The 59,744-nt window shown below is 41.3% G+C and overlaps 2 protein-coding genes across 3 annotated transcripts; one reads left to right on the top strand and one right to left on the bottom strand.

Moving 5' to 3' along the window:
• Window positions 1-521: 521 nt before the first annotated feature.
• Window positions 522-38,075, bottom strand: JSRP1 (junctional sarcoplasmic reticulum protein 1). 2 transcript variants are annotated; one of them, XM_053462462.1, is made up of 8 exons: window positions 37,907-38,075; window positions 23,147-23,319; window positions 16,817-16,939; window positions 15,076-15,116; window positions 13,844-13,997; window positions 9,563-9,721; window positions 8,910-8,986; window positions 522-1,343 (listed from the first exon to the last, which is right to left on the bottom strand). In XM_053462462.1, the coding sequence occupies exons 3-8, from the start codon at window positions 16,923-16,925 to the stop codon at window positions 711-713; spliced, it is 1,173 nt and encodes a 390-aa protein (XP_053318437.1). In that variant the 5' UTR covers window positions 16,926-16,939; window positions 23,147-23,319; window positions 37,907-38,075; the 3' UTR covers window positions 522-710. The 2 variants fall into 2 exon arrangements, with proteins under 2 accessions (XP_053318437.1, XP_053318446.1); XM_053462471.1 differs by having other exon boundaries at window positions 23,147-23,315.
• A 186-nt stretch (window positions 38,076-38,261) lies between these two features.
• Window positions 38,262-42,768, top strand: OAZ1 (ornithine decarboxylase antizyme 1). The gene is given in 6 exon segments (XM_053462482.1): window positions 38,262-38,525; window positions 40,860-40,917; window positions 40,919-41,005; window positions 41,277-41,449; window positions 41,734-41,819; window positions 42,354-42,768. Coding segments are annotated over 6 exon segments (651 nt in total). The 5' UTR covers window positions 38,262-38,409; the 3' UTR covers window positions 42,485-42,768.
• The last annotated feature ends 16,976 nt before the right edge of the window (window positions 42,769-59,744 follow it).

The raw sequence follows: 59,744 nt of genomic DNA, 5'->3' as shown, positions 1-59,744 counted from the left end.
TGGGGCCAAAGACAGCCATCACTTGTATCCAAGTTGCGTTGGATTAGCAGTTTATAGGTTAATATAGTTACTGTGGTTTGATGAACAATACTTTATTCTAAACAAATTCTTAACAATATAAAAAAAAAAATAAGTGCGCATCAAACATACATCATAAAAATTCTTTATGCAATGTTGGCTTGGGGGTAATAATCTAATTCAGCTCAATTGTCTGTTCTGTAGATTCTGCACAAAACTCTGAAAACATTTACAAACAGTTGAGCAGCTTGTGTATTCAACACTGACCAAAACATTTCTAAGAGAATGCTTTTGTTTGTAATATTTTGTACAGAATTTAATCTGTTTAAAAACTGAATTATTTGTGACAGTATTAATGTTATTCTATGTGCAATTAAACATCTTTTTTTCCCATACTAGTCATATTGGTGATTGCTGTGTGCCAAGTGGTGATAGGGACAGAGTTAAGTTATATACAAATTTCCAAGAATATGCAAAAGAAACAAAGTACTAGTATGACAGTATTTCATACTACCGGTATTTAATGAAGAGAGTAGAATAATCAAAGTGTTTCAGTAGCAAAATGTAATCCACTAAATCACAAATTGTTTATATATATATATATATATATATATATATATATATATATATATATATATATATATATATAGAATCACTTCAAACTGTTGTGAGATTTTTGTTTAAAATGTCTTTTACCCATGATGCTTGACATCATGCTGCTTCCTGTAGCCTCTCTCTTGTTGGTGTTCCTTAAACCTCTTTTTATCTTTCTCTTCTTTTCTCTCTTTGTCATGTTTGACATATTTGTTTGGTTCCTCTTTTCTTTTCTTATATTGCTTTTTGTCTTCCTGCTTCTTTGGATGTTCGTACTGCTTATCCTTATCCTTTTTCTTGTAACCCTTGTCTTTGTATGCTTTTTCTTGTAACTCTCGTGGGTGTTTGGATGTCTCCTTAGGTCGCTTCATAAATGGGAAGAGCACATTTTCTCGGGATGCACCTTCAGATGCCCTGCGGATTTTGATTGCCTTTGTTTCCATGTACTTGTTTTTGGGCTTCAACCCCCACTGATGAGATTGTTTTGGTTTGTCCTGACTTTCTTTTTTATCTTCAATTTTTGATTCTAAAGGTTCTTGTGTTTCAGAAACATCTACAGCTTCTGCTAGTTCATCTTCCGTTTCAGGTAATTCTGTTTCCTCTGGTTCTTTCAGTTCCTCTGGTTCTTCCAGTTCTTCTGGTTCTCCAGGTTCCTCTGGGTCTTCCATTACATCAGGTTCCTCTCCTGGAGATGTGCTAAACCAACCTTCAAAAAACCAAGGCTCAGGCTGCTAAGAAAAGGAAAGTAGTAAATATTAGTGGTAAATAAGTATCTTCTGGACATGGATACTATATATGCTGCTATGCTAGGATAAAATGTGTTGATACAAAATGAGTTTGAATTTTGATCATGGGAGTATCTGTGTAACTGCAGGGTGAAGTCAGGGGACAACAGTACACTCAGACCTGTGCATCCTTAAAAGGAGGAGGATATGATGGCATATCCCATTGCTTGGAAAAGAGGATAGCAGCATTGATTGGATGGCTGGGTGCAATCTCTTGGGTCAGGGCTAGGGCAGCCCCAACCAAACTACACTACTGATTATCTCTATGTAAAGGTGAAAGTTATAATGGATTTTTGTAGGCTGATGGGTATGTAGGTGTATGGGCAAGGAAAATTAATCCCTACAAAATAATTTTATTTTCCCTTTGTCATTTCAAAGCGAAGTGTTCAGAAAAAAACATAAAAATAATGAGATGAGGGATTACAAAAGAGCATCACTATTCAGTATCCTATTACACAAAGGACCTTGATGGCTGTATATCATGCATCGTTAAGGTACATTCATGTGGGTGCATTATCACTTATTGATTTATTTAGTACCATGATCTTCTGCAGCACTGTAAAACAGCAGGTTGCATTAAAATGTTCTACTCAACTGCAAAATCAACAGTTTAGTGACCACACTCCTTGATATTAATCACCTCATATGTCTCCTTTCACAGCTTCAATTACGTTCTTATACGAATACTGAATGCCTCTTGGGACGTAAACACTCAATGATCACTGCCCACGTGCAATTTTATAATCCCAGAGTTCTGGTATCTCCTGTTAGTTCTGATTGCATCCACACACATTTGTGGAAAGGCACACTCCAAAACTGTCATGCCAAAAACTGTTCACAATTTATTGTTTTCCTGATTAGACCATAGACCTTCAGTGGCCAGGATTCCCAGAACAACTCGCAGGCAATGGACACCATACATGGATGTCCTAGCCCATTGTGTGGACCAGGACATCCATGACTGAATCCTGTCACGCAAGATGGCATTGACCCATACCAGCTTCTTCAGACAGTGAGCAGATTTGTCCAACATGGACAGCAGAAAAGCATGTGGCAGCATCATATTGGCCTGCAAGTCATTTCCTTCTCCTCTCACCCCCCCCCAAAAAAAGTGACCATCAGAAACTGCCTATAATTAACAGGCCTAATGGTAGCAGCACGTCATGCAGTTCCCTGGGTTTTGGCCCATATGAGACTACAAAAGTTTTTACTAAAGATTTAGGACGGTACCCCTATTTTCCTAAAATATCAACAGTCCGGCATATGTTTTGAGCTCCCTAGTTAGGATTAAAAAAAAAAAAACATCCAGAGTCCATCTGGCCAGACCGGCTTCTGTACGCACTCGGAGGTTGTCACAGGTCATGGCAGGTTCCCGCAGCCACAAGGTAGTCCGCATCCTGGGCTAAATTTCAGGACACCGTGCATCCACCTACAGCTACAGTCATGTGAAAAAGAAAGTACACCCTCTTTGAATTCTATGATTTTGCATATCAGGACATGTCTAAAAATTAGGTAACTAAAACCTCAGATGAACACCATGTCATGATTTATTTAACAAAAATAAAGCCACAATGCAAAAGCAAAGTGTGAAAAACTAAGTACACTTTTTGATTCAATAGCTTGCAGAACCACCTTTAGCAGCATTACCTTGAAGTAATAGTTTTCTCTATGACCTTATCAGTTTCTCACAAAGAGGAATTTTGGCTCACTCTTCTATACAATGTTGCTTCAGTTCTTTGAGGTTTGTAGCCATTTGTTTATGCAAGGCTCTCTTAACCCCTTCAGCACCGGGACGTACCTGGTACTTCCTGGTTACTGGTCACCGGTAGACCGGGACGTACCAGGTACGTCTCCTCCAAAAAACGCCCCCACATCACCACGATCGCGGTGATCGTGGAGGCGCTGCTGCTGCTGTCTGCCCAGGAGTTCTGGGCAGACAGCACAGCCTCTCTAAACCCGCCCCCAAGCCTACGATCACTCCCACGGAGTGATTTTGTAGGCAGAAACAGCGATTGCAGAAAGATCTGCAATCGCGGTTTCAGCTGCCACAGGCAGCTTCAGGGAAAGGGGTGGGGGTGTTGAATGGGTCCCCACACAAGTGTGGGGGCCTGATCCAACACCCCCCTGCTGCCTGATCGCTCCATGAGAGCGTCAGTGCAGCGTTAACCCCTTCAATGCCGCGATCGCGGCATTGAAGGGGTTAATTTCCGTTTTGTAGGGGGCTCTGCTGCTGGTGGTCTGCCTGGAAACCCAGGCAGACCAGCAACAGCAAAAACGAGCCCCAGAAGTCCTCTGATCAGTCCTGTAGGACTGATCAGAGAGACTCCTCCCCTACAATCTCCAGTCTGTTGGAGATTGTGTCCCAGCTGCCAGAGGCAGCTTCAGGGACAGGGAGACGGGGTTCTTTGGTCTCCACATGAGTGTGGAGACCAGCCCCCCCACCCTCACCCTTCCTCAGTTAACCCCTACCCCCCCTCTTCCTCAATTAACCCCTTCAATGCTGCGATTGTGTATGACCCCCATCGCAGCATTGCAAGGGTTAATATTAGTCCCCACAAGCTTGTGGGGACTAAATACCAGTCAATGCTGTGCTTCAATGGAGCATCAGCATTGAAAGAGTTAAAAAAAATGTAAAAAATAATAATAATAAAAAAAAATTAAAAAAAAAATTAATTTAAAAAAAATAATAAAATAATAATAATAATAAAAAAATAACAGCACTGACCTGAAAGTCCAGGGTGCTTCCAGGTCAAATGCTGGGCTGATCAGATCGCTCCTGGCCAATAGGAGTGATCGGATCATTATGGCAGCCCACGGATGACCCTGCTCTACAAAGAGAGAGGGGTCATCTAGGGTAATTATGAAAAAACACAAATTATTAATAAATGAAAAAATCATAATTATTACCTGATCACTTGTCGGTGACATTTTAAGTCGCTGATTATTGATCGTTCTCCCTGATTGATGTCAGCGGCCTAAACCTGTCACTTACAAGTAATCTGATGAAAAAAATATTTTAAAAAATGTAAATGCACATGTTCCAGTTTTGCCCTCATAGCTTCCTAAAAAAATGCATGAACCATGCATGTGAGGTCTTGTTGGACTCATGGGATGTTGGTGAACAAAATGTGGTGCTTTCTTCCACTGTTGCACTTATGGTGTGCAAGAAATTCAGTGCAACATTGAAATGTATGCGTTAAAAATGCAATAAAATAATGTCCCTGTGAAGTTTGGCAGACATCAGTGAAGAAATGGCTGGCTGAAAACTGTCAAAACTACCCTAGTTGAACACCTTGACTTGTCTACTGTTCATAAATATATACTTTTATGGGGTAATTTACAGTGGGGGGGCTTCCAAAATGTCCCAAATGGGATATGGGCCCAGGAAACCAATTTCTGAAAATTCCAAATGTGAAAACGAAAATGCGCATGTTCCAGTTTTGCCCTCATAGCTTCCTCAAAAATTGCATGAACCATGCAGGTGAGGCCTTGTTGGAACCGGGGGATGTTGGTGAACACAATTTGGTGTTTTTTTCTGCAGTTGCACATATTCTATACAAAATATAATATAAAATCTAAAGCAACATTGCAACATATGCAAAAAAAACAAAAAAATATAAAAATACCTCAAAATTTGGCAGCAATTGGCGATAAAATCCCTGTTTGAAAAGTGTCAAAATGACCCTAGTTGTACACCTTGACTTATCTACTGTTCATAAACATATAATTTTGGGGGGATAATCAGTATCTGTGACAACTATTGCAGTTATTAGACTACCATGCCAAGTTTCAAAAAAATTACATTTCAAAAACGTAATGCATGCCTTGCAATATTTTCCCCTATACTGGTCAAAATAGATGAAAATCCTGGCCATGTTGGGTGGTTTCCAAATCAGGACAACTTAATGAATATATTTGGGATAATTTTTTCCCATTGGTTCAATGTGTGTACAATTTGTATGTATACAAAACTGTAAAAAAATGCGTTTTTTTCATTTCCCCCCCACTTTTTCCAGTTTATTTCAAATAAAACAATGTACTACCCAGCTTAATATGGTTTCAAATGAAAGCCCTACTTGTGCTGAAAAAAACAATATATGATTTGTGTGGGTGCACCACTTGATAAGAGAGAAATTACAGTTGAAGAAAGACATGGCAAAAACACAAAAACGGCTCCGGTCCTTTAGCGACACCCTAGCTTAAAAATCCCGGTCCTGAAGGGGTTAAGGTCCCAACACAGCATTTCAATCAGGGTTACGGTCTGGGCTCTGTGTGGGCCAGTCAAGTTCTTCCACACCAAACTCATCCAACCATGTCTTTATGGACCTTGCGTTGTGAACCACCATATGGACAAAAGTATTGGGACACACCTCTTAATTATTGAATGCCAGGTTTGGGCTAGGCCTCTTACTTCCATTGATGAGAAATCTTAATGTTTCAGCATACCAAGACATTTTGGAAAATTATATTTTTCCAACTTTGAGGGAACAATTTGGGGGAGATGCTTTTCTATCCCAGCATGACTGTGCACTAGTGCAAAAAAAGAAAAGTCCTATCTGCAGTTCATATTCGTGGCACAGAAAACATGGAAGCAGATTTCCAAGTTTGCGTCTGGCAGAAGATAAATCAGTCAAGCATTTTTGCAGGGCCATAGTCTAGATAAGACCCAGGCCACTGGTCTAAAAATGGCTTTTATTATCACCATCACTTCAGCCAGAAAGTGGCCGATGCAGCTGCACCACCGCCAGAGCCGTCTTTATTGCAGGGTAAAAGCCTGCAGCAACCCTGATCGCAGGAGTCGCAACCCCAGCGATCGCTTTCACAAGGGCCCTGCTGCTTACCTGTAACGTCTGTTGCTTCGCCCAGGGGAAGCAGGAACCCAGCAGAGTCACATGACCCTGCTCCGTTCCTGCTTCCCCTGGGCGGAACAAGAGAAGTTGTTCGCACAGAGCGCAAGGAACACAGAGGGAAGCAGCGGCCCCTGCGGAAGTCTGCGCGCGGCCCTGAACGCTGCAATTCAGGTAAGGGGGTGGGAGAGGTTGCATGAATGAGTATGCGTGATTGAGGGAATGAATGAATATCTGTAAATGAGTGAATGTTTATGAATGAATGCATATGTGTGTGATTGCATGGATGTGTAAGTGGGCGGAAAGCATTGCACAGGGGTTGTTTGAGGCTAGGATGTCATGTGGAGGTTGTTTGAGGCTAGGATGCCACAGGCAGGTTGTTTGGCGGCAAAGGAGGCAAGTCCTATGCTTCCAATATGGGTGTTGGGCAGATCCTGTGGATGCAACCAGGGTGCCAAAGAAGATGGATCCAATATAAAGCCATAGCCCCCTCACACTATATAGCAGCCACTTTACCTAACTTTGCTGTGTTGTACACAGGATAATACAAAAACACAGGATAATACAAAAACACTACTAGTTTATTAAGGGAATGAAAAAAGAAGAGCAAAGAGTAATTTTTTTTCTCTCCCTAAAATTAATGCGGTGGACACAGTGGCGTTGCAAAGAGCTGACTTTCCAAGGGAGGTTTGATAATGCACAAATGCAGGGAGGACTTCACACCAAATGCAGCATCACCAGAGGCTCCAAGGTCCAACTTGTAATGTTTGGTGGCTGCTATATAGATTGTTCAACTGAAGCATATATTGGAAATATTATGAGGATTTAAAAATATTTTGGTTAAAAGTTAAGTTTTACTTTTCTCTAGGGATATTTCTTTTTTCTGTCTTTTGTAGCACAGATTAATTATGTTAGGTAACACCCAATATATCCCAACCACGTATATCAGGAAGGGAGGACTTCACTAATAGTTTATCATAAAGTCCCACAAAAGAATCTGAAAGCCAGGCATTACAATCTAGTAGACCTCACACCGCCCTGATTGTTCATATATGCCAACATTGTTATACTTTTTGACTGTATTTGAATGACAAACATGCTGCTTTTATTCCTTTGGAACTTGAAGACATCAGACGTCTTGATTTATCCAAGTAACCTGGATTCCATCTAAATAGAGATGCGCTCCCACTCATAAAGTGGGACTTTATGATAAATAAATTAGCCATTTCCCCTCCCTATTTAGTGTTACAAGATCTCAGGTGTGAATGTGGAGCAGGTGTGTACAATTTGGTGTTATCGCTCTCACACTCTCTCATACTGGTCACTGGAAGTTCAACATGGCACCCCATAGCAAAGAACTCTCTAAGGATCTAAAAATAAGAATTGTTGCTCTACATTAAGATGGCCTGGGCTGTAAGAAGATTGCCAAGACCCTAAAACTGAGCAGCAGCATGGTGGGCAAGACCACACAGCGGTTTCACAGGACAGGTTGTACTCAGAACAGGACTCGCCATGGTCGACCAAAGAAGTTGAGTGCACGTCATATCCAGAGGTTGTCTTTGGGAAATAGACACATGAGGATGAAGGGGTGGGGAGTCAGCCTATCAGTGCTCAGACAATACGCCACACACATCAAATTGGTCTGCATTACTGTCGTCCCAACAGATGATGCACAACAGTTTGCTGAAGACAAGCAGACTAAGGACATGGATTACTGAAACCATGTGCTGTGGTCCGATGAGACCAAGATAAACTTATTTGGTTCACATGGTGTCAAGCGTGTGCGACGGCAACCAGGTCAGGAGTGCAAAGACAAGTGTGTTCTGCCTACAGTCAAGCATGGTGGTGGGAGTGTCATGGTCTGGGCCTGCATGAGTGCTGCCGGCACTGGGAAACTACCGTTCATTGAGGGAACCATGAATGCCAACATGTACGGTGACATACTGAAGCAGAGCATGATCCCCTCCCTTCGGAGACTGGGCTGTAAGGCAGTATTCTAACATGATAACGACCCAAAACACACCTCCAAGACGACCACTTCCTTGCTAAAGAAGCTGAGGGTAAAGATGATGTACTGACCAAGCATGTCTCCAGACCTATACCCTATTGAACATCTGTAGGGCATCCACAAATGGAAGGTGGGGGAGCGCAAGGTCTCTAACATCCACCAGCTCCATGTTGTTGTGGAGGAGTGGAAGATAACTCCAGTGGCAACACTTTGGGCCAAATTTGCACATTTCCACTTAGGAGTGTACTAACTTTTGTTGCCAAGGTTTAGACATTAATAGCTGTGTGTTGAGTTATTTTAAGGGGACAGCAAATGTACACTGTTATACAGGCTGTACACTCACTACTTTACATCGTCATTTCTTTTGTCACATGAAAAGATATAATAAAATATTTACAAAAATGTGAGGGGTGTACTAACTTTTTTGAGATACTGTATCTCACTATGTGCTACTGCGATGGCAATGGGAAGACATAAACAGCTTTCAAAAACCAACGTAGTCCACTTCATTAAGCTCTAATCATAGACATTTTGCAGTGCTGGCAATTTACAGAAAATCGCACAAACATCAATATATTTCCACAGGATTGCTTTGTCATTCCTAGAAATGTTAGAGGAAAAAACAGCAACATTTGCTTCTGTTTTGTTGTGTTTTACCTGCTGGTCAGTGGTGTCATGTGGAGTCCAAAGTCCAGCCTCTACTTCTGCTAATTCATCATCCATGTCTACAGCATCTGAAAGGTGAAATGCAAATGTTTTCTACAAATAATGAGCTAATTTTGTATCCATACCTCTGAAAAAGCATCACTTAGTGTCACAAATCTTTAGAATAAAAAACAATCTTGGGCTTTTCTCTGATGACCCTCCCAAACCCACAGTATCAGGACCTCAATATTATGCCCCACAACTAGTTTTTCAAAACCCATCGTGGCCCAGAAAATGCAGCCATGCCAAAATGTCTCCTTCATAAGCTGGAACTTTTCCTGCTGCTTCTCTACACTTTATTTTCGGGATCTACAATGGTATTTCTGGGCATAAAGTTGTGGAACTGCCTTTTTTGAGTAATCATTTACACCAGTGGCAGTTAAAATGTAGTTATACAGCTGAACTGTAGCTCTTAAGCCAAATGTCTGAAAATCATGCAAACCATAATTAACTTAGAGCTGGAGACACAATCAGGATTGCACCTGCTTGCCATACAAGGCCTCCCAGATGGCTCAAGAACAGGAACAAAATTATATCCACACTAAGCACTGTGCAGTTATATCAATATATACAAAAGCCCATAAGAACCTCACTAAAGTCCACACCTTGCACAACCTGGAACCCAACGCTGAGCAGAGCAAGAAAAGCTGCAACAACCAAGCATCTATTAAGTGTGATTCCATTCCATGGGGGAGCATCGTCATCTCTCACCGGCCCCACATTTTTGGGCTCCAGCTTCTTTTTCACAGTTGCAGTCTTGGGTACTTAGACAAAGGAAACAAATGTTACTAATGCAATACTTTCTAATCATACATATTCATCAATACAGAAGCAAATAATCTGGACGGAAAAGTCTTAAAGCATTTAATAAAAATTTTGGTATAGCTAAATGTTGGTGATGGAAAAAAAAAAGTTTACGATTCAAATATACCTGTAACAGAAACAAAAGGAAATATAGAATAAAGATGGTACTTTGAGAAAAGACAAAGCTTTTTGATAGCTTTCATGACTATAAACCTTGGTGAACTGAAAATCTTGCATTCTCAATATTATTATTTTAACAAACCTTTTTAGCATGTTATTTTTTTTGCCCTACACACCTTACTAAGATCAAATATTTGGGCTCCTTCTGACTACTTCAAATACTCCACTTGTCAGCTTATTTACTTCCACGGGGTTGAGTGTGAGACGGACCGGTAGTAAATTTGAAAAATATACCAGCATATTAAATGTAAGATGATCTGGCTAGCATGCTGCTAAAAAAGCCTGACCCCTGCTACCATGCTCCCAATTTTAAAACCGTCCCCCAATAAATACCAGTGGGAATGGGAAGAGGTGTCAAGACCCCACTCCTGCAACCTGGAAGATTTGGGTGTTTTCCCAGAGAAGTGGTGCTTCTTCCGGAGTTCTCTGGACCAAACCCAGAGAGTTCCCAGGTATGTGTATATGTGTGTACGTGACATCTCAATCTGGATTCACAATGTAAGGTAATTTGCAGAGTAATATACTACAAATGATTTGGAATACAAGGCTTCAGCAGAGATAGGATTCTTAGATTCTCATGAGAAAAATCCCACCTCTCCAAGTTATTAAGCCCCTGAAACAATGGGTGTTTTATTTTTACAAAGCCGCCTCCATAACCGGGTTATACAAGTTTGCTGGAAAACTCTGGAAAACCACTGGTGAACCACTTTTTACAAGGTACAAGGGATTCTGGGACAACTAGATAGGGGCTGCAAGAGTCATCTTGGTGAGCAGAGCTCAGCGAGTAGAAGTGTTCAGGTCAGGAAGCTTAGAGAGAAGCTGCAGAAGATGGTGTCGTGGAGAATGCTGTGACTGGAGAGAGGCTGCTCAAACATGTACGGGCTCAAAATGCATTGTTTTCAATGGGTTTAGGGACTTAAGGGGTTAAGTATTCCTTTTGTTTGCATTATTTCATGTTTTGTGTATGTTATATGTTTCATAACATGTAACAGTAACCTAATTCAATATCAAAATACAATTTTCTGTTCACTTGTCCCTATGCAGTGCTTACAGTGTACAGACACACTTATTAAATGTTTTATGTGTTTTTACCACTATTTCTTCTTATTTGAAGCACAGTTTGCTCTAAACTATGTATGTATAGTTGGGCTATGTTGTCCTGAAAGGCATTTGGACTTCTCTCAGTAAAATATAAGCTTCCCTTCCTCTAGCTCTCCTATAACACCAGAAGATCCAACATCTTGCCACAAACTCTTGTAAGATAGAAAAGCTTCCCTGTAACACCACAGGGTGTTCCCTGCCACAAGCTCTTGTAAGATAGAAAAGGTACGCATCCTCATTGGGACTACTTGTACCACACCTGCAAGGAAGTTAATAAATTTCTCTTCTGTCTTCCTAGAAAAAATCCGTGGAAGAAAAAGGGATTTGAGCAGCAAAGAAGGACACTTGGGGGATATATTTCTTTCCAAATTACGACTACAGTTTCTGCATTTTCTTGCTTTTCTTGCTTTTGCTTGCCAGTCATCAAGATCTGATTTTATTCACTATATCCTTTTTCTTTTATTACTCCATACATATATAACATTTATCTAAAGTGCTGCAGGCAACCATAGAGCTCCCATCAAGCCAGTAGCGCACCTAGGGAGTGGTCCACCCCGGGTGCCACTATCACATCGGGTGTGCACCTCATCAGAGGGTGCCACCAGACAGGCATCCGGTGTGCACCCTTCCACAGATGGGATATATTGTCGCCACTTGAGGAGCAGGTTCAGTCCGGAAGATCAAGGATTGATGGTGAGGCAGCATAACTCCCATCACTATATATTGAGCCAGATATTGACAGTGTTACAGAATAGCTCCCATCAGTCAGACATTGATGGTAGTACAGGAAAACTCTCATCACTACATACTGTGCCAAATATTAACTGTGGTACAGCATATCTTGAATCTCTATATACTGAACCAAGCATTGACGGTGGTATAACATAACTTATCTTATATCTAGCTTAGCCTTATGCCTATCCCATGCTTGCTTACACGCCTTCACTGTATTAATCTCTACCACTTCTGCTGGAAAGCTATTCCATACATCCTCTACCCTTTCAGTAAATTCATTTTTCCTGATATTACTTTAAACCTTTGCCCCTCTAGCTTTAGACTATGTTTTCTTGTTGTGGTAGTATGTTTAAATAAACTATTTTACTAAATATTTACTAATATTTACTTTACTATGTTTAAGTATTTAAATGTTTCTATCATATCCCCCCTCTCACATCTTTTTTTTCCAGGCTATATATGTTAACATCGTTTAACCTATCCTGGTAAGTTCCTTCTCTGAACTTTCTCCAAAGTATCTATATCCTTCTTAAGATGCAGTCTCCGGTACTGTACACAATACTCCAATTCAAGACTCACCAGTGCTCTGTACAACGGCATAAGCACTTCCCTCCTTCTACTACTAATACATCTTCCTGTACAACCAATCATTCTGCTAGCATTTATTGCTGCTCTACTGCAGACTATTCCAGACACTGGCATGGTGGAAGCCTACCACGCAAACGTCTGGCTTAGTATATAGTGATGGGGGTTATGCTGAACTAACGTCAATGTCTGGCTCAGTGTATAGTGAGAGGAGTTATGCTGTACCAGCGTCAATGTCTGGCTCAATAAATAGTGATAAGAGTTATTTTTCCAATTGACATACAGTTTACAAATGTATGCAATAAATATTTTTGCCAACATTTTTTGTGGGTGTCTTAACTTTTTAAAGTTAGGGGACGTGTCACATACAGGTTCCACCCGAGGTGCCAAATACTGTAGGTACGCCCCTGCATGAAGCTCCACTAAATATTCTCTTGCTATCCGCTGTACTCCTATTAACTGCTAAGGTGACCATTCCTTTGGAACAGAAATTAACACGACAAACAATGACTCATACACAAAAAATCTTTCACCATGCTTATGCTGTTTTTAGAAACTTCTGACAATAGATCTTATTCCCTTTTGGCAAAGCAAGCTCCAAGCAATTGCAAGATAACCTTAACAGTCATAGTAGTAAGCCAGAAGTCTATTTATGACTTAGGTTAAAAAACCAAACCTCTGCCAGTGGGATACATAATTTACTGCTCTACTGTATTCAATTTTTAAATACTCCTTTGGTAGGAATCTGTAACAAGTACATTCACAACTGTGAGATAAACAACTAGTGCAATTTATGATAAATCCGCAATTTACAATCAGTAGGCAAACCTGTATAATTAAGGAAGCAGTCATGAGTGTTAAAAGAATTAAAGTTTTATAGAACGTAATGTGTGTATGAGACCAAGAGACAATTTAGTTTTACCCTACTGATAATCTGTAGTGTAATCCTGCTCAGTAGAGGAGGAACCGCAGGTTCAGACATTTGGCGCCAATAGAGTAAAGGGATTATGACGAAAGACCTTTAAGTCAGATGGACATGGATAGCGGCCGCTAGGCCAGTGGGCAGAGCCGATTGCCTTGGAGCCCAGGGTGCAACAGATGGTCTTGGGAAGCTAAACAATTTGTAGACAACCAGATTCTGGATCAGGATTTAGTACTTAGTGGAGCAGCTACCTCGTTGCAGCCTAATGAAAGTCATCGTTTTCAGAAAGAAAACAAAGAAGGTAGTAGATTCAACAGCCTCCTAGCAAAAGTGGTGGAGGCTAATACAGTGAGGGAATTTAAACATGCATGGGACAGATATAAAGCTATCCTGAATTTGAAGACAATACCAAGGATTGATTAAGGTCCGAGTCTTTACATCTTGAAAAATGTGCAGACTAAATGTGCCAAATGGTTCTTATCTGCCATCAAATCCTATGTTTCTATAAGAAAATTCACATGTAGGAAATAACACTTATTAAGTAAATGTCAGGGTTTACCTGGCTTGGACTCAGTGATACTTCGTTTTGTTGGTTTGGAAACTGGACGAGTGGGATTTTCTGCAGTATCATTGTTTTTTTTCAGACCCACTTCCGCAAACTCATCCAGCTCCTCTGTAATTTGCAGCTCACACGTACTTTTGGATTCAGATTCCTGGGAGGGTAAAGAGTTCATTGGTTAAAAAAACACAAGATAATATTTTTGCTAACGGATATAAGAACAGAGAATACTATGGCAGACATTCAGCTCATAAAAGTTATGGTGTATTAAAAGGAATAGTTTAGTCTTCTCACTATAAAAGAATGCATATTAAAGTACCCTGTCGGTACTTAAACCTATTAAGAACAGAACTTTTTTATTTTTTGTAACCTGTGGCAATGTTTTAACATTTCTGTGGTGCTCGTATTTAGCTGTAACTTTCTTCTTATTTAGTGTACCCCCACAAGTTTTTTCTTTAGATACCATTATTTTGATTGTATCATATCATTTACTGCATAACATATCGTGAAAATTTGAGAAAAAAGTCTTTTTTTATTTAAAAATAAATATTTTACTCACCTACAAAAACCAATGAAAAAAAAATAATAATAATAAAAAATATATATATATATTTACTCACAAAGTCCATTGTACACCATTCCAAGTTTCCCAAGCCTGGTGCTAGTAACCAGCAGTTTCCATATAAAGCACTCCAGGTCTTTAAATCAACAATTTTTCTTTATTCAAACAAAGTCAACGTTTCAGTCATTTCTGACTTTCCTCAGGACATCGATGCTGACCATCTCTTGAAAGTGCTTTATATATATATATATATATATATATATATACATATATATATAAAATATATGAGAAATGGATTCTAATATTTGTCCCGCGTTTGGAAATACCCAATGTTTTTTTGCTAGTTATAGACTCCTGCATGCCAGTGCTGAATCTGACTGAAGATGAGTATATCACGAGTAGGGAGATGCATTTGAGCATTTACCAGGGGGTAGGGAGAGGGTGTTGAATCCCTATTTGAAAAACCACACAAAAAATGTAAAGGACCACACACCTACCATATGCATTAAAATGCATATGATGGCTGGAAAGCCAGTAAATAAGATGAAACCCAGTATAGGCTGTACTGGTGCTCTACAATTACCTGTAAATTCTTTGTAAGTGATAGCCTGAAATGCGTATTTAGCCTCAGATCATACCTAGTGAGGTGTTAAAGAGACACTGTATTTACCTTTGATGCCCCTTTCTTGATTTTCACCTCTGTTCCAGCAACTGCAAAACAATCAGGATTGAGAAATAAATTGACAAAGAGCTACAAAAATACATCTCCTAACAGAATGAAGCAATACAGGGATGTTTGATTTCCGGTTAGGATTGTAAAAAGTTTTAAAATAGTCCATTCAGAGAGATTTACAATTTTAGAATGCTTTGACCAAAAAGTCATATATAAAATCTGCCATTTATTTTTTAGGTATTACACAGTTAAACTAAAAAAAAACCACAGATGAATGCCAATAAAAATGTTAACGGTTCTTCCAGCTGCAAATGGAGAAAGGTATGAGCTGGATTAGTATAACGTATGAAAAAAGGAGTGATGAAAACCAGTATGAAGTGGGGTGTATAGAGAAGAGACAATTTTTCTTTAGTATAACGTATAAAAGGAAGTCAGATATATATGAGGACTGGATAAAAAAATTACAAGAACTATGAAATATTTCAACTGGGGCTAGCCCATTACTCGGCTTCACAGATTTTTTTTTTTTTTGTCTTTATGAAGAAATTAAAAGCAACATTATATGCTTATGACTTTGTAATTGTGTTTAGGTTTGTGTATGTATCATGTATAATATGTTATGTCTTTCTTTTTTGTTATATGGAAAAAAAAATCAATAAATATGATTAAAAGAAAAGAAAATGTTAACGGTTCATAATTGCTACCTAACTGAGGAAACAATTCAAATAAGAACTTCAAAAAGATTCCACAGTAATATATTTTCTAGAATTTCAGTCTGAAAGCAATGCAAAACATATTACCTCCAATCAACATAACATTATCCCAACAGTCTTGCATGACAATATTGTGTTATGATTTGAGTTTTAAACTAGTTTCCTATTGCCTGTCATCAGTCAATAGGCTCACTACAAAACAAATATAAGAAAAAAATATTTAAAATCTTTCCCTGGTATTTCAATATTTGCAAAAACACAAATTTGCATTCTAGTAGGGTGTAAATAGCATAATTTCACTCCTAGGCTAACACGTTTGTTAGGGGTTTCTCTAACAATCACTAAAACATCTTAGTATTCTACTTAAAACTAATTTGCAGAACTACTTTTCAGTCATTGAATGCTGTATTGTATGCTAGCACAAAATAAATAAGGTAATATTAATTAACCCTTTGAAAAAGAGGCTGCCAGAACTCAGTATAAGACTCCTGGTAGCATATCTGGTGTAAAACTTCTATAAATTAGGTTTATGTTAACATTAATGTGTGCATTGATTTTAACAGATTGCATGGTGCGCTGTAACCCAATTGCTTTGGTTACATCTCAGCATATTGACAAAAATGATTTTGCTGCTGCTGTGCCAACTGGGTAACTAGGCATGGTAAGGCCTTATTCTGGACAGATGGACTTATTCTGCCTGTTATTCTGCCTGTTTTCTACAAATACATTAATCATGGTACTGAGCTTGCCATTTACGTTATTTGCAGGGCTTGCTGCAGACAAAAAGCCAATGAGGTTCTAGACCTTACAAACTGCTATCCATTTTTCCATGAACTGCTTTGAGTAGAGGTTTTCATGAACAATTTACAACTTTTAATTCCTCCTCCAAAGCTTGCTCCACAACTGAGCCACACAGCACCTGTTTAACACAATCATTTATTTCGCAGAAAAAAAACCATAATCTGTAAAAATTTATATTACAAAACATTGTTTCCTAGAACTAAGGTTTTTATATAAATGAGCACCTTTCTTTTTTTCCACATTGGACTCTTTAGTAGCGCCTTCTTTAGGGATGGGAAGGTCTTCCACATATGTGGGACGTGCCATCTCTTTTTCACGCACCTCACTCTCCATCCTCAGATGTCTCACTGCAAGGACAACAAGAAAACATTAACATATAACCTGAAGAACCATGTTAAGTCACGAAGCTTTTAAATCCCCATTTAGAACGTAAATTGTATTAGTATTGTTTATATAGCTCCAACACATAGTATATTATAGTGGGAAACTCCAAGGGCCCCCTGACAAGATGAATGGTTCAAATAAAGGTTTAGTACACACTAAAATAACATGTTGGGGTTGTGTAACAATTACTGTTGTAAGTCTTATATGCTGCATTTGACCTATTAGTGGTTAATTGACTGCATTGGTTGCTAACATAATCTTCTGTGAGGCATTATTGTTGCGTTACACAGAAGGTACAAGCATGCATGCAACCATGATTCCTAGAGCAAGAGAGGCATTCAACGGTTACAACGATCCAATGTTACGGAAACTCTTTGGTGATGGTAGGTAGTGATGCTAAATCCACAGATTTTTGGTGGGGACCAAACCTTGTTTGATATTTTGCTCCAATAAACATCCTTTGCTTGCAGAGCTGGAAGCTCCTGCTGTTGTTGGCTGTGATCACTTTCCCAAACACCACTGATGAGCTGATTCTTTATGAGCCATTGTATTGTTTACGGCAGGGAGTATGATAAGGAGTTGGGGTGTTTTCTACCCAATCTACTAGACAATCATACAAATGGCACTTGAAAACCTTATATAATGCAAAAACTAGAACAGTTTGAAATCACCCAGTGCAAATCTTCCAGGGACAGGCTGTTCACAAGAGGTCGAGACATACCACAACTAGATGTAGTTCAGAGGACAGCACTTTGAACCATGCCTGGGCAGAGTTTGCTTGGAAGGTAATGTCCCTGTCTGGTAAGATGTTTCTTCTATGAATCGGCACAATGCAGATAATTGTAAGATTCTGAGGCATCATCCCATGCATTTTCAAAAGCAAAACCACGACCATTTAAAGGGAGCACGCAGCTATTATATGCATTAAATTCACTTTAATTCAATCATGGCCACTGTAAAGAATCATTAATATCCAGCTTTGATTATTAGTTATTTTTTTTATAATAACAATAATTATAGTTATCAGAAAATTCCTATACTGTTGTATGAATGTGATTGTCATCAATGGAACTGACAAACTTTAATCCTAGCTCCCAATTTTTTTTAGGCAATAGTGGGGCAAATAGCGCCACACTAATGTCTTTCATTAATCTACATGAGTGGTGTTTCACTTAAAATTATGATTGGCTTCACTACACTCTAATTAAAAGTAATAAATTGCATTTTCAAGGGAAATACTACTAGAGGACTACGCTCACACTTTCCTTTGGTTTCCCTGAATGCGCCCGGTTAGTTTACTGTGACAGCACCTGCTATCTACCTCCTTGATATGGAATGGAACTAGAAATGCCCCACTTATCCTTGTGTGGTCTGGATGAAACCACTTTATTCAAGGTAGGGGGAAACATTTAATAATGGGTTTAATCCTGGTCACACTTATCTCATTATTATTTCACCATAGCAACAATTATACAAGAACACATTTTACTTTCTACCAAATAGCCATTGATTGCTATAATATGTGCTATCAATCACATTTCATGCGCTTAAAACTGTTTGGTAAACATTTTGTTCAGAGACCATGCTGTTACCATCACAACAGAAGCAGTGAACACCATGTACAAAAAAAAGAAGGGATTAAGATTTGCCTTCTCAAGGGAAAAATAGACTCGACTGGAATAATTACACTATTAACCTGTATGTTTCCAGTGTGCTGCCCATTTCTCTTGCAGAGATTGAACATTCCTTTGCACATAAATCCTATTAGTAATGTATAATCAGGGCTTTGTTTCTATTTTGAGAATACAGCATTTAAAGAGCAGAGGCGTTTGGTGTTTTCATTTACCGTAATGATTTACATTTAGTGGGAGGAACTTCTCCCCTTATTACAACTAATAGTATATATAATATAGTTAATTAAACTGATGCTCAGGTCTAAAGTGTGGCTAGCTTAACTCATGGGAAATGGAACAGAACGAACGAGAGCACAGCAGTCTCAAATCCTTCCTCTCGTTAAGTATTAAGGTCATTGCAAGTGACTATATGGATGCCCTTGTGCCTTGAATTGCAAGTAAAAGGCTTGTGCATGGCTTTATCTGACAAGTCCAAGGCCTGGCACAGCTTTTGAAATGCCATCCACCTCTGAAAAGAAAAATGTTTGGGGCCAGTAAAACAGGATCCGATATTGTACATTGCTGCAGAATATGATGACGCTATGTAAATCAACAGACATCAAGAGTTCTCTAATTTGACTTACTAAGCAATAGATTTTTTTATCGAGGGATAAAAGTCAGTTTTACTTGTAGTGGAACTAAGCCCACACCCTACCAGGGTCACCACACGCACAGAATGCCGGGGACAGTGCTGCAATGGGACTTCACATCCCAGGCAGCCTCAAACTGGGATAATCCATTGTCCCAAAAAGAGAGCTCTCAGCAGAGCTGTACCATGGGGTGGCACTTTAAGAAGCCGGCCCTGTCTATTGGAAAAAAAAATTAAGCCAGCAGTGGCGTCAGTGCGGAAACACGCAAGGTGTCAGTGTGTGCTGAGGGATCAAACCAGACCTAGTGTCCTGAAGACTTCAGTCAGGTAAGTTGGCAAACTGTGGACATGGTGGGCCATGGAAAGTTTTTTGGGACATGGCTGGCACTGGGCAGCTGTTAGGTGACAAGGTTGGCAATAAGAAACTGGGGACAAAGATGGCCTTTGTAAGCTGTGTAGTGGCAAAGATGGCATTGTTAAAACTGTTGACAAACATGGCACTGTTTAGCTGTTTGTGGAGCAAGATGACACCGTTTTGCTTTATGGGTGTAAAGATGGCGCCGTTTAGTTCTGTGGATGCAAAGATGGCACAGTTTAGCAGTTTGGGCATAAAGATGGCACTGTTTAGCTGGGCGGATGCAAATATGGGACTAAGCTGTTAGTAGACAACAATGGTACTGGCAAGTGACAAGATGTCTGGGGACAAATATGGCACTGGGAAGCTATTTCGGGACAAAGATTGCCTGTCTATGGGAACGATTTATATTTTCAGTATACCTGCCAAATGTTGTTATCTGGTTTTTTTGTGGGACAGTCCCAACTTTGTGCAATCATAAGCCACCAACTCCCAGAAAGTAACCCTAAAAAGCATGTGATTTAGTGGACTTTAGTCATGACAACTGCCATAATAATAGTAACAAAAATAAAATTAAATATGAAATTAAAAATGTGTTTTTGTTAATAGTAAAATATACATTTAATACTTTTTTCTCAAACTATTTGGACAAGCCAACATTTCACCTATTCCTTCTGTTTTGTTTGGTCAACAGAAGTTCCTGCTCATTGAGAACCAATAAAAAGAGATGTCTAACATATAGAAGACCTTTTTATGTAGCCAGTGAATACTGAAAAACGCACGATACGTTTTGGCCAGTCCCAAGCCTACACCCTACTCACTTCTTGTCTAACACAAAGGCACTGGTGCTCCTTCTTTGGAACACGCTCTTAACATACATTCATGAAAGAAAAAGAAAACCAATATTTTCTGTATTGTTAAGTGATGTACTACTTGTTATGTCTGGTTTACCCATTGTACAGCACTGCGGAATATGATGGCGCGTAAATCAATAAATGACGTCTTATACATATACCAAGGGGAAAGCTATTTTAATACACCATTTAATACGCTGCTTGATTCTTTCTACCCGCTACGTCATCTATCCTCTATTATTAAGTTTATGATTGTTGTTCAAAAAGACATAAGGTAAAGATTGTGTAGGCTGCTGTTCTACTTCAAATACAAGCTTTGCAGGTGGTGTACTACTCACCCTACTACTGTGCAACCTTGGCCAGAAAGCCTACATAGCTGGACTAGGCTAGATCATAACAACTCTGGCACATTGAAATTTTGAAAAATTAAGAACCCTACCCACACATCTAGCGATGTACAATATAATGTTGATTCTTGTGTTGTTATACCCTTTCAACGTATGTACTATAAGAAAATTGTTAGCACATATAAGGTGCATATGTCCATGGGTGTATATAGCGCCATGTCCATAGTGTAATATTAGGATCACTGATTCATTCACTCTCAATGTAATTATTAAACTGTTACCAAGGACTACAATGCTTCCATTTACATTTTGCTCTTCTCTTGCCTCAAAGTGTGCTAAATTACCTCTTATTAAACATTTCTAGCACTTATATTTGAAACAGAAACTGAATACATAAGTGCTAAAAATGTTTATTTCTTATAGGTACAACATGTGTTAATTCCCATGCTGCTGTGCTTTCTCAATCTGTTAGTAGGTCTCAGTTTACAGACTGCTGGATTCCAGTTCCTTGACACACTGAGCTTTACAGCTGCACTATTCCTTATCAGCAATACAGAAAAGAAGTGAGGTGCAAGTGCTGTGCAATGCGGTGGGGGCAGTTAACGCTTTGTGCCAGGACAGTTTTCATACTTTTGCTACGTTATAGTTAAGTGACAACCTTACACCTACCTAGGGATACCCATATATATAAATATATATATATATATATATATATATATATATATTTTTTTTTTTATATCATATCATTATATATCACATCAAATATAACGGTAAAAGCGGAAAAAATGGACACATGGCATTAATTTCACTGTACGCTTAATATTAAAAAATATCTAAAGGGATTGAAAGACATACAGTAATCCCCTATTTGACTTGGTTTCTTCCCTAAATGTTTTTTGCAATCTTTTATAGTTCTTCTTATAATTACAATGGGTTGGATGTTTTAGCTTTTACGTCACATATCATACTGATAATGAAGTAATCTGATTTATACTGAATTCTGCTCTATTTTAACCTCTTATAGCTACCTGATTTTAAATTAGAATTTATAATTCATAATGTTAGCCTATCATTTGCAACTTGTTTTCACAGCTTTTTGCATAACAAAATCAAGAAATTAATTAAAACTACGTGTAGCTTGTTCTTTTTGGTTGTGAAGCAGTGTGTTTACTTATTTTTTAGACTTTATTTTATAGATTTTGTAGCTGAGATCAATGCACGAACAACTTTATCTGCTCAAAGTTCTTTTTTGAAATTCAAACTTTTCTTCTCACCACACCTTTACAAACTAGTGGTTTATTGGCATATTTATCTTCGGCACTGCCAGGGAAGTGCCCCAGCTGCCTCCACCATGCCTCATCCTTCTTCTGAGCACCAGGATATGATGTCATCCAAAGTGTTCGTGTGCCAATTAAGGAGATTTTCTTTTTAACCTCCCCATTGAGATGTGGTGCTACAATAGGCCACCAGGCTCTCTGGATAGGCTGCTTCCCTGGGCCTACTACCCTAGGCTAGAAAATGCCACTGTTGCAAAGGGGGCATTAACCAATCAACAACAGTCAGAAGCTTAATGATAGTAGAAGTTTAAAATGCAAGTGAGAAATCTAGTTTAACAGAAAAAAGCAATGATAAGTAAGGCTATGGTCACACTTAATCTGTCATAAGTACATGACAATTGTCTAAAATTGAGAGATGTACACAAATTATTGTCTACCTAACATTTATTCTAAGATTCATCATGTCGCTTCCCGCAACTGCCTTGAAGCTGTGGCAGCTGTTATCACCACTGAAGTGAAAAGGGCTGCAGTCCAAAGTTTCATACAAGAGTTGTCTGCTGTCATATTAGACAGTATGTATAAAGTGGTTTCTTGACCCAACAAATACATCTCTGGCAAAGCAACATCTAGCTTTCTTATATTTTTTTTTTACATTTTTGTTATGACTCTTTACATATGTTGATAAAACAGAAAGGCTCTGCTATTCTATAGGAATGGGCAGTTTCAGTGGTTATGAGTATATCTGCAACACATTCTTGCTGAGCTCTTATAATTTACAGAGGCAGATAAATTCCAAAAAACAGCCAATCCGAAAATCTGGAATCAAATTTTCAGTTCTGTCTCACTCTCTTTTTTAAGAGGAGGCAGGGAACCTTATTTGAAATACGGATATGCCAGCGCCTGCTAGCAGCCTTCTAAATATAGATATAGATTGCAGTTCTTCCAAAAGTAAATTTACCGACAGCCTTGCGGAATGATTCAACAAGCTTCTTACTCAAAGTCATGCTGTCTAATTCTTACATCAAAATGCTTCATTGTTGTCATAAGAAAGTAAAATCACAAGGAGGTCTCTTACCTTCCCGTTTCAGATCCTCTGTATGATGTCCACACCCCTCTAGTGCTGTTCGAGCTGCTAAATGTACAGGGACAGGTGCAGAGCTGTACCAGATTGAAATGACAGCCAATCATCGGGTAATACGACCCAAGTGGATGTGGTGATCATACCCTGGTATAGAAGTGACATGCTGTCTGGGGCAAAAAAGAAAGTTGTGATATTTCAATAATTTGACCCATTTGCATACCTTGTGGCAAAAGTTAAATGGTCAGTAACTAAGCAGTAAACAGGGGTTTAGCCCTTAGCTATGATATCAAATGAGCTACAAATCACATGATGACATTTTAAAATAATGGCATATATGTTATTACTGGGATTTCTTGGGGAAAAATGTTCTCTAACAGGAGACATCTAAAGAGTGGATAATAACACCAAATATCCTAATTGTTTGGATTATTTAATACCTATTTCCTAAAAATCAAAACGTGTTGGGTTTTCTGTGACAGCGTAAACATCAAAACTTCTATAAATAGAGTTATGGAACTGACTCTTTTCTGTACTACAAGTTGTATTCACGCTCATAAAGCAACTATTGACTTGATCTTGGTGTCTGATATATACTGTATTTGCCCGGATATAGGCCGCACTTTCCCTATAATCGAGGACATGCAGTTCCAGGCGCCGGGCAGGCAGCAGGGTTAGGATACAGATCCCCCGCAGCGCTGCAGGGGACCTGCATCCTATCGGAGATAGCCTCCCCTGCCAGCACTTTCCACGGTGCGGGGGGGATTGTCTAAGCACAGACGTTCACCGGCTGCGGCGATGCGCGTAACCAACCTCCGCTGCCAGCACGTCTGCTCGATGTGCTTTAACACTTCCCACAGCGGAAGTGCCGGCACCGGAAGTTGTCTACGCATATCGCGCAGATGTCCCCCACTAGACAACCGGGAGTCTGTATTGGTAAGTCTAGGGGGGGCATATCTCGGGGGGGGGGCAGAGTGGCAGCATATCTCGGGGGGGCAGAGTGGCAGCATATCTGGGGGAGCAGAGTGGCAGCATATCTATTCCACTAAGTTGTTTGTTTTTTTTTATAAGAATCTAAATTTTTTTTTAAAAAAGCACTTAACTTTTATGGTGCGGCCTATAATTGGGTGTGGCCTATAATCGAGCCAATACGGTATATACAGTGGATATAAAAAGTCTACACACCCCTGTTAAAATACCAGGTTCTTGTGATGTTAAAGAATGAGACAAAGATAAATCATGTCAGAACTTTTTCCACCTTTAACCTAGAACGTGAACAATTCAATTCACTCTTATAACTGGGGCTGTAGCTGTGTTCAGAATTAACCACATTCAAACTCATGTTAAATCGAAGTCATTACACACCTGCCATCATTTAAAGTGACTCTGATCACAATAAAGTTCAGCTGTTCTAGAAGGATTTACCTGACATTTGCTTAGTTGCATCTCAGAGCAAAAGCCATGATCCGCAGAGAGCTTCCAAAGCATCAGAAGGATCTCATTGTTGAAAGATATCAGTCAGGAGAAGGGCACAAAATAATTTCCAAAGCATTAGATATACCATGGAACACACTGAAGACAGTCATCATCAAGTGCAGACAATATGGCACAACAGAGACATTACCAAGAAGTACTGGCTGTGTGCTACATGTGACAACAATCTCCCGTATTCTTCATATGAATAGGCTATGGGGTACGGTGGTAAGACGGAAGCCTTTTCTTACAAAGAAAAGCAACATCCAAGACCGTCTTAAGTCTGCAAAAACAAACATCAAGTCCCCCAAAAGCATGTGGGAAAATGTGTTTTGGTGTGATGAAACCAAGGTTGAACTTTTTGGCATAATTCCAAAAGGTACGTTTGGTGCAAAAACAACCAAAGAACACCATACCCACAGTGAAGCATGGTGGTGGCAGCATCAAGCTTTGGGGCTGTTTTTCTTCATCTGGAAGCTGGGCCTTAGTCAGGATGGAGGGAATTATGTAACAGTACCAAATACCTGGCAATTTTAGCACAAAACTTTCAGGCGTCCGTTAGGAAGCTGAAGAGAAAGTTCACCTTTCAGCACAACAACGACCCAAAGCAGACGTCCAAATCCACAAAAGAATGGAGATTAAGGTTTTGGAATCCAATTGAACATCTGAAGAGGGCTGTGCACAGGAGATGTCCTCGCAATCTGACAGATTTGGAGCGCTTTTGCAAAGAAGAGTGGGCAACTATTGCCACGTCAAGATGTGCCATGCTAATAGACTCCTACCCAAAAAGACTGATTGCTGTAATAAAACCTAAAGGTGCTTCAACAAAATATTAGTTTAAGGGTGTGCACACATGTTATTGTGAGTTTTTTCCCCCTCAAAGATTTCAGTTTATTTGCAACTGAATTGTTCACGTTATAGGTCACATTAAAGGTGGAAAAAGTTCTAACATGATTTATCTTTGTCTCATTCTTTAACATCACAAGAACCTGGCATTTTAACAGGGGTGTGTAGACTTTCTATATCCACCGTATATTCTCATTCTCTTTTCTATGTGAGATAGGAAGTTACATTTCATGCAAAGCAGAATAGTAACAGCATTAGAGTGGAGGAGAAGGAGAGATCAGAAAAAAAACAAAACATCTCTGTTGTCAGTGCAATACCCACACCACAGCAGTACTAGGAAGACAAGGTAAAATATGCAAAGTTTAAAATTGTACTAATACAATAAAACAAATAGGAGTCCAATCAGGCACACCAATTCATTGAAGGATGCATACCATAATCTAAAAGAGTAGACAGAAGCTTGTGTTACATCAGGTATTATAGAAGCCCATGCAATATTCGAGATACAACATCAATAACTGTCTACCAATGCAAACTTATCTGGCCTTTAGTGTGGTATTTGTATAAGATGTTAACCCTACAGACATCCCACACCTTATGTTGTTTTTGATGTACAAAAGCCTGAATTTATATAAATTTTGCTCAAAAAAATCTTCCAGATCTGGAGGCTGCCTCTGTGGTCGGTCATGTGATATTTTTTTTCTTTTGCTAATTAGACCCTCTTTGTACAATGACCTCAAATTTTAAAAACATATTTTCACACAAGATATTTGTATTTACTACCTTAGCTTTTTCCTAGAATTTGATTTAATCTAAGAGTGTCCTACATTTTCAGTAATCCAGCTGTCCTTGACAATTCTGCAATTACAGGATCTATCCCTATCATATGAGAGCCATTTCAGCAGTCCTGCACAGTAAAAGAGGATATTTATTGTGCGTGTGTGCGTGTGTGTGTGTGTGGGGGGGGGCACAATACATAGAAGATTAAGAAGATTTGATATAGGAGTAATGATAGGGGAGATTAAAGGGTGTGGAATCAACCAATAACTGGCATAATATTGGCAGTAAAGCCTCCTAAAGAAAAAAATATATTTTCTATAAACTATAAGGGAAGAAACTATTTACATGTTTAATAACTTGGCTAAACTAAGCACTTTATTCTAATGTGGTATGTCATTCAGACAGATGTATGTCAAACATCGCACATTACATATCCCCTCCCTTACTTACATCCTACCAAGTGAAGGACATAATAATCCAATAATAGTATCGAGATTTTGTAAAGAAAAAAAAAGCAACAAGCTCTAAATTGTTTCTCATTAGTCAGCAATTCAACTTCAAGAGCTCCTACTCAAGTAATATGTGCTAATCACCCAACTCTGCGTAAATGTTTAGCAGACATACCTTACAATGAATAGTTTTTTTTAACTCACAATCACAGCTCGTCTAAGCAGATCAAGGCAAACCAAAGCAATTCAAACAACGAGGCTGAATTAAGCTAAACAAGTTGTAAAAATTTGTCCAGATCCCCTTGATACAAACCGAAACTAATATAAGAAGAATACAGCCTCCAAGTTGGTCCTTTGATCTCTGGGAATTGAGCCCTACCTTCACTCTACTAATTATCTGCCCAGAGCTTGCCATATGCACATGTGCAGCTAACATTACCTCCCCAGTCAGGCCCATCTCCTTCAGGTCCCCATGTCAAAATAGTAGATCTCTGGGCCACTACACCTAGGGATTTTCTCAAGTTATTACGGGATCTTTATTAATCACATATCATTTTACAAGTTTATTAGTAACAGGAAAAGTATTCATACCATTAGCATTCCCAAACCACAGTTATCAAGTTGTATCCTAAGCATAGGTGGATTGAGACAATCCAGGGCCCTAGGCAACAAATAGTCATGGGCCTCTTCTGAAAATACCCCTCCCTTAGCCACACCCCATGTCCACACCTCTTCCTGGTTAAGCCCCTAACTTGTGGTTACTCACCCACATATCCAATTTTTCAGTATTTTTAGTAATAAAAAAAAGGTACCTTAAACAGATTTTCACACATCACAAAATATAATTCTTATTAATTATACACTATATGGACAAAAGTATTAGGAGACATGACCATTACACTAACTTAACAGCTTCCACTCTTATGGAAAGGCTTTCCACAAGATTTTGGAGTGTTTCTGTGGGCATTTTTGCCCTTTCATCCAGTAGACCATTTGTGAGGTCAGGCACTGGTGTTGGGTGAGAAGTCCTGGCTCGCAATCTCCGCTCCAGTTCATCCCAAAGGTGTTTGAGTTAAGGTCAGGGCTCTGTTTGGGCGAGTCAAGTTCTTCTACATCAAACTCATGCAACCATGTCTTTTTGGACCTTGCTTTTTGCAGTGGGGCACAGTCATGCTGGAATAGAAAAAGCACGTCGACAAAGTTGGAAAGATAACATTTGTCCAAAATGTCTTATTATGCTCAAGCATTAAGATTTTCATTCACTGGAAGTAAGGGGCCTAGTCCAACTCCTGAGCCTCATACCATTACCCCTCCTCCACCAAACTTTATTGGTACAATGCAGCCAGGTAGGTAACGTTTAACGTGCTTTACACTACTCAAACTTACGCTTGGCATTGTGAGGATGTGAGGCTTGCATGTAGTTGCTTAGCCATGGAAACCCATTCCACGAAGCTCCCGCCGCGCAGATTTTGTGCTGATATTAATGCCAGTGGAAGTTTGGAACTCTTCAGGTTTGGAATCAGCAGAGCACTGGCGACTTTTACATAGCATGCGCACTCAGTAACCCAGCTCTTTGACTTTACGTGATCTTCCGCTTAGTGGCTAAGCTGCCGCTGCTGATAAACTATTGTGCTTTCAATTTCACATCATTTCCAGGCGCTAAGCATCAGCAGCCAGTGCAAGTTGCAAGAGAGCAGAATACAGAAATCTGGATGAACAGAACTCCAGCTCCCTTGATTTAAGGCCAGTTCAAAAGAGATGATCAGCCTTACCAGTCCTATTCCTCAAGCGGCGCGAGGGGGCGCATACCATTAGCAGGCGGGCTTGTGGTCCTGCCCAATAGGTTAGCCTGCCCCTGATGCCAAGTTACGGAGATTCTTTTTACACAACTAAAGGCTTGTGTTAGTTTGAAAATGAAGGAATTTCAGTTTTCTGTCCCTGACAATCTTTCTAAAGAACAATTAACCTTATTATCAAGGGTTTTAACCCTTTAAAACCTTCATGATATTCCATGCCTTTATGAAAAGGGGACCCATAGAATGTCATGAAGAAAGTAGCAGTGTATGCTCCACTGCACGCCACTATCCGGCAGTTCCTGGCGCACGGGACTGCCTTTCATCCTTTAAATGCCATAAGTCTCACACGATCCAGCAAGACTTCCATTATGAATTGCTACAAACCACACTTAAGATACACCCCAAAACAAAATACAATAAAACAATAATCAATGAAGTTAGTCAGCACAAAAAATATGTAATACAAATACATATTTTATCATCAATATGTGACCAGAAAATACCAGTTCTTAGTATATTTTTTCCAAATTATATACTGTTGAAAGGCTAAAATAAGATTTGCCTGTTGGCAATGCCAGGACAAAAAAAAACACCAGAGGTACAGGCCTCATAAACTACAATGTGAAAATTGCAGGTTTGGAAAAGGAAATGGTACTCTGCTAATACTTTAATATGCATTCTTCAAAAACAGAAAAGTAAATACCTGAGGTAGAAGCAGCAGCTCTGCAGTTGCCCTTCTTCTCTGTGGTCTGACAGTTCTTGCATTGGATGAAAAACTCTCCCATTGCAATCATGCGCATTCACATGAAGGTTGGACTAAGCCCGCTCGCAGCATTTGTGGTAAGTAGCTAGCAGTCCGGCAAGGAGCTAAACGCATATGGGTGTGGGGGGTGTTTGCAGAATCCCTGATGCATTTGTAAAAGGAACACCATAGAAATTTAAAGGTATGCCTCATTTATCAAACACATTAAAGTGCATATGATGGCTGGAGTGTCCCTTTAAATTCATCAAACATAAACACAGTTTCATTGCTTTAATGATGGAAAACAAATCAAGTAAAATCTGTGTTCAGGCTGGATTATCAAAATTAGACTTTTCATTTAAGCGATTTAATATTAATTTTTGAAACACAAGAAAACAAAGCCAGCTCTGAACCAGTTCCTTCTAGCTAGCACTGGCCCAAAGAGAACATTTTGTGCTGGAGGACAGAGTGCTTGCAGGGAAGGAGCATTTGAGGACAGTTTTATAAAATCACATGGGTATTGCTATGTTTCCCATATGTTGCTTATTACATTCACCATGCTTCACCATGCTTGCAGCAGAGATCTCTAAGGTAACAAATGGCCATTGAAATATACAGGAAAATGTCACCAAAGCTTGACAACCAAAAGTTACAAAAAAGAGAAAATTAGGGAACAAAGTAAAAGAATCATATAGACATAAAAAATGTAGCCCTAGGAAACTGTGGAGCACATACTATAAAATTACAGTCATAAAAAGCAGTATCAGTGAAGATAGACATGACCTTCAGATTTCCCTATGAGAAAACCATCTTCTAATTTGAAACAGTAGATTGTAATTCACCAAAGAGCATGATAATTAAGTTAGTAAGGGAAGAGTCAGTGTCTTCTTGTAATTTTGGGAGGTTTTTGATACAAAGTCTGTTTCTTGGATATTAGCTTGGCCTGTGTTTGTTTTTGCAGGAGTTTTCTGGGGTGTAGTTACAAAAATACTGAGACACTAAACAGTGTTGCATACATTGGAATAGCGTAGCATTGAAGAAACATGGGTTTTGGTAGAAGTGGCAATTACAAGCAGGTGTGATATTTATGTAGTGACATTCTATACAGAAAATCCACACAGCTGTATGTAGTTGGCAATGTGTGCTTGGAATACCAACACTGTACAAGGCAAGTAGTGGCCTCTCCATAGCAACTAACTAAAGCCAGCTTAAATTCTTCTGTTACCTACAATGGTTGATGTCTTATATACTTAAGTGAGGCTTACATTAAAGATGGAGACATTGCGTTTACAATTGTGTGCTAAAAAGAAAGATTGTATGCTTTTTGAAAAAGGTGGGTTTTCAGAGAAGTCACGTACCAGGGAGAAAGTCTGAGGGAATGGGGAAGGCAATTCCACAGAAGGTATACAGCACAGGAAAAATCCTGAATATGGGAGTAGGGTGAGGTAATGAACAGTAGAAGAGAGACAAAGTCATGAGAGGAACAAAGAAAATGGCTAGGGGTGTATGTGGATAGAAGGGTAGAGATATAGGGGGTGGAGAGTTGTTAATGGCTCTGTAGGTCAAGGTCAGAAGTTTGCATTAGATTCTGGAGGGTATAGGGACCCAATGGCATAGTGGAGCGGCAGATGACGATGACAGAGAAAGATTAATATCGCTGCAGTGTTAAGGATGGATTGGAGCAGCAAAAGGGGAGACCAGTTAGTAGAGGGTTGCAACAACCCAGACGGGATATCACCAGGGAGTGGATTAATATTTTAGTTGTTTCTTGTGCAAGTAATGGGCAGATATAGGATATGTTTTTCAGGTGAAGGCAGCAGAATTTGATGAGGTCAAGGGTGGAACCACGGCAGCAAATTTGGTCTGTCAGTTAGATAGTGGCATTGTCAACAGTAAGAGATATATCAGGAATTATGGACAGAGCGAATGCCCGGATTACCATAAACTCAGTCTTGGAGATGTTGAGCTTTAGATAATGGGGCGCAATTCATGATGCAATGCCTGAAAGAAGGTGAGGCGAGTTAGAAGAGAGGGTGAAAGGTCAGGATAGGAAATATAGATTAGGGTGTCTTGTGTATATAGATGGTACTGGAAACTAAAAGAAGATACCAGTTGTCTGAGGGAAGAGGTGTAGCTGGAGAATAGTAGAGGCCCAAGAACCGAGCTCCGAGGAACACCAACAGAAAGCAGTTGGGGGAAGGAGAAAGTTCCACTGAAAAAATACGGTAATATGGTCAGAGAGGTAGGAGTTGAGTCAGGAAAGAGCTGTGTCCCGGATGCCATGAGCATGGAGGGTTGTTTAGGAGGAGGGTGTGGTCAACTGTGTCAAAGGCTGCATAGAGGTTCAAGGGTATAAGTAGTAAGAAGTGGCCTTTTGTTTTAGCTGCAAGGAGATCATGAGTAATTTAAGTGAGTGCAGTCTGTGGATGGAAACCTGATTGTAGACGTTCAAACATTGAGTTTGAAAAGTGGAAATTAGTTAATTAATTATAAGCTTGTCTTTGCAGCAGTTTGGATGCTAACGAGAGAAGGGAAACTGGACGGTAGTTTGATGCGGATGTGCAGGGCCGGACTGGTAATGAAAAACAGCCCTGGAAACATTTGGACACAAGCCCCATATATTTTATCTTGTGGTTGAGCTTTTGTACCCACATGCAGCCCTCATACATACCTGAGTCACACTATTTGCCATTCAAATCACTATAAATTCCTGTTCTGCCAGTGTGTGTGTAAAAGATTGTCCCTTCAGGGGGAAGGACGGGGAATTGTTCCCTGTAGAGCAGAATGAAATCACACCTCTGAAAATCCCAACCAACATCCAAATTGCTGTGACTATACCTTTGTAATAAGATCTGCATATTGAATAACATAATAAGTAAATAACATAAAACCTTTACTTTTGCTCTCACTGATTTCTGGGCCTAGAAGGTTTTGTCCTCTGAAGTGACCACAAATTCAGGAGGGAGTTTTATCTCTGGATAAGTAAAAATTAAATAGTTCATTTTATTCTTACAGAAAGTAAAGTGTCAAGAAATAGATGACCAAATACCACCAGGACAGGCACTGCTACACCGACACCCAGACACACACACACCAGGACAGGCTCTGCCACCCCGACACCCAAACACACACACACCAGGACAGGATCTGCCACACCGACACCCAAACACACACACCAGGACAGGCTCTGCCACACCGACACACCAAACACACACACACCAGGACAGGCTCTGCCACACCGACACCCCAAACACACACACCAGGACAGGCTCTGCCACACCGACACCCCATACATACACACACCAGGACGGCTCTGCCACACTGACACACCAAACACACACACCAGGACAGGCTCTGCCACACCGACACCCCAAACATACACACACACCAGGACAGGCTCTGCCACACCGACACACCAAACACACACACCAGGACAGGCTCTACCACACCGACACACCAGCCACACCGACACCCAAACACACACACACCAGGACAGGCTCTGCCACACCGACACACAAACGCTACAGCAAAGCATAAAAAAATGTGTTTTCTCCCCTCTTTTGTCATTAACCCCCCTTTTATATTTTTGCCCCTTGCTTAAGATCAGTGGTCCCAGTGAATAATTGTCAAACATACACCGGGAACAGTGGTATCCTGTTAATAAGGGTTTTCAGTATAAGATATTGCAGAAACAAATCCCATAGCTAGCCAATTGAATTTAGTTAAATTGATATACGTTTTTGAACATTTTTAAGCAGGTGTTTGGGTGTACACACTTTGTACAAGACATGTCACCATAGCCTAGAGACTTGACACAAAGCATTTGGAGGCATTAAGAAAACTGAGCAAACGAAGCAGAGATTTAATGTGAGGATATAGCAAACTGGTTGAACAATGCTGACTGTGTCCAGCCCATACTGGTGTGTTTTCTATCCGACAAGGGTATCTGTTTACTCTGACCCTCTGGCTACACAATGTGACTGCTTTAATTGTTAGAAGAAAAGATGATTTTATTTGAGATGTAATCAAATAAATACGTCATGACCAGAGATGTATACCACCCACTGTTAAAGATGGCTTCCCTGCTGCATTGACAAAAGATAAAAGTTAAAATACTTCCTGATGGACCAATGTGACTAGTGCAGGAGGAGTTTAGTCAGAACATAAAGTCCTCCCCTTCTCCAAAATCAAACACTGTATCTGACTTTGCATCATACTTTGGTGTGAACGTATTCTCTGCTTTCGATGCTTCGCTCATGCTTGATGTGGTAAGAAACTGTTTTTCTCAATTAGTGAATAGCACGATTTGGTACTAACATTTTTTCACATAGAGCAACAATGACCCTGAGAGAATATGCTTGCGGGACATTGTTGATCTTTTGTGTTCGGATATTAGCCTGCTATAGAAATGATCAAGAATGCCAGCATACAACTCTCTGATAAACCAAATACTGTGTAAAAAAAAAAAGATTTGCATGGCAGAAGGCTCAGCATTTTGTATTTATTTAAGGAAAAAATGCTCAGGGAGAAAGAAATTACTTTGGCTTTCTGGCAGCAACCTTAACATATTTGCTCCCACACAACAACATACCTGCAAATATTTATATTTTATGCCTGCCCCAGTCAGCTTTGCTCATAATATTTAAAGTTACAGCCTATAATAGCACACATACTCTGAAGAAGAATGTCATTATGTTTTCATTTAACGCCTTTAAAAATTATGTTTTCATTTTACACTACAGGACCAGAGCAAGTTCTGTGTTTTGCTTTAGCTCTGTTCAACTGCAATATCCCTCTAACTCAATTAATGTATTATTTTTTTTTCAGTAGGGCTTTCTTTTGAAGCCCTATCTATACATGTAAGACATTATTATGTAAGAAAAAAATCTAACAAAAAAATAAAAATGAAAGAAGCAACCAAAACATTTTTTGCAGTTTTACACAGATAGAGCCAATGGGGAAAATACCAAATATATATTCTTCCAATCTGGGTCCTAGGCAGGTCTGGGTGCCAAATCTCATTTGATACTAAAGGGGGGTGGCTGGCATAAATACACAATGTGGGGCTGGCTGGGGGCAATACGCAAAGGTGTGGGGGCATTAAGTCACAAGCGGGTGCTGGCTGGGGCATAAATACACAATGGGGGGGCTCTCTGGAGTGCACAAATACACGTGGGGGCTGGCAGCATCAATACACAAGAGGGCCAGCTGCGGCCATCACATAAATCAATACCAAAGGGAAACCGTCCGGATGCGGGTGTCAGTGTGGTAGAGCCTGTCCTGTTGTGTGTGTGTTTGGGTGTCAGTGTGGCAGAGAGTGTCCTGTTGTGGCAGAGCATGTCCTGTTGTGTGTGTGTTTGGGTGTCGGTGTGGCAGAGCCTGTCCTGGTGTGTGTGTGTTTGGGTGTCAGTGTGGCAGAGCCTGTCCTGGTGTGTGTGTGTTTGGGTGTCAGTGTGGCAGAGCCTGTCCCGGTGTGTGTGTGTTTGGGTGTCAGTGTGGCAGAGCCTGTCCTGGTGTGTGTTTTTGGGTGTCGGTGTGGCATAGTCTGTCCTTGTGTGTGTGTGTCTGGGTGGCAGAGCCTGTCCTGGTGTGTATTAAGTCATCTGTTTTCTGGCACTTTACTTTCTGTAGGAATAAATTAAACTACTTAATTTTTACTTATCCAGAGATAAAACGCACTCCTGAATTTGTAGCCACTTCAGAGGACAAAACATTCTAGGCCAAGAAATCAGTGAGAGCAAAAGTAAAGGTATTGTGTTATTTACTCTATTTCAACCTGCGTATCTTATTAAAAAGGATTAGTGGCACTAAATTGTGGCTTCAGGGGTCCCGTGTATGGTGACTTTTTTTTAGTGTACTGATGTACTCCCACTCTATCTTATACTATCTGCCGAGCACTGATGTTCTCTTTATCCATTACACATGGATGGAGTTAAGATTCTGTCCATTCTGTGTATTTTATTAATTTCCTCTGCTCTTAATCCGGCCCTGATGTTTGGTCACTATTGAGTGTAACTGCACTCAATTAGAGTCATGTCACATTTGATGTCATGTCACTGCCTGATCTCGGTTCATCCACAGGGATTTAAGCATGCTGATGCTAAAACACCATGACGTAGGGGTATGTTCTTTGCCTTCATGGACTAGTTTTGCGGATCTCACCGGTCCTTAAGGTGTTAAAGGCACTGCTGAATGTAGTACTTGTATAACTAAATTCAGCATTAAAAAACATAATCTTTTGTTGTGTTGAATGTCCAAACCCTTTTCAGAAATAATTCTATAATTAAGTAAAAATTGTGCCTCATTTATAATTTTGCCAAAAACATTTTATTGTAATACAACACAAAAAACAAGCTCAGGTGAGTTGCTGCAATTGAAACTGAAAGAGCTCCTCAAAGGGACACTATAGCCATTATATTAATACATTAAAAAGCCGAGATGTCTCTTTAAATTTCTGTTCTGTCCCTTTTCCAGAATCCTGTTAAATGCATTTGCCCCTTTCCCCGCTGAACACATCTCCTTGCACGCAATATACGTTGCTCCAGTTACCTCTAGCGCTGGCTTGCAGGGTTTTATTCATGACACTGACTGGCTGCTTTAATTGTGGACCACGGAGTAAGGAGGTAGCTGCTGGTGCTCACATAACTTTTATATGCATTCTTCTTTACTGGGGGTGGTGGCCAGCACCACTTGTTTTGTGGAACAGCACCCTTTTATCATTGGAGGTATCACATCACCAGAAACTGGTGGATTAGAGGGACACTAAGGAATACTCCAGCCATCATATACATTTTAATGCATATGATAGCTGAGTAACGCCTTAAAATTTCTGTGTAGTCTTCGTGTGAGTGCCTTTGCCTCTTTCCCCACTTCAAGCTACTTGACTTGCAGGAGATTAGTTCCGCTGAACACATCTCCGGCAGCCTGTGTTCATGTGATATACTCACCACCAGCGAGCTCCAGCACTAGCTCGGCGACAGTTCCGAGGGGGGTTCTAACAGAGTTCACGTGCAAACAGTGCTTCCGTGTGATTTCAACTAGAGTATTTTAGGCAGCCAATCAGTGGAGTGAAAACAGCACCACATAGTTGGAGTATTGCGCTGCAGCTTGTCTTAAAGGTAAGTCACTTTGTTGCCTACAGGTGGGAGGAAAGCATATTAAAGTACTTACAAATGAATTCAATAAAGGGACAATCTAATGTCCCTGACACCCCCTCCAATAAAGAATGCATTTTAATATACAGTGTATGTGTATCACACAAAGGGGCAAATGCATATAGGGGCATTTTGCAGAATCCCGCATTCATAGACAAAATAGTCAACACGAAAGCTTAAAGGAACCACTCGGCTATCATATGCATTAAAGGGCATATGATGGCTGGAGTGGCCCTTTCATGGTATGAACTACTGACTTTGGATGTCAAAACGCATTCACGATCCATCCCAAATTTCTGTAGACAAATCAAGATTTAGTAAGGGGAATAAACCAGAGTAAATGGTTGTGGAGACCAGGCTACAGTTACTCTAGTGATGTCCCCATGATATCATCAGAGGTACCCTCTAGACAATTGAGATCCCCAAAGTGGATAAATAACAATAACAACAACAGAGATAATAGTAAAATATCTTAAACGTAAAGACTGCAAAAATTGTCACAACACTTCTTACTCACTACCGCGAAAATGTAATCAAAATAATGTATAGAATGCAAGGTAACAGTTTTGCAAAATGTGTGATATTACTGCATTATAGATTGTGTGTATCAATATGTTATAATGGGCTTGATTCAATAACCTTATTAAACCTTACTTGGTCTAAATGATGTAACATAAAACAGTCAGCAATCCAACAGCCTGTCTAAACTTCATTAAATGATTGTATATTCTAAGCTTCAAACGCACAGAACATTGAAACCATTTCTTCTTAGAAGAAACGTATTTTCTAAGGCTTGATTTAGTTAGGTTAGTAAATCAAGCCCCGGCATATGTTGCTTTTATTGTGAGTTTCCTATAGTTACACTAACCCCTATCCTCCCCAAAAAACAAGGCAATTACCTGAGGTAGAAGCTGCAGCTTCCGTTTTCCTACATGACTGCTTGAAGCAGCCCATCAGTGGCAAGAAAACGCTCCCATTGAAATCAATGGGAGCACATATTGCGCCAATGCTGGAAGTGACTGAGTGAAAGTATAACATGTGCAAGGAAATGTGTTCACCCAAACACGTTAGGCATAAGGCATCTAGCTGAGGGGTTGGAAAAGGCCAAATGCAGATATGGGGGGGGGGTCACAAACATTTAAAGGGACCACACAGCTGTCACATGCATTAAAGTGCACATAATGGCTGGAATGTCCCTTTAATGAGAAAACCATAAATCATGACAACCTGGCCGCTGTAATATTTTTATTTGGTACGGCACAAATGCTTCTATAGCGGTTGTGAAACAGACATTAACCAGCAGGATTTTCTTTGCCTCATTGCACATCAGGAACCTAAACCGGTTAACTCATACCTTCAACCTCCCCAAGAAGCGTCACTTCCTACTAGCCCATTTAACCACGTGCACCATCCCCATAGCAACAATGACATCACAGTATTTTTCCACGCTCCATTCCCCCCCCTCCCATCAAGAAAGCAATAGAGTCGCTACCCCATTCTCGTGACAACTGTTTTACCTTTCAGATAGTGGTCTCGCACTTCATGGTGGAAGCTATTCTTAGACAATACAACCAAACAATATGTTTTACATGTGTGCAAATGTCGTTTTCAGAAGTTTATGAAACGCGTATATTTCGGGGCCTGAGAAGCCGCGTGCCCGCGCAGCTTGCTGATGTCACGCTCACCCTTGTTTTCGTGCACGCGCTGTTGCCAGACGAGTACAAAGCGGAGGGGCTAACGTGCACGCGCATTTCCTCTTTCTCGCTAGGTCAAGCTATTTAGTTCTCGCCTCTGTCAGCCAATCCCATAACAAAGCGGGAAGCGCGCGACCCGACACGGAAGCACGCAGGAGCGTTCTCGATTGGTCACGGCGCGTGGGTTGGAGGGGGAATAGGAAAGTGGGCGAGGCTACCGAACCGGTCATATAAAAGCATCAACGCAGTACCTTATTCGCCATTTTAAGTCCGTTGGACCTGCCGAAGGCGAGGGAGTTTCCTGGTTCCGAGACCAGAGAGGCCGGATGGTGAAATCCTCCCTCCAACGGATACTAAATAGTCATTGCTTTGCCAGAGAAAAAGAAGGAAATAATAGAAGCACCATGCCTCTTCTGAGTATTCCCAATAATAGTAGTGAAAGGTAGGCGGCCGCCATTTATTGATAATGTGGGTCACGAGGTGTTTTTATAGGTGCCATCTCCTCCTTCGTCAGATCCGCCTATCTCTATAATCTGTTTTCTCTCCATACCGAAGCTTTAAGACGAGGCATTATGTTGTTCGTACGTCGTGTTTTTTCCGCGTTTGGTTGGCCTTGTTTTTGCCAGTAGGCGGCCCGAGGCCTGGTTAATGCGTTATGTTTGAATAAGCCTTTCGCTGCTGGCTTTTGGGCTTTTACAGCTTTGACCGTTGATCCTTGGCCTGATTTAATGACAACCGGCTACCGTCAGGAGACTAGCGGTAAACAAGGCGTGGCTATGTGGTGCGCGCTCCCCCCCTTTTTTATTTTAATGGGTCAATTTTGCCCCCCCCCATAGCAATTGGGCTGAGAAGCTAGGCGGGCCTTATAGTCTCGGGAAGATCACCTTATGTTTGCAGCGGCCTATACATCGGTTTGCGCTCACTATAGCTAAATGATGCAGTTAGGCATATCAGTGTTAGCGCTTCATAGCCGGTTCACCTTAGACAGTTATACTGTCGTGGCCAGTGTGTGTGTGTCGAGTTGGCTGATGTCTTTTCTCCAGCTGCGTAACCCAATCTATGGCCTGGTAATTAAGCATGACATTGAGTCTTCTGTCACATGCCTTAAAGCTTGTAAGGGGGCATTGCGCAGTCATCCTAATCGGTGACTAAGACCTGGCAGGGACTTGCCCTTTGTGGGGGTTTCGCAATGCCTTTAGCCTTAAGTAATAGTGTAGCTTTTTATTGCACTATAAGCCATACGAAAGGTGGATGGGGAACAAGTGAAGGAAAGGGATGCTGTTATAACTTAAGACTTGAACATTCTGCGTTTAGACAGTGGCACTGCAGCAGTGCATGTGATAAATAAAAGGCTGTTTAGAACATATAACTGAACCATCGTGTTCCATGTAAATGTCTAGTAGCTGGACAATGCGTAATAGCTATAGTACTGTAATCCTTACTGCTGCTTTGAAAATAAAGCAGATTCGGGGTCAGTGTTGGATAAATCTCCAGCGTTGTAGGTAGTCGGAGTGTGGCCATCTGTGTAGGTCTTCCTCAAAACCTTTCAGCCTTCAAAATTTTATGCACAATTCTAATGGCTGCTGCTGCGTGTTGGACTCACAATTCCCCAGTGGGCATCTGCTGAGATGACGCAAGCGAAGATCTGCAGGGTGAGAGATGGTGCATAGGGAGGAGCCAGTGCCTTTTATACAAGATGGCAGTGCTCTAACCTCGTAACACTTCGGTTACATGTAGCCTCTTCAGCTTACGATCGGTCTAGACTAGTAACTTTCTTATATCTATATAATATACGTACATCGGCTAATTCTGACTTTGTTACTGCACCGTGCGTGTTAACAATAGCTTTAATGGTATAGTGCAGGATATGTCTTGCTAATTGGCAGTTACATGCATAAATAACTAAAGCGGTGTGTCTATTTATATATGTATGCGCAGTCGTTTATTGCATGGGAAAAACAGAAGCCCCACGTGTGAACCTCCATTTAAAATAAATGTATAAATTATACTGGGGTGTCCAGTTAAATCATAAATACTCATAGGCTATGTCAGGGGTGCACACCAGGGCTCGGGTGATAGAAACTGGTTAGAAAACAAGCAGCTCGGTGGATCTGTCAGTGAATTGCCCGTTCTCAAATGGAGATATCCGTGGGTGTAACTAATTTGGCAAATAGGACTGCTGTTTTGTACCATGCACTACAGTGATCTCGTTCTAGCTTCTGAAGAAAATCTGTTTTATTGTGAGGTTAAACTTGCTGTTATTGAACAGAGATGTTGCTCTTGTTAGGGTAATGTGTGCTGGTCTATCTGCTAGAAGGATGGGTGAATAGCTAATAAATAAATATTATGCACCCATCTATAATCATTAAATCCTGTCGCCAATATTTGGCAATTGGCAGTACAGCCTTATGGGATTGAACAGTCTTGTGAGTGCTAGACTGCGTATGTGCAACCAGGCACCTGCACCATACAGGCAAGCATAACTTTTGGTAACCGTGTTGTATAAAGCAGACCGCCCCCCCATTGTATGCAGCTAGAGATGGCAGTAATTTTGCTTTGTATGTGCTTTAGATGCCAAGTGTTATGTTACATCAAGCCTGCTCAGCAGTGTCGCATAATATACCTGATAGCCTGCGTAACACTGGGTCAGGGCAGGGTAATTGGTTTACGTTTTAGTATCTACTACAAATACGCATACAGACACTGAAAGTTTGTTTTTATGAAGTAGGCTGTTGGGTGGGAGAATGTTTCCTAATGTCTATCTTCTTCCTTTTAGTTCCAGAGTTACCTTAAACTGCTGTAGTAACCTGGGTCCAGGGCCTCGGTGGTGTTCCTGATGTCCCTCACCCACCCCTGAAGATCCCAGGTGGGCGAGGGAATAGTCAGAGGGATCACAATCTTTCAGCTAATTTATTTTATTCTGTAAGTATAAAAAATACAAATATAAATTAGGAACTGTTGACTGTCCTTTCTATAGTTTTTCCACTGCATTTTTTTCATAGCTTTAACTTTAGCTGTAATTCTACCTATATAGCATATATGCCTGAGCTAGGAGTAATTGAAATGTGATTGAGTTTTTGTTGGTTATAATGGGATATTGAAAAGTCATATCTGCATGTACATTGACTTGCCTTGTTACAACTGATGCTTTTCCTGTTGTATTACTGCTCTAGCCTTTTTTTTTTTTAATCAGGATAATAGGCTGAATATAACAGAAGAGCTTGCGTCCAACAACAGAACTAGAGTGCTTAATGTCCAATCCAGGCTGACAGACGGCAAGCAAGTTAATTGGAGAGCTGTGCTTAACAACAACAACCTCTACATAGAAATCCCAACTGGCACACTCCCTGATGGGAGCAAAGATAGGTGTGTATTGACTCCATGTCTTGTACTCAAGATTCTGATTTGTGTTTTTTTGTTTTCTTTTTTGAGACTAAAAGCCCAAAATTCATGTAATTGGAGTTGGTCTGACTCGGCTTAATGTGTTGGGGTTGGCGCACATGCTAACTTACCCAGCTAGAACTGAAGCTGTAAAGCACATGCAGTTTATGTAGTCTGATTGACATAACTAAATCTGCAGTATGGCTTTTTAGAGCTCTTGGCTTATTCAATGTGTTAACATTAAAGTATTGTAAAATAATTTTCCCTAGTTTTGCTGTTCTACTGGAATTTGCTGAGGAGCAGCTTCAAGTGGATCATGTATTCATCTGCTTTCACAAGAATAGAGAGGATAGAGGTGAGTTTAACCAGACTTTAAAATGCCAAGCCTTAATGTCCTTTCTGTACCATCGCAAAATTGTTGCAGTAGACTAAAACTGATATAAAATGTTTTTTTTTTAAATACGTGGACATTGGTTATGTCTGAACTTCAATGGGAAATTGATAAACTGACTACCAATCGAAATGCAACATGTTCTGTTCAGAGTGGTTGTCAGTTTTGTGCACTTTGAAATGTGGGAACAATTCAGACAATCTACCATTTTCCTGATGTAGAAACCTAGACTCTACCACTTCTGACGGGAGGCTGTTCCACCATATACAGTAGGGTGGAATTTTTTGTATATGCAACATTGACCATATACTATGCTGAATTCAGTATAGGTCAAATGTTCCTTGTTACTGCTGAGACTGAATGAGTTTGTGCCTTATCTGATTAAATTCTTCAGATAAATGTTTATATACAGAATAAGACTTTAATGTATATTGGTGTTGAGTGCATGGATAAATGTGTAAACACTTGTGCTGACTAATCAGATTACTTTTGTTACAGCTGCGCTACTCCGAACCTTCAGCTTTTTGGGCTTTGAGATTGTGAGACCTGGGCATCCCCTTGTCCCTAAAAGACCAGATGCTTGCTTCATGGCTTACACCTTTGAAAGAGATTCATCTGATGAGGATTAGAAACCCTGCAATGATCTGCATTTTTATTTTTCCCCATCTGTGAAGATGTGTTGTGAGAAACTGTCAACATCTATTATGCTGTGTTTGTGAACCCGTGTGATATGGTAGGGAGGGAGATGAGATGTTGAACATTTTTTTCAAACCATCTTTTTGGAATCATTTGTCTGCATGTTTTGACTTTGAATAAATGCTCACTCCAAATTATTGCTAGATCCGTAAAGATTCAATGTGTTTTGTGGTATCAAAGTATTTGCTTTAATTCTAAATAAAACATTTATATTTTATGCTTTGTCTCAAATTTCCACACTGCAATGCTGTGACATCTAACCTTCTCGCTTCATGTGAAGATGCTTGGCTAATGACCCAGAGCTCTTTGCTCCCTGGGTGGCTCTTGCGAGTACAGAGGAACTTCTGCTGTCAATATAGCATAATTGATTAAATTATGCACACCATCTCTAAAACTTCTCAATTGGTAGCTACATACAATGCACAAAGTACAGGATGAATGGAAGTCATGCTGTAGACTATCATCCACTGCTTATGAATTACTACATTTACCCCTTTACAGCCAAGGATGCAGCATGTATGCCCTGACCCTACAAGACCAATGATTCACCTGGTATGCCTTCTGTAGGGGCCTGCTGTAGACAGACTGGACAGTGGTGACCAGTCACCACTGTCCAATCAGTCTACAGCAGGTCCCTACACTTCTGTGCATGTGATCAGGTCTACAGCCGCTTGCATGCCCAGGAACAGCCAAATGAAAGTTGTGGGGTTTATCATACACCTAACATACACAACACTTCAATGTCCCTAAAGGGTTAATTTTATGCACTTTTGGAGGTTACTAGAGTATTAGGTGTAGGAGTGAATATAGGGTTGCTGTGAAATCAGTAAGTTGCCTAATATAGTTTGGTATTTTCCAATTTATATACTAGCTGTGTAAAACCAAATGATTGTGTTTAAAACCATTAATATCTAATATATGAATAAGGCTTCAAAAAAAGCCTTGCTTGTCTCAAATGTTTATATATATATATATATATATATATATATATATATAATGCACAAAATGAGAATTAATAGTTTATGGAAGACATGGTGAAAAACCAAATTGCTCTGCTCCTTAACAGTCCACATATGAGAGCTGATGTACTCTTCAATTGAGTGGATTCTACAAAATTCTACAAAATAATAAAAACAAAAGGGCTTGGGGCGGCCTGGAGCAATTGCCCCACTCTGCTCCATTGTAGGGTCGGCCCTGGTGGAGGAGATTGGTATCCTTATCTCCCCTGTGAGGTCTGCTATGCATCTGGAATAAACCACTACCCAGAAAAGTGACCCCTTCTTTGCCAGTTTCTCCAAGCGTTCAGCCTCCTTTCCTGTTCACTTTGCTCTGTCTGATATTATTAAGCAGGAATGGCAACACCCGGGAAGAAGGGTTAACCTGTCTAGTCGTGTTAAGCGTTAATTCCCCTTTGATGAGTACTTTACCCAGTTTTGTGTTACTCCGCTGGTAGATACCTCAGTTATGAGGAGAAGATGGTCTGCATTTCTCTGACCTCATGGAGAAGAAAGCCAAAGCAGCCGCCAAGAAGTCTTTTTAAGCCTCTACTTCTGTTTTCAAGCCAGCTATCGCATCTGCTTCAGTATCGAGAGCGGTTAGGATTTGGCTTTCACAGATTGAGGAGGATGTTGCCGCCAAGACCTCTAGAGATGTTATCCTCAAGAATGTCGCTGCTGTTGACTTTCTCTGCGATGCTTCTATTGAGACCATAAGAATTACAGCCAAGGCTTCTGCACTCTCAGTTGCAGCTAGACGAGCCTTGTGGCTGAAAGCCTGGGCTGCGGATAATGCCTCAAAGAATAGACTGCTTAATATCCCCTTTAAGGATAAGACTCTGGTGAAGAGCTGGAGTCCCTTTTAGAGAAGACTACAGGGGATAAGCATTGGATGCCACAGCGAAGACCTGCTTCCAAAAGACGGCTGCAGTCCTTTAGGCCATACTTCCTGGGCCAGTCCAGAGGCTATGGTTCCAGATTCTCTCACTCTTCACGGGATCAAGGCTTCCGAGGCAGACCCCCTCGTGAGAGGGGTAGAATTGACAGGTTCTCCTTCCCCAAAGTGCCCCAGGACCTCTGGAAGGGAGGCTCCGGTTCTTCATCACTCGAGAATCCTGGGTTAGAACCATCATATCTCAGGGTTACCGGCTTCAGACCTCCGGAGCATTTTTGGTTTCCCACCTTCCTCAAGATTGGGCGAAGCAGACTTTCCTGTTGTCCACCATTCAGCAGTTTGCAGATCTACAGGCCCTGGTTCCCGCCCCGAAGCTGAAGCATGGTTGGGGGATTTATTCTCCTGTGTTCCTGGTACCCAAAGTGACGGGATGTTTCCGTCTGATTATAGACTTACGTTTCCTGAACAGTCACCTCTGGTAAGTCCGGTTCAAGAGGGAAACCATAAGATCCACTCTAGACACCTTACGCCTCCACGACTTCATGGTCTCTATAGACCTCAAGGATGCTTATCTGCATGTTCCTGTCCGTCTGTCTCATCAGCAGTTTCTGCGCGTTGCTGTTCCTGGGGGTTCGAGTATCCAGTTCCAGGCCCCCAGAGTGTTCAAAAAAACTCTTGGTAGTAGTTGCGACTCATTTCAGACTTTACCTTACCTGGACGACTGGCTTATCCTATTCTTCAGTCTTGCCTTACCAGAGTGGTAAGCACCTTGTAGGAGCTAGGCTGGATTCTGAATTGGGACAAGTCCAGCATCATGCCCTCTCATCAGACCTATGTCTGGATTCCCGCTCAGGGAAGACCTTCCAAGATCAACAGGATTTGTTCACTGGTCCGAAGGATTCTCTGCGCATAAGAACATGCATGTCTCTGCTGGGCAGAATGGCCTCCACGCAGTTCCTTGGGCCTTGGCCCACATGAGGATTCTAATGAACTTTATCCTTCATCATTTAGAGGGAAGCCTGTTCATCCTGGACAGGCTCGTCCGTCTCCCTCCTCACGTCTCTCACCTGGTGGCTTCAAACAGACACCCTAGCTGCAGGGAAAAGTTGGTCCGTATCAGCCAAGGAGCTCCTCACCACCGACGTGACAAATTCGTTCAAGGTCTTTGGTCTCCAGCTGTGCAACTCCTTCCTTCCAGCTGCCTGTAGTTGCTTGTGTTGGAAAGAACCCTGCATCATTGGGAACCACTGCTGTTGAGCAAGAACATTTTGCTACTCCCCGACAACCAGGCAGTCTTAGCATATATCAACAAGCAAAGAGGTACCAGGAGCCCCCATCTCCTCTGTATAGCTCTCAGCATCTCCTTCTGGGCGGAGGCTTATTCGATTACCCTAACTGCAGTTTACCTCAAAGGAACATTGAACTCTCGAGTGGATTTCCTGAGCAGAACTCCTGTAATGAGCGGCAAGTGGGCTCTGCATCCGGCGGCCTTCAGGCTTATTGTCCAGCAGTGGGACTTATGGCCTCCAGAGTCAATACTCAGGTTCTGGGCCTTCTTCTCCCTCAATCCTCAGGATCGTCATTTGGCAGTAGATGCCTTCGCCCAGACCTGGAATTTCCGTCTCGCCTACGTTTTTCCTACTGTTTTGCTGATTTCCAAGGTTCTGCAAAAGATCAAGAACGACCGTGGCTCAGTTACCCTGGGCCAGTTTCTACACCTGAATCCGGAGATCTTCCAGCTGACAGCCTGGAGGTTGAGCGTAAGATCCTGAGGGCTCAGGGTTCTTCTGATACAGTGGCAGTAGGAAGAAGGTTACCTCTCTCAGATATATTAAAATCTGGAAGAAGTTTTGCAGTTGGTGTGGTTCCAGAAGGATTCTTCCTTCCTCCTGTTCCCCAGGATCAATTCTGGAGTTTTTGCAAAGGGGTTTGATCTTGGCCTACAACCATCTACTATGAAGGTCCAGCTGTCATTAGTGCCTTGGGTGTCGATCTCATCTCACTTCTAGTCGTCAGGTTTTCTAGAGCCATCATCCTTAATCTCGTCCTTCGTAGGCTCATGTTGCCGCCTTTTGAGCCTCTTAAATCCATATGTCTTCATTTGCTGTCTCTGAAGACTGCATTTTTTGGTAGCTACTACCTCCTCTAGACGTACTGGCGAACTTCAGGCTCTGTCTATGCAAGAACCTGCGTTTCTTCCTGGAGAAGGTTGTCCTACCTCTACCTCCATAATTTACACCTAAGGTGTCGGCCTTTCACAGAAACCAAGAGAAAGTGTTGCCTACCTTTTTTCCATTTCCCTGATCTGCTGAAGAGGAAGCTGTGCATCCTCTAGACCTTAAGAGATGCCTCACTATTTATCAAGAGCGGACTCTACCCCTGCGTAAGTCTTCTCAAATGTTTGTGTCCTCATCCGGCCCAAGAAGGAGTTTGAACATTTCCAAGCACTCCATTGCTAGATGGATTGTGTTGACCATCAGTCTGGGGTACTCTGCAGCTGGCCAGTCTTCACCGGGGATCTGAGCTCACTCTACTGGAGCAGTCTCTACTTCCTGGGCCAACAGATTTGTAGACAGCTACTTGGAAGACTCTCCATACCTTTGCCCAGCATTACAGACTCGATCAGATGACACAGGAGGACTCGCTTTTCGGTCAGAAGGTCCTTGAGGTTGTTTTTGTCCTCTTAATGTTTTTCTCCACCCTTCGTCTTGGCCATATCTATCTGTAGTGTCACCTGGGATGGCAGGGAAACATTAAGTTCTTTTCCCTGCCGATCCCTGGTGACACGTTTGTTCTCTGCCTTCCTTTTCGATAATTTTTTTGCATCAGATTTGTTTTCCTGTATGGTCTTTGTTATTCACTGGGGATATCAGGAGGGGCTTTTAAATGTTTTGGAGTCCTGCCTCAGGTACGGAGGAAGAGTCTATCGGTAGTGTTACCAGGGATCGGCAAGGAAAATAAGCTCTCGGTAAGTAGAACTTACTGTTTCCCACATAACACAAATATGCAGATACATGCAAATTCCCACAATAGGCTGCCAGTTAAACCTTACATCACCTTAAGGTGACAATGCACATCCATGCAAGACTTATGCTGGCTCAACGCTGGTCCATGAACCTGCTCTGACCTTGCTTTTCATCTGTATACTTTTAAGATGTTAACTCTTTCACTACAAGGGTTATTTCACATCCTAATACATTTTTTGATTTTCATTTTAAATGCATAAATAGACTTCAATTTTGGCAAGGACAGAGTAAAACATCCAAATGCTTATGTATAGTCATTTGGTATAACAAAGAAAATGATGCCTTTTTTAGATATATAGTCCAACAGTTACTAATATTTTAATGATAATGGACCCCGAACTAGTTTAAGAGGCCTTTGTCTCGTTTGGGACTGTTTAGCAGCCCACCAACTCAGACAACACATGGTATTTTACTGGAGACGTTTGTGCACCATTTTCCTACAAAATGAGTTGTAATCATGGATCTCCCCAGTAGCATTCCTAAAGGGGGCGCGAGGGGGGGTGTACCCAGTGGCCTGACGACTGTCTAACACAGGCCCACAGCTTACTGCTATGGCACCCGCGCACTTTATGAGGAAACTATTTTCCTGCGCAAGGGGGAGCAGATACGTGGGCGGCAATAGAGTTTCCTCATACAGTGCGCAAGTGCCACAGCAGTAAGCTGCGGGCCCGCATTAGGTGGCTATCGGGCCGCATAGACGTCTGTACAGGTTCCCCGGACCAGGGAAATCAGCAAGAGAGGTAAGTGGGTGTGGGAGAGTGAATGAATGTTAGTGGGTGTGACAGAATGACCTGTCATACAAGGCCCACAAGGAAGTCAGAGATAGCTCCAGCCTGGCTGCCAAACAAAGATTGCACAGGCAGGAACTCCTTTGTGTAAACTAAGCTCATTAACAGGATTTCTGCCAGGGGGAGATTCAGTAGCTAAAGGGGATTAAAGTTGGGTTGTCTACATGTACTTGTTTATCAATGTTAATTTATGTTAACGAAGTTCTGTGGATATATGAGTCTATGTTTTACATCAATAAACTGTTCATTCCTGCTGTACTCAATTCAAGGTAGTTGTGTCTACTTATTGGGTACACATAGCAGGGTTCCAAGGTGTGCATGCTGGTTGGTGCTGGAAGTTGTTTTGGGGATAACAGGAGGATACTGAGTGATCTCTGGGAGTTACTACAGCTCTCTTGGTGAACCTGTTACAGTGGGTAATTGAATGAATGAAGTAGTAAGTAAGTGTTTAGGGGCAGGAATGGCACAGGCAGGCCGATTAGGGGGGCAGAAATGGCACAGGCCGGCTGATTAGGGGGTCAGAGGTGGCACAGGCAGGCTGATTTGGGGGGGCAGAGGTGGCACAGACAGGTTGCTTAGGGGAAGAGGTGGCACAGGCAGGCTGCTTTAGAGGCAGAGGTGGCACAGGCAGGCTGCTTTAGGGGCAGGATGGCACAGACAGGTGCTTTAGGGGCAGAGGAGGCACAGACAGGCTGTTGCAGCAGCAGAGGTGGCACAGGCAGGCTGCTAAATGGGCAGCGGTGGCACAAGCAGAGGCCTACCACGTCAATATATGGCTATATTGCTTACCCCTCCCCTTAACAAACATAACACCGCTAACCACATCCATTTTCTATGGCAACCATTCCACCTCTTATGGCCCCTCGACTTTGTCAAGTAAAATGTCACCCACTTCTCACAGTGCCATCTTTATGCCAAAACAGCATATCAGTGAAACACTCAATATACAGTATACAGTCATATAAAACAATAATATCAAAGCACTACTATCAGTATACACTAAAATTATACATTTATACACTTAATATATACAGTTATATCATACATATAATATATGCAGAGAGCCATGCAGTTGTCACTGACTGTAGCATGTGACTGCTAAAAGAGCTTTTTACTGGGTGTTCCTGTCACATGTCTGGAAGTAGGAAGCTCACTCTGCCATCACTGATCATACTCCAGAAATGGAGTCTGTGTCTCTGTCAATACTCCTGCTGCAGCGCAGAGACCCCTGTGGCAGAATTGGTTAGCGCATAAGGAGTATGTTGAGTATATCCCAAATGTGAATGTGACTGGAAGAAGGATCATAAACCATACCTCTTTTATCCTACGTAGTGCACCTGAACATGATTAGTCTTTCTTTTTTTTGCTTTGAATCATATTTATTATTTTCCATAAAACATATAGACAACACAAACATACATAATGAGTCATAGGCATATAGTCATAAATATAGCATTCAGCAAAACAGGATTTAGATTCCCCCTAGTTTGCCCCCTTTACCTCTAACTGCACCTTAAGTTAACTTTATTAAATTAATTAAATTAACCCTGCTGCGGACTGAGCGTTAATTTAATTAATTTAATAAAGTTAACTTAAGGTGCAGTTAGAGGTAAAGGGGGCAAATTAAGGGGAATCTAAATTATATATGTGTATTAAAAGACATGCTTCATATGCGGTTTCAATTCTAGGATAACTTAAAATTTATGATTTTCCCATATTCAACTTATAATTAGTCTTTCTAAATCTAGCCATATTTGTGGATCATCTACAAAGTTGATACGTTTTTTTATCCAATATCAGTTTATATGAATTTTAATTCAAGTTGAAGCAATTATCTTGAAAGCATGGATTTTTGGTAGTTATGTCCTGAACGGTCAATGTTTAACATGGGTTAATTTCCTGATAAAACACACAAATACTGTTTTCATTCTAATTTGCACCTGTGTCTGTTCATGGTCAAAACAGAGACATTGTATACATTTTTGCCCTACACTACGAATTCCTAAACTATAAAGATTAAAACTCTAATTTTAAGTACAGGGAGTTCATAGGCACTTGTTCAAGGTCAGGCAGGGCTGGCAACAGTCTATATATTGTTCATGATTTGGATGGGTTCCTATAATTCGAATAAAGCAAGAACTAAATTAGCGGGCATCCAGAAAATACTGCAGACCATGCTGGAAAAGAGCATGCTTACAATGGCAGAATACAACTTATTTTATAAGCTGTTTTACATTGCTTATTTGATTCTCCTTTTCCCAAATCCAATATATTATAGGTTGGTACTCTAAACAAACATGTGTAATATTTACAGACCCTTTAATACATACGTTAAATGACTTATATGTGGCTGCACACACTAAAAGAGTATAAAAACTCTGTGTGTTGCACATATCAAGCCACGGGCTGCATGTACCTAATTTAGCAACTCTTGGCTTTAAAGTTCCAGGTCCATAATGGCCCCTAAATGAATTGCACGTACTCCAGATAAATTACCTAATAAATTGGTATGGTCTTTAGTGTTAATTTAAGGGCAGTTATGGTTAATGGGCTGTTTAGGGTTAATTTAGGGGCAGTTATGGTTAATGGGGTGTTAAGGGTTGATTTAGGGGAAGTTATGGTTAATGGGGTGTTAAGGGTTGATTTAGGGGCAGTTATGGTTGATGGGGTGTTAAGGGTTAATTTAACAACTCAAAATGATCGATTCACTTTACTGATCCGAACTTCCCATCTCACTATCCTAGACTCTTGAGATGATCTATTTTACATGGTTCCACTGGGTGTGTCCATTTGTACTAATCACATAGCCGCATTTGTAACAATAGCAAAAACTTTGTGTATTGCGCACAATAAAACAGGGAAACTCATGGAAGTTCAATTTTTGGGAACAATCATATTTGCATGAATGTATCATTCATGTCCTTAGTGCCCACAAATGTACTTTGTGCTTTATAGTTTTCAGTATTGTGACAGCAGGTCCTGTACCCCAACCGGGTACATCCGTCAGACCGTTGCTTCCTTCCTGAGACTTCTGTGATTAACCCTCTCAGCACTAGACAGAACTAGCGTTAGAGAGATAAAGTTGGATTTTAAGCTGTAGCTGACGGAAATCTAACCGATGCAGTGCTTGTAGTGTTCTGACAAGGACAGTAAGTGATTATAGCAGCCCACCCCAAGCGTCAGACAGAACCAATGTTGAGGTGAAAACAAAGAATGCTTTATTGTGAAAACACACAGCCTTATATACAAACTCTATCAGATAAGGAGATAATCACATTACCATAAACAATATCCTGCCCAGACAGCCCGGCGCCACAATCAGGCCACCATACACAGCAACACTATTGTTGTTTTCAGGTGATCCCAAGGGATCCCAAGGGAGCAGCCGCGAATCTTGGGTCATAGGTGCCTTAATGATAAGGTCCAAAAAGCGACTTGATATGTGGACCGAACCCCCGAGCAGCAGCAGTTTGAACATTTCCCGGGATAGTCAGCAAAGTAATTGGGCGCAGGCTCCATAGCTGCGGCTACTAAAGCTCGGTTAACAAAAGGTGCCTAAAAAACAGGGTTCCCGAGGGGGCTCCCTCTCCCAACCACCCCTAATCTGAGCCCCACCACATGTTGTATATTTGTGCAAAAAAGCGCTCTGGTGGGGCCAGGTGCATCTGAGATGTTTAGGGTTAAAAAGTCCAGTGGGCACTCCTGCCCATCCTACCTGACAAACAGTTCCAGCGAATTAAGACCGGGTCAGATACAGGGCAAGGGGAATAAAGATCCAATGGGTCTGGGTAACACAAGGGTGGGATTATACTCCTGGGCACAATCAAAATAGGCAAACACAAAAGAAGAAGGGGTTAAAAGTCTTCTCTGTTTTTTTACTTGGCCCTACGGCCACAGCGCAGTAATCTAAAGTCTGGTGGGTGAACGTAACAATTATAGGTAGGAAGGTCACACTTAAGCAGCTAAAGTCAGTCATTAGTCATTTGGTCTATTATTACAATACTAAATATTACCATATTTGTCTGACATAGGGGTTGCGTGGTTAATGTTGTTAACAGAACGACTATATCTCATATGTATTTGTTTGTTCTGTTGAGCATACCATATCCCTTTGAGAACTGACTGTGTACATACCTTCTTATTTCCAAATTGTGAGGAAACTTAGGATTCAAACCAGCAACTATAACCATGGGAGGTTATGTACCTACCCATGTCACCTCCAGGAATGGTTGGAAAAAATCTTTCTTTTTCCATGGCCATGCCTTCTTTACTGGTTCCTGAGACACCTGTGGCCATCTAGTCCTTAGTGAAGTCCGAGAGGCAAACCAGGATCAGGGCAGGTGGCGATGGTGCAACAACGGGAAACGAGCCAGGTCAGCATAGGAGACAAACACAAAGTCCACAAAACAATTCCAAAGTCGGGTGCCGGGAAGTCAATGAAGTAGCATAGGCTAAACACAGAAGGAACTGGGTCTGAGCAGAGCAAAGCAAACAAGAAGGCTCAATAACTAAGGACTGATGTAAGGGTGTGCAGGGTTTTTATATTGGTCCACAGGTAGAGCCCCTCCCTCTGGCTCCCAGGTGTTCCTGCCCTCACTTGTAGGGCAATGCAATTCCATTAAGGGATTGCCAGCCTTTCTCTCCACCTCCCCTATCTCTGCCAATGGGGTGTGTGTGGGTCACGGCACCCAATGTGTGGATCATGGAGACGAAGCCACAGTAAGCACAAGATCAGAGGAAACAAGGGTGATTTGACCAGGTTGAACTTTATTAATTCTAGATGTTTTACACCGGATGTTGCTCAGTCTCCTCCACGAGGCCTCTACCTCCGTCGCGGTGCCGGCGTTTCATGTTGAGCGCCGGAATATGACGTCATATCCGGCACTCAGCACCGAAGCAGCGCGTGCTGCGGCAGAGCAGGAAGATGGAAGCCTCATTCTCCGGCCACAGGACCTAAAGTTGAGTGAACTACATAGGGTGAGAGGGTAGATAGTGAGTAGGGAGAGGGGTTAGAAAGTGATAAGGGAGGGAGAAGGGGTAGAAAGTGATAATAGAGGGAGACGGGGTAGAAAGTGATATGGGAGGGAGAAGGGGTAGAAAGTGATAAGGGAGGGAGAGGGGGGTATATAGTGAGAAAGAGGGTAGTAAGAATATTGAAATAAGTAAAGTGTGAATGAGTGAGTATGAATTAATGTGTGGATGCATTGTGTGAATGATTGAGAGTATGAATTAATGTGTGAATGAATTGTGTGAATGAGTGAGTATGAATTAATGTGTGGATGCATTGTGTGAATGAGTGAGAGTATGAATTAATGTGTGAATGAATTGTCTGACTGAGGGAGAGCATGAGTTAATATGTGGATGAATTGTCTGAATGAGGGAGAGCATGTGGATGAATTGTCTGAATGAGGGAGAGCATGAGTTAATGTGTGGATGAATTGTCTGAATGAGGGGGAGCATGAGTTAATGAGTATGTGTGTATCATAGATGTATAATTGTGGAAGGGCAAAGATGGCACTAGCAGGATGTTTGAGCCTTGGGGACAAAAATGGCACAGGCCAGGCTGTTTGGGGACAAAGTTGACTTGTGCTGGGCTATTTGGGGACAAAGATGGCAAATCTTATGTGTATTATCTGGGTGCTGGCCAGGTCCTTTGTGGGCAGTGTGGATGCCAGGGCTGACTTTGGGGTGGGCAACCTGTGATCTATGCCTGTAATTTAGGGGGTTTTAAATATACCTTTAATGCCGTGTTTTTATGTGTATTCCAGTTTATCTATACCTGCAAAGCTGGGTTTGTGTGTTATTCTGTAGATCCATATCTGCTATGCTATGTTACCATACATTATTTATGTATACCTGCAAATACAGGGTTTGTATGTCTTGTTCAGTTGATTAACCCCCTTAATGACAAAGCCTGTACATGTAAGGGCTCAAAATGCATTGTTTTCAATGGGTTTCGGGACCACCCATTGTCCTTAAGGGGTTAATACCTGCAATGCTGTTTCCATGTATTTATTTGATCTATACCTGCAATGCTACATTTCATATGTTATTATTGTATACCTGCAAATACAGGATTTGTATGTCTGATTCTGAGATCACTGTGCTGAGATCACAAGTGAATTTCAATTGATCTATAAATGCAAAGCTGGGTTTGTGTGTTAATGTGTTGATCTATACCTGCTATCGGCAACAGGGTCTAATATGTATATATATATATATATATATATATTTATATATATATCGGCAGCAGGGACCAATATTAATATATATATCGGCAACTGGGGCTAATATTAATGTATATATGGGCAGCAGGGGCTAATATATATATGTATATATATACCGTATTGGCTCGGATATAGGCCGCACCCGAATATAGGCCACACCCTAAAAGTTAGGTGCTTTTCTAAGGAAAAATTTTTCTTAGTTAAAAAAAAAAAAACGTACAATAGATCTGCTGCCACTCTGCCCTCCCCCGAGATATGCTGCCACTCTGCCCTCCACCCGATATATATACTGCCACTCTGCCCTCCACCCGATATACACTGCCACTCTGCCCCCCCGAGAAACGCTGCCACTCTGCCCCCAAGATGTGCCTCCCCCACGACTTACCAAAGAAGACTCCCGTGTATCTTGCGGGGCCGGCAGGGGACACCTACGCAATACGGGTAGACAACTTCCGGTGCCGGCACTTCCGCCGGCACGGGAGATTGTCTAAGCGCATCGTGTAGATGTTCACCGGCATGCGCGTAAACGACCTCCGCTGCCGGAACGTCTGCACGATGTGCTTTAACAATCTCCATTGCCGGGACTCTCCCCCCGTGGGAATTGCCGGCAAGGGAGATTGTTAAAGCACACCGAGCAGACGTGCCAGCAGCGGAGGTCGTTCACGCTCATCGTCGCAGCCGGTAAACGTCTGCAGGATGCGCTTAGACAATCTCCCGTGCCAGCACTCCACCCGTGGAAAGTGTCGACGGGGGAGGCTGTCTGAGTGTATCAGAGAATAGGATGCAGGTCCCCTGCACCGCTGCGGGGGATCTGTATCCTAACCCTGCTGCCTGCCCGGCGCCCGGAACTGCATGTCCCGGGTGTCAGGCGCTAGACCCTGAATATAGGCCGCACCCCCACTTTAAAGACTTAAAGTGGGGGAAAAAAGTGCGGCCTATATTCGAGCCAATACGGTATATATATATATATATATATATATATATCACTCTCATAGGATGGTCAGCACTCTAGGTCTATAAGTTAACAACTTATCTTTATTCAAACAAAGTAAAGTCGACATTTCAGTCATTCCTGACTTTCATCAGGACGTGTCGACTTGACTTTGAATCAGCAGCAGGATCTAATATTTATATATATTGGCATTCGGCAGCAGGGTCTAATATTAACGAAACTGCCAGTTCAGCTGTAATTTTGAAATCATGTTTCAATCATAGTCTTTACTTCAAAGAGATAAGTACTCATTATGTAGTTAAAAATGCATGTCTAATGCATATATGCGACGGGGCCATCACATAAATCAATAATAAAGGGAGGGGCTTTCTGGGGGCATTAATACAAATAGTGGTGGCTGGAGGCGATCATACACGGGTGTGGGGGCACCACATTAATCTAAACTAAAAGGGTGCTGGCTGGAGCATCAATACACAAGGAGCAAAAACACTAAGGGGGCATAAACGACAATGTAGTGTGAAAAATCCATCCTGATGTAGGTGTTGGTGTGGCAGAGCCTGTCCTGGTGTGTGTTTGGGTGTTGGTGTGGCAGAGCCTCTCCTGGTGTGTGTGTGTTTGGATGTGGGTGTGGCAGAGCCTGTCCTGGGGTGTGTGTTTGGGTGTTGGTGTGGCAGAGCCTGTCCTGTGTGTGTGTGTGAGTGTGTGTGTGTGTTTGGGTGTCGGTGTGGCAGAGCCTGTCCTGGTGTGTGTGTTTGGGTGTTGGTGTGGCAGAGCCTGTCCTGGTGTGAGCCTGTCCTGGTGTGTGTGTTTGGGTGTCGGTGTGACAGAGCCTGTGTTGGTGTGTGTGTTTGGTCATCTGTTTCCTGGCACTTAACTTACTGTAGGAATTAGTTAATTTATACTTATCCAGAGATAAAATGCCCTCCTGAAGTTGTAGTGACTTCAGGGGACAAAAGGTTCAAGGCCCTGAAATCATTTAGTGGAAAGGTTAAGGTATTGTGTTATTTACTCTATAATATTTATTTCAAGGATTAGTCGTACTAAATTGTGGCTTCAGGCTTCCCATGTTGAATGATCAAGTATTATTTTAGTCCAATAACAAAAGTATCATTCCATAGCACATTACTTTTGGCAAAATATATATATGTTTTTTCAGTGGTATGATTTAATGGTGGAAATTATTAATGCCCCCCCAGTTTGACTGTGGTATCTTGTGTGCCCCCCCTAGATATTGTTTCTAGAGTCGCCACTGTGTGGAGGGAGCCCGCCAAGGCCATGTCCATGAAACACTCGCTGGCGCCAGAGTCAATGAGAGTTATCAAGGCGATTCTCTTACTTCACCACTGCAGGGAAACAGGAAGGGATAGGTGAGGAGCGATGCCACCCATAAGCGATGATGCTATATAGGTAGGTGGCTTACATTGGGAGTCCAGTTCAGGGCATGTGCGTACGATATGACCGAACCACCACAGTATAGACACAAGTTAGCTTGACTCCTCGGCAGGAGTTTTTGGTGGGGTTTCTGGTGTGTGCGAGCAGGAGCTGGGAAACGCGGGAAGGGTGTAGAAAGGGCGGCAGGCGGAGGATGCTGCGGGAGGCCGTGACGGAGTGGCGGAGTGGCGGGAGGTCGACGGTGCGCTGGATGTCGAAGGTAAGGGGCGAGGGGAAGGACCGGGGGCCTGGCAAGTGGACTTTATATACTGGACTTGCTTCCAGTCTCCTTTGCTGGAGTATTGATCTTGCTCTGATTCCTTTATACCTGTTTGCAACATTGCAATTACCGTCTGGTTTCTGACCTTTTGCGTTGGACTCTAGCTTTCCTATTTTCCATGCTCTCTCTTGCTTACTTCCTTTTGGTCTGAGAAATTTCTAATTTTGACCTGACATATGATTTGGTCCTCGACCTGGATTTTATATTTTGCCTTATACATGTGTACCATGCTCTGGTTCTCTCTCTGTAAGACTTCAACCACAGTCATTGTGGTACCTAATGCAGTTAGTTGAGTTCCTGCCACAGCCTAGTCTGTAGTTTAAAGACATCATCTGCTGTGCACCCATGCTTTTGGTCCAGCCTTTGTCAAGAGACTCTCGCACAAGGGTTTCTTCTGTCTGTAAACGTTAGCCTTCGTCCCACAGCATCTGCCCTATAGCCCCATTTATGATCTGGTTTGAAGCATCTAACGCATGACACTCAAGTGGAAATTTAGGGATGCAGCAGACAGTAATCTGCAAACTGAGGTGAAAGAATCAACCACCCCACCACAAGACTTTGAGCAAGTGCCTGTGCAGAGACTTCTGTCTGACCACAGTATCCGCAGTCATGACACAGAAGAAACATTCCAACTAGCTGGCACTTCATCTACAAAGAATGACATAAGCTTTCTGTATGCAATGTTTAGCTGCTTTATAAGGGCTCTTGCACCTTTCTTTAGGCTACCTCTACTTGTGCAAGGTATTTTAAGATCATGAGAGAGTGGTTACTTTTCCCACTGATCACCATAGATTGCAGATGTCTTTTCAGCCACTAGTTGGACCATTGTCCACTTTGTAGGCTAGCGTGGTTGGATTTGGGTGCTTAATTTTTGATGCATTAATTACTCAAAAGTTGGCATAGTGTAACCCCATTTAATTATGATTTGCTTAGGTATATCCTGCTACAGAGGTATGCACATCGGATACTGATACTTTATTAGGTCCTGTGGGTCAGTCTGCATCACCAAAACTAAGCCTAAAAATGACCAGTTTGAGAAAAACATCCGTAGCATCTGCAGGAGGTGATCTCTGTCTTGAGCACCTTTCTAGATACGGTACTACCAAATCAACCTGATTTCTTCCGCCTGTATTCCAATGGTCCCCCACTATCTCCAGCATTCTTGGGGCTGTTTTAGTTTTTTTATAATCTCATATCAACTCAGTACTCCTGCAGTCGAGGGTATGTGACTTGTGTTTTTCTTGTGACTGCAAATACAAACTTGCTTCTAATTTGTGAGTCACAATTTATTGAATAGACCTCATTACGTTTTTATCATATTGCCTTGAGGTACAAATAAGATGTCAGTCTTAGTTACATTGTATTTGAGTATATGTGCAGAAGGGGGCACTGCTGCAACATACAAATGCCAGTTCAGTATTTAATGCCAGTGATAAATCTATCACAAGCAACTGATTAGCAATTCTCCCTTAGAGAGCAAAATAAAATAGATAAAAAGACATATATTAGCCCAGATTCACTAAATGAGATAAAGTGTATCATTATTTGTTATTTAATTATTTGCATTTGCAGTCTGTAGCAGGATTGCTGTATAATTAGTTGAGTATTTTACTGGGAGGGTAGACAGGCTACATGTCAGACCAATTATATATATTTACTGTATATATATATATATATATATATATATATATATATATATATATATATATATATATATATATATATATATATGTTAATGGGTTAAGCCGTATTAGTCCAGTAGACAGGATGTAAAAAATCATATTGTATTGTAACAGCAGATAAAAATGCATTTCTTGTTTTTATTTCCCAAACCGCCCTCCCCCAGTTATGCACATTTGAGCCCAGGCTTACCACACTGCCTCCCAGATATACCACATTATTATTATTTATTGTTTTATATAGTGCCATCAAATTCCGTAGTGCTGTACAATGGGTAGACAGGACATAACAAGTAGTATGTAAAATGACAAATTGTCTAACAGAGACAACAGATGAGGAGGGCCCTGCTCAAAGATCTTACAGTCTAGAGGGATTAAGGGTGTATTACACAATATGTAAAAGTGCCATTGTTAGGGATAGACCAGCCACACAAGTATTGCAGGAGAGGGATTAGGAAAGGTGAGCTAAAGGAATATGGGAGGGCGTTAATGTGCTATGTTGTAAGCATCCTTAAAGAAGTGGGTCTTGAGGGATTTTTTGAAGGAATAAAGGCCGGGGGAGAGACGGATAGACCGGGGCAGGGCATTCCAGAGGATAGGGGCAACCCTGGAGAAATCTGGCAGCAGCATTCATGGTGGATTGTAGAGGGGTGAGACGGTTAAGAGGGAGACCGGCTAAGACAGAGTTACAGTATTCAAGACGGGAGATAATCAAGGCATGGACAAGAGCCTTAGTGGCATGCTGTGTTAGGAAGGGACGGATGTGGGCAATGTTTTTAAGATGGAGGCGACAGTTTTTCGAGGCAGACAGAATATGGGGTGTGAACTAAAGGTCGGAGTCAAGGGTGACACCAAGACAATGTGCATGAGTAGACGGGGAGATGATAGCACCATTAACAATGAGGGAAATTGATGGGGGA

This window comes from Spea bombifrons, chromosome 1 (assembly GCF_027358695.1).
Source record: "Spea bombifrons isolate aSpeBom1 chromosome 1, aSpeBom1.2.pri, whole genome shotgun sequence".
Taxonomy (NCBI): domain Eukaryota; kingdom Metazoa; phylum Chordata; class Amphibia; order Anura; family Pelobatidae; genus Spea; species Spea bombifrons.
The sequence above is the reverse complement of the archived record's forward strand: the minus strand, read 5'-3'. Positions and strand labels throughout refer to the sequence as shown.

Coding starts and splice junctions, on each gene's coding strand:
- JSRP1 (XM_053462462.1), bottom strand. CDS start 16,925: ATGGAGAGTGAGGTGCGTGAAAAAGAGATGGCACGTCCCACATATGTG. Junction 13,998..15,075: donor TCAAGAAAGGGGCATCAAAG/GTAAATACAGTG, acceptor TTACCCTCCCAG/GAATCTGAATCCAAAAGTAC. Junction 1,344..8,909: donor ATGACACCACTGACCAGCAG/GTAAAACACAAC, acceptor TCCTTTTCTTAG/CAGCCTGAGCCTTGGTTTTT.